This window comes from Erigeron canadensis, chromosome 4, assembly GCF_010389155.1.
Source record: "Erigeron canadensis isolate Cc75 chromosome 4, C_canadensis_v1, whole genome shotgun sequence".
Lineage (NCBI taxonomy): Eukaryota > Viridiplantae > Streptophyta > Magnoliopsida > Asterales > Asteraceae > Erigeron > Erigeron canadensis.
The window spans coordinates 32,281,274-32,353,362 of NC_057764.1; the positions used below are offsets into that span (position 1 = coordinate 32,281,274).

At 33.1% G+C, this 72,089-nt stretch overlaps 8 protein-coding genes across 9 annotated transcripts in view; 5 read left to right on the forward strand and 3 right to left on the reverse strand.

The window, feature by feature from the left end:
- Window positions 1-1,495, reverse strand: part of LOC122595546 (TORTIFOLIA1-like protein 4) — a 4,063-nt gene extending 2,568 nt beyond the window's left edge. Inside the window, exons 1-2 of the mRNA XM_043767925.1 lie at window positions 499-1,495; window positions 288-402 (exon numbers count right to left, since the gene is read on the reverse strand). Coding sequence (XP_043623860.1) covers window positions 288-402; window positions 499-1,329 — 946 coding nt within the window. The 5' untranslated portion in view covers window positions 1,330-1,495. The remainder of the gene's footprint in view (window positions 1-287; window positions 403-498) is intronic.
- A 13,810-nt stretch (window positions 1,496-15,305) lies between these two features.
- On the forward strand, window positions 15,306-23,804 carry LOC122596479 (paired amphipathic helix protein Sin3-like 5). 2 transcript variants are annotated; one of them, XM_043769059.1, is made up of 22 exons: window positions 15,306-15,351; window positions 15,446-15,508; window positions 15,611-15,650; window positions 15,886-16,041; window positions 16,141-16,324; window positions 16,409-16,507; window positions 16,596-16,769; window positions 17,017-17,266; window positions 17,391-17,527; window positions 17,753-17,828; window positions 18,049-18,302; window positions 18,389-18,543; window positions 19,084-19,211; window positions 19,599-19,853; window positions 19,947-20,794; window positions 20,894-20,988; window positions 21,064-21,202; window positions 21,829-21,981; window positions 22,066-22,241; window positions 22,800-22,911; window positions 23,181-23,365; window positions 23,478-23,804. In XM_043769059.1, exons 3-21 carry the CDS (start codon window positions 15,613-15,615, stop codon window positions 23,307-23,309), a joined length of 3,558 nt encoding a protein of 1,185 aa, XP_043624994.1. In that variant the 5' UTR covers window positions 15,306-15,351; window positions 15,446-15,508; window positions 15,611-15,612; the 3' UTR covers window positions 23,310-23,365; window positions 23,478-23,804. The 2 variants fall into 2 exon arrangements, with proteins under 2 accessions (XP_043624994.1, XP_043624995.1); XM_043769060.1 differs by lacking the exon at window positions 15,306-15,351 and having other exon boundaries at window positions 15,453-15,490.
- A 2,052-nt stretch (window positions 23,805-25,856) lies between these two features.
- Window positions 25,857-29,747, reverse strand: LOC122597419 (SNF2 domain-containing protein CLASSY 3-like). Its single transcript, XM_043770016.1, has 5 exons — window positions 29,519-29,747; window positions 29,051-29,338; window positions 28,140-29,002; window positions 27,751-27,903; window positions 25,857-27,656 (listed from the first exon to the last, which is right to left on the reverse strand). The coding sequence occupies exons 1-5, from the start codon at window positions 29,745-29,747 to the stop codon at window positions 25,857-25,859; spliced, it is 3,333 nt and encodes a 1,110-aa protein (XP_043625951.1).
- Window positions 29,748-33,256: 3,509 nt separating this feature from the next.
- On the forward strand, window positions 33,257-34,333 carry LOC122597420 (putative B3 domain-containing protein REM15). Its single transcript, XM_043770017.1, has 3 exons — window positions 33,257-33,325; window positions 33,422-33,838; window positions 33,983-34,333. The coding sequence occupies exons 1-3, from the start codon at window positions 33,257-33,259 to the stop codon at window positions 34,331-34,333; spliced, it is 837 nt and encodes a 278-aa protein (XP_043625952.1).
- Window positions 34,334-36,637: 2,304 nt separating this feature from the next.
- Window positions 36,638-37,701, forward strand: LOC122597421 (putative B3 domain-containing protein Os04g0346900). Its single transcript, XM_043770018.1, has 3 exons — window positions 36,638-36,703; window positions 36,815-37,180; window positions 37,306-37,701. The coding sequence occupies exons 1-3, from the start codon at window positions 36,638-36,640 to the stop codon at window positions 37,699-37,701; spliced, it is 828 nt and encodes a 275-aa protein (XP_043625953.1).
- Window positions 37,702-41,182: 3,481 nt separating this feature from the next.
- On the forward strand, window positions 41,183-50,686 carry LOC122597423 (subtilisin-like protease SBT4.3). The gene is given in 12 exon segments (XM_043770019.1): window positions 41,183-41,268; window positions 41,351-41,442; window positions 41,589-41,835; window positions 43,457-43,725; window positions 43,728-43,948; window positions 44,028-44,122; window positions 44,206-44,418; window positions 44,511-44,628; window positions 45,177-45,390; window positions 48,654-49,219; window positions 49,577-49,614; window positions 50,374-50,686. Coding segments are annotated over 12 exon segments (2,463 nt in total). The 5' UTR covers window positions 41,183-41,191.
- Window positions 50,687-50,714: 28 nt separating this feature from the next.
- Window positions 50,715-53,649, forward strand: LOC122597424 (subtilisin-like protease SBT4.3). Its single transcript, XM_043770020.1, has 5 exons — window positions 50,715-50,873; window positions 50,961-51,055; window positions 51,645-51,648; window positions 52,085-52,298; window positions 53,051-53,649. The coding sequence occupies exons 1-5, from the start codon at window positions 50,715-50,717 to the stop codon at window positions 53,647-53,649; spliced, it is 1,071 nt and encodes a 356-aa protein (XP_043625955.1).
- Window positions 53,650-67,965: 14,316 nt separating this feature from the next.
- Window positions 67,966-70,307, reverse strand: LOC122597425 (protein FAR1-RELATED SEQUENCE 7-like). The gene is made up of 3 exons (XM_043770021.1): window positions 69,662-70,307; window positions 68,073-69,574; window positions 67,966-67,998 (listed from the first exon to the last, which is right to left on the reverse strand). Exons 1-3 carry the CDS (start codon window positions 70,305-70,307, stop codon window positions 67,966-67,968), a joined length of 2,181 nt encoding a protein of 726 aa, XP_043625956.1.
- Between the last annotated feature and the right edge of the window lie 1,782 nt (window positions 70,308-72,089).

Genomic DNA, 72,089 nt, shown 5'->3' on the forward strand with positions numbered 1-72,089 from the left:
CTTCCACCTAAACCTTTTACCAGAAAACCAACTACTTAAAATCCACAACTAACATAATACAAACACATTAATATCAACTAACCAACAATTAACTAATGTATCACCAAGATTTTTAGTAAGCCCAAAAGTTAATTAATCCTAAATTCCAACTAATCTCAATTATTCAGTCTCTTTCCTTCCCTCTTTTGAAAGGGTCAGATACCACTAATTTGACTACGAGTATATCATTTTACCAATCAATAACAACATAAAAAAGATTAAAAATAACAAAATCAATACAAAATTACCTGTAGAAGATGAATTGCCAGTCAATTGAGGTGAAATTGGTACTTGATCTTCATGTCCTGGAATCTCCTTCCACAATTGTAATGTCTGATTCATTGATTCGCGAACTACCTTCACCTATTACATTCAACAAAGTCTTTAACAAAAACGATATCGATTTTTATATATACTAATTAATACTAATAACAGTCTAAATTATATATATATATATACCTTGTCGAATCTTTTATTTTCTAACGAAGAAACACAAGAATCCTTAAAATCGATCAAAGTCCGTTTTTCGGACTCGGCCAATCGACCCAATGCCTCAACCGCAGCTTTCCTAACAGCCCAATCCTCACTACTCAAAAACTCAACCAAACAAACAACAACCAAACTCAAACAATTCTTACCCAAACCCGAACCCGACCCCGACCCAACTATACTTCCAACAACATTCAACAACGCCGATTTCGCTTTAAACCCATCAGATTTCACCAGTTTCAAAAACTTCGGCAGCATTTTTTTCAACTCCACGTGTTCAGGATCACGTGACGCATCAATTGCAGCAGATAAACATAACGCTGAACCCATCTGAGCGTTATGATCTTGTTCAGACATAACAGCTTCAATTAACGGTTTTGACAATGAACTAAACGGATGTGACGTAATCTCTGATGATATTGACGTCACCGCATGTACACATGCCGTACGTACCGACGTATCGTGGTCTCGCAGCCGTTTTATTACGGCTGCGAGCATTTTCGATACGTGTGGTGACAATGCGTCACCATGAGATACAGATATAAAACTTAAAATTTTTATACATTGTCTTCGGACAGAAGATTTGTCGGACGAGGAAGTTGAAGAGATGTACGATAAAAACGGGGCGAATGTTTCGTCGGTGAGGCTGCGAGCGATGGACTCGAGCTCGGTTGTCGCGACGGATAATGTGTCGCGGTCGGAGAGTTTGTTTAAACAGGTGATTACTCTGGTTTTGAGATCTTGTTGTTGGGATGAAGGCGGTGGTTGTGGTGGTAAGGATACTCGTTTTGATAGAGACATGACGGTGGTGATTCCGAAGATTACGGCGGTGGACGGTGAACGGTGGAAATATGGAATGTGTTTACTGGAAGTACACGAAATTGGTTGCTTGCAGAGAGAACGTGGAAGGACAGGTTGAGTCGATATATCTAAATAGAATTAGATAGATATAGATATAGATGTATAAATATAAAAATATGAATAATCTGTGTAGATATGGAAGTATATAACCTAGTAATTACAAATATGGAAATATATGTATTATTTGAAATAATTGAAATGGCGTGCAATTTTTATTTTTTTTTGGAATATGGAAATATAAACTTTAGTTATTTTATATACATTTTACACCCAATTTTGATAGTCTATCTCAAGATTGAATACTGACTACGTCCTAAAAGGTTTTGCTATTTCAGTCTTAGTGGCTATAGGCCGTATAGCATAGCTAAGTCTCGCTCACCAAATTTGTATTTATCAATATTCAAATCTTTACCAATCTAGAGAAAAACCACATTACTCATTATACACGCATATAATTACATGAAGTTGCCGTTGAAGTGACATGGTGGTTAAACGTTACCCTTTTTTTTTTTTTCTTTTCTAAGTACTCAATTTCGAAACTTTATTAGATTAATGATTATAAGCATATTTGCGATTTAACCAGCTAAATACATCTTAATCAAATTAAAAAGATTCATAATCTTCGAGCAACCTAAATAAGGATAAAAATTAGTTTATCCGTATTATTACATGACCAATTTGACACATTACCTTTTTGACGATTTTTCGACTTGTGGACTCTATTTTCAAAAACAAATTTTTACATACTTAAAGACTATTTTGTGCATAGTTTTTAGTATCACTTGAGCTTATAACATGTTAGTTAGTACGAGTAACTTATTTCCACAACCATTATGCCAAAGATACATTGGTTTTTAGCTGAGTAACATGAAAGAAAAAGATTATTCATATTAATGTTACCTATTTAATATCATGAAAAAGTAGTTGTGTTACATGTTACAAAACCAAAGTGATAGTTATAAATTAAATGTATACTTAAAAGTAATACTCGTATTAGGTAACGAGCATAAAACCCGCACGTTGCGACAGAATTTTGTTTTAGGAGTGACAATTTGTTATAAGGGTAGATACGGTAATTCAGTGTTGTAGTATACGAAGGACCATTTTGAGAACCATATATATAATGAAAGGAGTTTTTTAAAAGAAAAAAAAAAGTATGCTTAATTTTTTAAGACATACCATAAATAAAACTTCAAAATATTTTATAAGGGAATATAGATATAGATATAGATTAGGTAAAAAATAATATTGAAACATATGACAAGATATACACATAAATACGTAATATGTGCAACTAACATTTTAAAAATCTTTAATTTTTTTTTTAAAGTTAATTTTGATTCATGACGTGTTGAAAACAATTTTAACTAATAATTATCTTGAGATGAGAAACCCAAGAGCATAAAGTTTTGAATATGTACTTGTTATTTAAAACCAATGTTCACAATTTTTTATAACTATTCCCAATCATTCATGTATAAATTGGAGTCAGCAAAAAGAATTGCTCCCACTATTTTATAAGCGCAAGAAGACGAGAATGCCAATTGGCCACGACGTCTCTGCTCAGGTAATAATAAATTACTAGGGGCTAAAAGGTCATTCTATTCTTCACAAAATTTAATAGAACAAACTACTTAAGCAGAAATATTTTAAAAAACATTTGGCTTTTGCTTTTTACTCTTCTTTTTTACCTTAATTCTATCAAAAATCAATAAAATGTGTTTTCCTTAAGATTCCTCACTTTAAGAAGTAAGATGTCAAAATTGTTGGATGTTGGAAGTTGGAAGCATGTTATTGTCCAATTGGGATGAGAATTCAATTTCAAACAATATATATCCTTTCTTTTTCCTATTACTCTTTTACATGTTTATATATATGTCTTTAGATTAGATGAGACATTCTTGTTGTTGACTAGTAACATAAGTTACACTTGTAACTTACAAATGTAAATAAATAGACTTTATTTCTTTGTCATTGAATTGAAAGAAATAAAAAGGTATAATAATTTGAAATCGACCTAAAACCAATTTCCCTTCATGTGTTCGTATCAACAAGGTGAATGCATTTATTTTTTCTTTTTGAAACGGTCGAACTATTACTACATAAAACTACAAACTGATAAATCACAACTACTACTATTCACGATGATATATACATATAGACCAAAAAACATGATTTGTCAACAAGAGTACTGGATTTATGTTTTCTTTTTTTATATACATTGTGAAAATAGAGAAAATACATGATTTGTCAACAAGAGTACTGGATTTATGTTTTCTTTTATATACATTGTGAAAATAGAGGTCTTGTTATTTTAGAGAAGAAAAAAGGTACATGTACCAAACATGGAAGGTCACACCTAATAATAATAGCCATGGGATCCAATTTTGTAGGGGGAATAACCAAACACTTTGATAACTTGTAACATGACAAATGTGATGCATGTGATATCATGAGATTGCTATAAGGTCAACCTGGTTGGTCTATATTATCCCCAAATTTAATGAATGTTTTATATTATATGTTTGGATATAGATTTTAATTGATACGATATTTATTATGGTGTTTAAAGTTTTTAATTCATATACGTTATTAATCTAAAACTTGATGTAGAAAGTAAAGTATTGTAAATTTTCTAGAAAATAAGTAAATAACATTGGCAAAACCTAAGGTTTCAAGTCAAGCATCTGATTAAGTCTCTATCTATGTATCAAAGAGGCTTATAAAAATTTTAGATGTATGTGACACAAGATCATTACGGAGTAATTTATAAACTCCATTTGAAAATTAGAGACATGGAGTAGAGAAAGTGATAGAGCACGAATTAATAGATGTAATAGGAAGATGATAGTGAGCGGTGAATAAAGGGGTTAAAATTCATGTGACATTTCTTGGCTTATTAGGCAACCTTTTGGACACATTAAAGGTTGTGATGTTGTTTTCCTTTTGATAAGGTCTCAATATCCCCATTTCAATTCCTACAATGTTTGGCCTCATTACTATTTTTTTATTTTTTCAAAACATAAAAGAGAACATGGTGAATTAATTTAAACCCATGAACTTTATTTATGGAGTTTAGCGGACATATTTTGGATAACTCTACCTATCTAAACTGGTAAAGTAATTATATGTTCAATTTAATAAATCAGAAAAATGAACTTACTACTATAGTATTGACATTAACATTTTGTTTATATATATAGATGACTTTTTATGTACAAACTATCAACAAATCCTTGTAAATTGGAAAGTGATATATTTACAATTACTTTTAGTCATTCTCAACAATACATGCATTATATAATTGTATTATATATTGTGCAGTAAAATATATACAATTGTTTTAAATGTCTAATAAGTGATGTAGATATATCACTTCTTCGAGGAGGAGGATCCCAAAATGGCAAAATCCATTATCCATCAAATCTGAGTAACAACTAGGGTTGTAAACGAATCGAACGAACACGAACGAGACCTTGTTCATGTTCGTTCGTTTAACTTAACGAATGATTCACGAACAGATAAACGAACAAAATGACTGGTTCATGTTCGTTCGTGAACGATTGTTCACGAACACAAACGAACGAAATATTTATAAATTAAGTATTTTTATTTAAACTTTTCCTTAAATAGTTAGATATTAATAATATATATATATTATATAAAGCGAATAGTTATATTTGTAAAGGAACATAACAAACAAATGTTCACGAACGTAAATGAATGAGCGAGAGCTTTGTTCATGTTCGTTCATTTAACTAAACGAACGAACACGAACGAACTTCCCGCCGAACGGTTCATGAACTGTTCAGTTCGTTTACAGCCCTAGTAACAACTAGTAATTAAAAACATAAAAATGTATGTTAGTCCTGATAATATAGCTATTGAGACCACTTCTTATAAAGAGTCGTGTCTTTTCATATTCTTTTATCGTTCATCAGTTTTTTTTCCTTCTATCTTATAACACCTAAACCCATTCCTTATAGCCCTCTATTTATCCTCTACTCTTCTGTTATTTTATCCCTTCATATTTTTTCATACAAAATTAAACTAACTTAAAAAATAAACTAATTTATAAATATTCTTTTATTTTAATAAAAATCTATATACAAGTTTTGGGGGTTAGAAATAAATTTTTTAAAAACTACAATAATTATTTTGTAATTGCACAAAAAGTCTAGGGGTTAAATCATAAATATAATGCACAAAAAACTAGGGGTTAAAACAAAATTTAATATAAAATTATATTATATATATCATCTTCTTCGTGTTCAATATATATATATATATAAGAAAAGTGAGTATGAGGCTGTTATGCATCCAACTTGGGTGAAAAACCCATCATATACCAATAATTAAATATTTTGAATAAATGTTTGGTCCCAATGAATTTTATGGTTTAAAAAAAGATATTTGTTGGGGTTTTCACACAACTTAGATGTCTAACAGCCTTATATTTCCTTCTCCTTATATGTATATATATACACACATATTGCACACACAAATACTAATTTTAAAAACCTTTTTTTTTAACCTTTATCAACAAAAGGGACCCACCTCCTACCACCTCCTACACAAGACGCACATCTAAACTTATGACCCCCCTCCCCTCCAAAAAAAAAAACGCGATATAAGACATACGCCGTGCTACTTGCATCCTCCCCCTTATCAGCGTTGGACGCCGTTGGACACCCCTATAATGACCAGTCGGAGAGAGTGTTTGGTTTATTGGTTGGAATTATTATGTGTATAAGTTTATTTCCAACTTAGAATGAGAAACAATTAATTTGAAACTTAACTTTTCGAGTTTGAAAATTGTCGTATTTATTTCCTTGGGTTTGATACCCATATTTTAATTGGGAAATGATTCCCTCAAGTTACTAATAACTTTATGGGTCAAGGTTAAGTAACCTTGATCCTTGATTTAAAGTCAAGGGTTAAGATTAAATAATCATCTTTTAATCTCAACCTTTGATTTTAAATCAAGGGTCAAGATTTATCCAACTTGACTGATCAAGTTGGATAACTTGAGGGAATCCCTAATATATATATGATTGATGAGTCCTCCTTTCATTTTGCAAGTGTACTATTTTTTTAATTGCCTGAGGGTTTTGACAAAGCACTTAATAAATTAAGCATGATAAAAAAAATAAAAATAAATAAATGAAATCTGTCATTGTATTCCCATGCCTTCAAACCAAACATACCCTTTGGCTTTATACTGATCTCTCATTTGTTCTCTATGTGATCTGTTCCATTCGTCGCGATTCTTATATTTTAAAAGGTTAGTGCTTAAGGTTAATGCTTGAGGTCATACAACATCAAAAGGTTCAAGTCAAGCCAAGTCTTTCAATCTAGCCATTCCTATTCAATGCTAGTTTAAATTACATGTTCAATAGGTTTCACCATGTATAAATATATTTAAGATTAATTATAATAAACACATTCAAGCTAGTACTAGCACGTTACCCGCGCAATGCGGTGGTGGTCGTGACAATGCCGTTGTAGTGGGGGGCCGAGTGTTGATGGTGGAGACGACGTCGAGTGGTGTGAATAATTGATGTAAATGGTTAATGAAAATATATTAAAGAATAAAAGATTGATAGTGTAAATTAATCATTAATGTTATGGGGTAGTGTATGTTGAAATATTTCAAGGGGTGCTAAGTAAAAGTATTATATATTTTCAACACTTCCATAAATAAAAAGGGTTATTTCTTTTATAATATAGTATAGATACTCCAAGTAATCATCCAATAAGCAAAAACTAATAAATTTCTTGCAAAATTCCCAAATAATAATACTACATTATTTATTTTTATGAAACTATATAACTTATTCAAAATCCAACTAAGCAACAACTCTTTTATAAACATACATAATTACATATTCATCAATAACAACTTGCCAGGAATATTATAATATTTCAATGATTAATGCAAGCGACTAGTTGGAATATACATGGACATATTTTAAATGTCACAGCCGCACAGTCCTTTCATAAACCAATAATTTAGGGATCATTGATGATTGGAAATGCTACGAGCTAACAATGTATTAGTTGCTTCAAAATGTCTGATATATTCAAACTAGACGTACTCGAACTTGATTGACACTTTACTATCACAGTGTATATACACTTGTGTCAAAAGCCTACTTGAGTAGCGTGGTTGCAATCAACTTCAGAACAGTCGGTTTCTTATAGTTTTTGAGTCAGTAACAAGTAAAGCTTTTCCTTAATTACAACAACTTACTAGTTGTTTGAAACGAATAATGTAAAAAAAAGCGAAGTCAACGGGTCCGTAAAAGATAAAAGTCAAATGGTCAGTAAAAGATGTGTAATAATACTTTTCAAAGAGAAATGATGTACGAGTACTAAGTTGGTTGAAGACTTGAAGGTGGGGACGTGCCGCATTGATATATACTGTATGAGCCATTCACACATACATACACCGATACCGATGTAGAGTGAGTCTTTTACCCGGTCTGTATGATCACTTCCAATACAAATAATACGAAATTACGAAGAATAAAAAAAATATATATTACATGCTCTGATACACTGATACGGTAGTATCAAGAGCAAGCAATATACTACCCAAATTGCCACCTCATGTGTAACATTCGTGACTTTTGGCCTTATTTGACTTGTATTAAAACGTTGATGATTTTCATGAATTAATATGAATTTTGAGCATTTTATTGAGTTTTAATGTGACGTTAAGTTTAAATTTGGTTACGGGTTCGTTTTAACGTTTAAATGGTTAACGTTTAGCTATGTGTCAAAATTAGCGGAGCGGGGCCTCAATTATGAGACCCCTTGGTCGTCCCTCACCACACACACACTCCCACTCACTCTCTTATTTCTCCCTCACTCTCTTATCTTCTCCCTCTCACACACATCCTCTCATATAATTTTCTTCTTCTTCTTCTTCTTCTCCATCTATATCTAGAATCTCAATAAATCCTTCATAAGTTCTCCATAATTTTGTGTTTTTAAGGTCCAACTAACTAAATCTTGTAACCTAACTAATAATAATCTTCAACATCCAAGTATTTCCAAGCTTAGAAAGTGTTCTTCCATTTTTGTGCCCTAAATCCGAATTTGCAAGTCTTGAGTTGTTTTGGTAAGTTAAATCTCTCCCAAATTCATCATTTTATATTTTTAATTATGTTTTTGATCATATATAAGAGTTCTTGGGTCAAATTTCGGGTCAAAGCTCAAATGGGTCAAAAACTAGGGTTTTGGTTGTGTAATTGAGTCAAGATCGAAATTGAGACTTGTTGGGATGAAATGGAACGAAATTATGAGATGGGTTATGTTTAATTATGTTCAAATTTAGTTACTTACACTTGAAAATAGGTCTTGAAGTTCCTTGGGTCGGATTTGAAGTCATTAGGGTTTCCTAGGGTTACAAAATGGGTAAAAATGATTTTTGAGCTAAGTTGTGATGTTTGATTTAAGTATTTGGAGTGGGATATGTTTATTCACAATAGATATGTCAAACATTACTTAAATTATGTCTTGGAATCCTTTAAATCATAATCTAGGTCGATTTAGGGTTTGACAAGTGTGAAATGGGTCAAAATGGTTTCTTGGGCAGGAATTGTTACTATGAGTCAATTTGGGTAATGGGTCACCTTCATTCATGCTAAATTACATCTATTTATATCCAATATGAGTCAAGAAGCTAATCAAGTCGAATTTGAGGTCAAAAAGATGTTTGGGTCGAAATTAGGTGTGTTTGGTTACAAGGTTGCAGCTAGTCGAAATGTGTGCAGACCTGTTTTGAAAACGCCGTAACTCTTTCATTAGAGATTTTCAAGAGTCAAACCTTATATTTATGAAAAGGTCTTTGAGCCCTCTACTTTTGTTAAGAATTAAGTTTTGTCTCAATTGGTCGTCTTGTGTGCCAAAAGTAGTCTACAAACTGAAAGTAGTCTACAAACTGAAAGTAGTCTACACAAACTGAAAGTAGTCTACACAAACTGAAAGTAGTCTACACAAACTAAAAATAGTCTACAAGTATGAAAGTAGTCTACGAATGAGTCGAGTAGTCTACAAAGGAATCGTTTGAGCTTGTTGATCGTCCATAGGTTTCTTGTTTGAGTCTCTTAAGTTGTTAATGATTGTAAGTCATGGTTACAACAAGGTGAGACTCTTAATTTGTATTGTAATGTATATATCGATAGGTTATGGACATTAGGCGGTCGTTGGACGTTTATAGCTTGACTTATACTTGTAATTGCCGGCCAAGGTGAGTTTCGTAGCCCCGTTTCTCTTATATTTGGGGTGGAAAGTGTACTTGTTTCTTGTAAACGTTTTAGCGAATTATTTGAAATGATTTGATATTAAACGATGATTTGTGAACGTAAATGCTTTGTTTCCCGTAAACATAATCATGAATGTTTGTTATGATCATGCCGTTGAAATATACGTAAGACATGCCGTTGATCATGCATTTGAAATATATGTAAGTCATACCATTGATCATGCATTTGAAATATATGTAAGTCATGCCGTTGATCATGCATTTGAAATATATGTAAGTCATGCCGAAATGAACACGTCTTTGAAATATATGTAAGTCGTGCCGATATGTGTTAATTTGTGTTATGAGTATCTTATACTCATGTTATGAGTTGTTGAATCCACGTTATGGATTGTTGAATCCACGTTATGGGTATCTCTATACTCACGTTATGGGTATCTTTATACTCACGTTATGGATTGTTGAATCCACGTTATGGGTATCTTTATACTCATGTATTGGGTTGTTGAGCCCACGTTATTGAACGTTATTGATCCTCGTATATCGTTAACTGTTGTTATCCCGACACTATGATTTTAACGTTTAAACCTACGAACTCACCAACTTTATGTTGACACGTTTTAGTACACTTTTCAGGTGAACAGGTTAATGGAAGACGTATTGGATGAATTGTTGAGTGTTTTGCATGCTAGGATGGACTTGGTCTATTTTGTGGATCCGTGATTCATAGTTCCCGTTGATGGGTTATGCTTAGGATCATTTACCATCTTTTGAACTATTGTTTTGTAAATATTTGATGGGTGTGCTCCCTATGCATTATTCTTGATCCGGTACTTGTATTGAATGATTTATATGGGTTGTCCAACCCTTTTGTGCATTTAGTTGGCTCTATTTAATTTCCATGTCGTGCTGTGTTTTTCTTATGATATCCCATTATTCCGCCTTGTTGGGGTGTCACATCATGTACGTGTTAAAAGTAAAACGGTTGTTTTTCCTTTCTAGATCCCTCGTTTTGGAGATTCACCTATGAGGTTTAATTAGAGCATCTTTACTAGACGTACGTTCATAGACAAGATCATAAGCCTATTTGGACCATTTGGAGTCCACAGCTTTAACATTTTATCATTGAAAAGCGGCCGGTGATAGATTTGTACATCTTCTATTTTAGTCATACATTAGCTAGCATGTTTAAAAATATTTCATACAGTATTTGATGGTATATGGTTAAATTTACGGCTCTTCTTGTCTAGAAAAATAAAAAGAATATATGGGTGCAGTGAAAATTAAAGTCTATATATCCCGAATGGCCAAATGAAAGGGAAATTTAGTTGGCTCATACCGTCATAGCATTTATTTTAATTCTTTGCATTTATTAGAAAACTCAAATTATTGTGTTCAACCTTACTGTTTGATTTTGTCGTACAAAACAGAATTAAATGTATAAATGTTTGTTCTTTAACATCTGTTTTAACAAACAATAATGTAAGAAAAATGATAAATGGGTATAAACTTATACCTAAGAATAAGGATATATAGGTATGATAAATAGAATTCATATCTCATACATCATACTTCATAATGTATAAATATGTTATTATAAGTTTATGTTTTGGATATAATAAGATATCCAGCTTAGTTAAATTAAACCTCGAAATTGGGGGATAAATTAAAAATGAAAGAGATTATTATTATGGGAAATTTTAAATACAACCCTATCGGCGGTATTTAACGTGCATAAAAAAATTTGTGTTTTTCATATTAAAAGACTACCCCTGATTTTTATAGTAAATGTACAAATAATTTATACACCTTAAATTTAACCCTAAGGGCTGTATTTAGCAAATTCATGTTATCATAAGTAGTAATAAATTGCCTTCCAAATACATGTTATATCATGAGGTCCTCTCCCCAATTTGGGAACAACATCACATGGATATTATATCTTGTTTGGTGCAAGTCCAATGTCTCCAATGTAATGATGGGTAGCCATTCATTTGATTTCAAACGAAAACACACAAACCTACAAAATCTGGTCCATCTTCCTACATTTAATACATCATATGAAATATATTCAATTACATTACATATGCTTAAATTATGGAAAGTGATTTGTACGATAAACAAAGGCTTAAAAGTTACATACATGTGATGATATATCGGATATCGGCCATCAACTGATACGAAATATAGGTTATCGGCTGAACTTATTGTTTTGGTCAATATCGGCCAATATCGGTCAAAAAAGTTGACTTTTTTTTATAAAAAAAAAACACGGGTTACAACCAAAAATAGGGTTTCTGACTTTAAAATTAACAGGTATGTAAAATTTGTTTCATAACATATCAATTAAGACTGAAAGGTATGTAAACTTATGTTAAATTGTATATATTGTTAGTATCTATATATTTTAGATAAATTCCTTTACAAATTAGGGTATCCGATATATCCCCTGCATATCCGATATATCGCATATCAGGGTCGGCCGATGCGATACCGAAAACGATATTTACAACCTTGTATATAACACAAGCATCAAACCAACAATACACAACATACAATTTAATGCACACAATATTTCCTTGATGTATTTCACACCCTCATTTGATGTTATCTATTATAGTTTTAGGTGGTGTGAAATACACAATAGTTTTAGGTGACTTGGATCAGTGATAAATACTCATGGATTCGATCCTTATCCTATGCAAAGGTAAGATCTGCCTACATCTTAACCTTCTCCATACATGTCGAGGTATTGGAGCTCAAAACCCACGAAAGACGACAATGAGCAGTTTCTTTCTTTTCTTTTTCCATTTGCAAATACAGAGTTTATTAACTTTTATTATATATACGACAACACTACTTTTATATGAGATATTAAGAATGAGAATAATACATTAAAATTAGCATGGTATCCGCGCAATAAGGCGACATTGGCGGGGTGTGATGGCGGCGACAGATGGTGATGGTGGTGGCGGCGTCAAATGATATAGATAATTGATGTAAAGATTGATTTAAAAAAGGTTAAATCATAAAGGGATTATGGTGTATATTAATATTAAGGTTTGACGGTGATTTAATTCATTAAGGATAGTTTGGACAATTCATGTGTCTCATTTTTTTTTTTTTAACTTTCAACTATAATTTTTATATAATAATGTAGATAATATGTAGCCCGAATCTTTCATTGGGGCCTTTGAAGCAATGAAGCCCATCTATCATTGATTAATACATTCGGGTGTATGCGTATTTATAAACTCCCAAATCCGATTATAACAAATGAATTCGGAAATATTGGCCCATTATTGCATTATACTTGGAGCCTTGGAGGACGAATAACCAATATCTTGGTAGTATTCAGTATCTAACGAAGAGAAACCAAATTCGAAAACTTACAACTTACAACTTAAAGTATCATCGTAAAAGACAAGCAATTACTTGAAGACATACTTCTATTATTATATCAAAATGCTGATCTTTATGTGATAGTTCGATACTTGCAATACATAACCTCGATTTTATCGTGTGTGTTTTCTTCTTTGTTAAACTGTTTTTTAAAATAAAAATTTATGTGACTATTTATGTTTCCTATGGACATGCCTCTTATCTCTTGCCACGTTATACAACAGCACGTCGATTTTTTCCTTCTTTTCTTTCCTATATCATTACTTTGTCGTGGCCTTGGTGGATGATGCACCATAAGTCATGGGCCTGCTTAAATAAGATTTGTTTCCTTAGGCCTGATTAGTGGTAAGACTGAAAGCTTCATTCTACCCCTTTATGCTAGACTGAAAGCCTGTTAAGGCCCATCAAAAGCCGGCTGAGACTACAAGCCTACGACTCTACAGATTTATACAAGGCATGTAGCCATGTAGTAAACATCAACATGTAATTAAAGGCTGCGAACTTATTTATATGCTAGTTATATGATGTTGGATCTAGTTATAAAAGTTGATGTTACATCTTTCGATATTTACGAGTAATTGATATATTCTAAAAGAAAAAAAAACTTATATTTATGTTTTCTCAATAAATACCGCCAATTTGAGAATAAACAAATACAAGCATGTTTTGTAAAACTAGATGAAGGTAGAGTTATTATGTATTTTTATAAATATAGCTAGAGTTAGTAATCAAAACTTATAACTAAAAGCTGATAACTAGATTTTTTTTTTACCTCATACCTAAAACCTTTATTTAAGAATTCGAGTGCATGAGGGCTCAATGTCATGGGTTAATATAGCTTGGTTCTCACAATGTATCCCAAGACACTCCTTTCATGTTTGGCTCATTCTAAAAGGAAAATTGAAAACTTAAGATAGGATGTGACTGTGGGAAGTTGGAGGTGCTATGAATTTAAACCTCATGTGTTGCCCATTGTGCAACCAGGGACCTGATCCTCATGCTCATTTGTTTTTTGAATGTTCATATTCTTCCGAGGTATGGACTCTTGTTAAACTGCTGGCGGGTATGCATATGCTTGGGGCGGAGTGGAATGACATTATCAACTGGCTTACCCCTCTGGCGAAGACTAACTCTATCAAAAGTGTCGTTGATAGGATTCTCCTTGTCGTCACTGCATATTTCACATGGCAAAAACGTAATTCTTAGTTGTTCTCTAACAAGAAAAAAAGCACTCAAACAAGTTCAAAACATCACTGTGGACACTGTTAGATGTTTTGGAAACTTCCATCGGCAATTCTTCTGTAGGATATAGGGATTTGATAGTGCTATTTGTATAGCTTCGCATGTATGGCCTGTCATGCATGTGAACTAATGTGGCATTCAGTCACATTACTTGTACTGATTTGCTTTTGGGTGTTGTTATAAAGTTCATCTTTTACCAAAAAAAAAATGTGAATTGTTAAATCAAAACTCTACTACACCTTAATCATCACTTACATATCATAAATCTTAAAATTGAACGATAAACCAACTTTATATTATTATATACTAAACTTTCAATCCAAATCAAAATGTAGAAGTATAAAAGAAATGATATTTTGTCATACAAAATCTTAGTAATAACATAAACTTAATATCAAATAAACTTATTAATTTTTTTTATAATCTTATTATATTATTAAATGAATAAAAAAATAATCTTACCCTAAAAACCCAAAGTGAAAAACAAGATTTTTTCCTTTCTTTAAGGCTATCTCTAATGGGGTGCTTTAGGTGTCTTTGGATAAGAATATGATATGCTATCGTATATCTAAAATTTATAAAGATGTATAAGAATATATATATGTAAGAATTTATAAAGATGTATAATAATTTATAAAGATGTATAAGAATATGATATGCTATCGTATATCTAAAATTAAAGTCACCGGCAATACCCGGTTTTTCCATTAAATTTTCTCAGTTTTGACACAAATTAGAAAACTTCAACAAAAAAGACCATCTTCTTTATACTTTCAACCCCTTCTCTCTCAACTCAGCTGTGTGTTTTTATTATACATACAACTTTTCTATACGTATATCCCATATATCAATAAACACAATTACTATTCACAACTTTCACTACCTGCATTCCATCACAACAACTCATAAATTTCACACACAGTAAAAAGCACAAACACACATATATAGATACAGATATATATATATATATATATGCGTGTATGTATAACTCTTGAAACTTTCACCACTGAATTCATAGCAAATTATTAACCTTTTCACTTTAAATAGTAAGATTATTTGTTTTAGATGTTTGCATTGTTATATTCTTTGCTTCAATTTCAAGGTTTTTGATGTTATTTCTTTTTGTTATTTTTTTTGCAGAATGATATTTTTTTTTACAGTGATCTTTAGCTAGAGATTCGCAAGGTTTTTGTTTTTAGATCGGTATTTTTTTATGTTATTTTTAAATTGTTTTTTTTGCAGATTGTATGATGTTATTAAGAAAGTTTGTTTTTTTTAATATTATTGTTATATATATATTTGCAGTGATGAAGAGGTCTAGAGATGATGATGTTGCTTCAGGACCGTAAGTATCGAATTTCGATTTATGTTACATTGTGTGGAAAAGTTTGTAACTTTTTTAGCAAATTTTGATAGTTTTAGACTTTTAGTTAGGGTGTGATGAAAAAGGTAAGATTTTTATGATGTGTGTTATTTGGGGATATGGATATGGGATTTAAATTGGTAAGATTAAGGTTAGATATAAATGTATGTTGTTGAATGAATGGTTTATTGATTTTGTTGAGTTTTATGGTATGAAGCTCGGGGAGACCTCGGACTATGGGTGGAGGGAGTGCGAATAGGTTGACGACTAGTGACGCTCTTACATATCTTAAGGATGTTAGAGATATGTTTCATGATAGAAAGGAGATATATGGAGAGTTTCTTGAAGTAATGAAAGACTTTAAGGCGCAAAGGTTTGGTTTCTAAAGTGATGTCTTGGTTAATTCATATTATGTTGAGAGTCTTGTGGCGATGAGTTATAATGGCGTTGTTTTGTGTACGTTTTTGTGTAGGCTTGATACGACAGGTGTTGTATCACGGGTGAAGGAATTGTTTAAAGGGCACCCGAAACTAATATTGGGGTTTAATACTTTTCTTCCAAAGGGATATCAAATTACCCTTTCACCGAAGGATGAGCATTATGGTAAGAAACCGGTGGAGTTTGATGAAGCTATTCAGTTTGTAAACAAAATTAAGGTAATGTACTATAATCAAAAGACTGACATAATGTATTATGGTTTCCATTCGAAAGTTTTCTTCTAACATAGCATATGCTTGCAGAAGAGATTTCAAGATGATGATCGTGTGTATAAATCTTTTCTTGATATATTGAATATGTACAGAACGCAAGCCAAATCTATAAGCCAGGTCCATCAGGAGGTTTGTCTTTAAAAGTGTTGTATATTTATGTTTGCATGTTGAAGATGATGTACCTTAAATTGTTCAGTTGGTTACTATCTTCTTTCAGGTTGCTGCTCTTCTTCATGACCAGCCAGACTTGCTTAGGGAATTCATTAATTTCTTACCTCACTCTTCAGCACCAGCATCCAATCCGTATGTTCATTCTAGTCGGAAACATAACCTTTGCCATGAAGATAAGAACTCGCCCATTGGGACGACAAGACCTCTGCATTCCGTAAAGGTAGTTTCCAATTTGCTAAACTTTACCAACATTAGTTATCTTAAATATCAATGATTCAAACAAGATATTAAGCATGAGGAGAAGGATCGACAAGGGATCTAGACTAGAGAGAAATATAGACCGTCAAATGTTAATTAATTAAATATAAAAAGCAAGAGTAGGTTCCTTGTTACCCGTGGAATGTAGTCATTGTAAGAAGCCTATCTATATAGGTTTTGTTTGTAAACCAAATTTTATGCATTGGCAGAAAAGTAATGCTGAACGTGACATGAGTGTTGACATGGTGCATCCAAATCATAAAGAAGGATCTGTTAGACCTGAAAAGGAACATAGGAGGCAAAGTGAGAGAGAAAAAGTGAAAATGGAAGATAGAGAACACCATTCACAAGATAGAGACAACCGTTCTACCCACAAATGTAAATCAGACAACCGTTCTACTCACAAATGTAAATCTGCTGATACACTTGAGGCGTCTGTTACCGAACTATTTCATCAAGGTATCTCCTAATTCATAATAAGACTGAAATGTCGTGTAGAATTTACATTTGCTTACTTGATACAGATTATACAGGGCCTTGAGCCGTTTTAAATACATCATTGACAAAAATCAATACTGTGCAGATATGCGCGATCAAGTGGTTTGTCTGCGTGAGAAGGTGAAGGAAGTATTACATAACACAGATGATTACCAGGCGTTTTTGAAGTGCATTATGCATTACTGCACAGAAAATATTACCCGGCCACAACTGAAGTCACTGGTAAATCTATCTACATTTCACACTATCTTTAAGAATTTCAATCAGTTTATATTATTGAATTGTATGTTTTTCTAAATGTCATCCTTTGCCCACTGTGTCGAGGCTGAGACATTGTCATTAATTATTCTGCTGTATGTTTTTACGTACTCTTTCCTCACAAACAAGGTATTGTTTCACATCATTTGAGTTACATCAACTTGACCAAAGAACACATCTTTTCATTAGGTGAACAATTTACTTGGATCTTATCCAGATCTTATGGATGAAGTCAATGGGTTCGTTGATCGTAGTGACAGGAACGGTAAGCATTATTAAAACTGTATTTTGATCTATCTACTAAGAATCTATTAACCTTTCAGTTTTACCGGATTTTTAGCGAATATTGCTAATGTAAATACAACAAATTATTTCTTTTTAATGTCATATAGAAGTTTTTTTTACTTTTGGGAGTTTGTTTCACCCATCTTTAGCAGGACTGGTTATTGTAAAAGAGAAACTATCTGAACTAGATTTTCTGGCAGGTTCTTTGTGGAGTGGCAGTTTACTGGGCGCTATGAAGTCAGAGGATCAAGATCAAGATAATGACAGCGATGAAATCGACAGATGTCATGAAACCAAAGACCGAGATCGGTCCACCAATGGCAGTAAAAGTTTATCTAGATCTAAGCCATCCTTGCTTCCAAGCAAGAATGAATATCAAGTGAAGCCAATTCATGAACTTGACCTCTCTGACTGCAAAAGCTGCACTCCAAGCTATAGGCTTCTACCAAAAAATGTAATCTATTCTTATGCTCTCTGCATTTAACCAGTATTTCTTACCTTATCCAACTAACGATTGGCAATTGGATGTTCTTGACACAGTATCCAATTCCTTCAGTAAGTCAAAGAACAAAACTTTGTGCTAATGTGCTGAACGATCATTGGGTTTCTGTTACTTCTGGTAGCGAGGATTACTCTTTTAAACACATGCGTAAAAACCAGTACGAAGAGAGCTTATTTCGCTGCGAAGATGACAGGTAGGCTAATAAGGGGCTTTAGTCCTTAATTTTGGGCAAATTGCGTAGAAAGGTGACTTACGTTAGTTTGGCTTCTACTTGGTATAATGAACTTCATTTCCACCCATTTATGTTACTGCACTTCCTATTCTTGATTCACGGTAATCCTACTTTAAAACAGTTTAATGTTTGGTAATCTGACCTGGGTGATCAAAATGATACTGATACCGTGACATCCGAAGTGTTGGTACTATAACCATGTTAACCTTTGATTTCTGATGTGGGCGCTGTGATGCTGATGTGTCATATTAAAGTTGTTAGCTCACCCGATTGCTCTTGATAGAAATTTCTGAATGCGCGGTACCTTTTTTTTTTGGGTTAAAGTGCTAAACAAAGTTCTTTACCCCTTATAAGTCAGACTAAAGGATGTTACTTATTGATATGCAATTTGCCCTTTATTTTGTTCCTGCAATTCCTTTATGAAAGGGATACATACCTTACAGAAGGTTAATTAATTACTATTTACTCCGTGGCAATTAATTATTGCTACCCTTTTTTCAGGTTTGAACTGGACATGCTATTAGAATCCGTGAATGCTACTGCGAGACGTGTAGAAGAACTTTTAGACGAGATTAATGATAACTCAATCAAGACAGATAGAGTTGTTCGTGTTGAAGAACATTTTACTGGTAAGAAAAATGTATTACCGAACACTAATTAGTAGAGATGTCATTTCAACCATTTTCTTATGAATGGGTTGATATGGTTTAGGTCGTTTCTAATGGTAAAATAATTATCAATATGCTATAAACTCCTAAATTATCTTTTTAAATCATAAATTCAGTATTTCCGAAATAGAATAACTCTTATAATCATATCTTACGTGCTAATGTTAAGTAAAAAAGTTTAAGATTCTTTAAACGCCAATAATGTTTGCTCAGGCCACCCTGTTTTGACCTGTATCAAAAGATTACTTGTTTTGAACCATTACTCTACCCGTCCGATCCACTCATACTGCCACCTATACTAATCTTAAACTGTTTGTTGATTAGTTTTTGATGTTTTTTTTTGTTCAGCTTTACAATTGAGGTGCATTGAACGTCTATACGGAGATAATGGGCTTGATGTGATGGATGTATTAAAAAAGAATGCATCTCTTGCTCTGCCAGTATTATTAACTCGTTTGAAGCAGAAACAAGAAGAATGGGCAAGGTGTCGTCTTGATTTTAGTAAGGTTTGGGCTGATATCTATGCCAAAAACTATCACAAGTCACTTGATCATCGCAGCTTTTATTTCAAACAACAAGATTCGAAGAGCTTGAGTGCTAAAGGTAATTAGAAATGTAAGTCCATAAAAGCTTCCATATTCACCAACTGGCTATAGCTCTCATTAGTTTTATAATTCATGTTTTTTCATATTTCAGCATTATTGGCGGAAATTAATGAAATCAGTGAAGAGAAATTTAAAGAGGAAAAAATTTATCATCATTTTGCATCTGGGAAAAGACAAAATAGTACACCTCATCAAGAATTTCATTATTGTGAGTTGGATATTCATGAAGACATATATCAGCTTATGAAGTATTATATTCCACAAAATTGCACCCCTGAACAATTTGATAAAGTCATGAAGATCTGGACTACTTTTGTGGAACCTATGTTCCTTGTTCCACCTCGCCCTGAACTCATAGATGCCGGTCATGGTGTCACCAAATCTGCCAAGAGAAGTGGCAACTCTGGTGTTAGACAAAGTGAGGTAATAGATGCCCATAAAGATTTAACAGAGCAGTCAGGTTCTTCACGAGATTGTTTGGTAAACGATAATAATGGTGTTAAAGTAAATGGTTCTCACATCAAAAAAGTAGAAAGAGAGGAAGGTAAATTATCTCCAAATGAAGATTATGAGGAAGATAATTTTTTTACATTTAAAGACAGTGATACTAAACGAAAGTACCAAAACAGATGTTCTGAAGGGGCTTCAGAAAATGAAGCAGATGAGGAAGGCGATGAAAGTGCACATAGGTTATCGTGCAATAGTGAGAATGGCGAAGTTTCGGGTAGCGAAAGTGCTGATCTAGAGGATTGCTCCCCTGAAGAAAATGATGGGGTACATGATAACAAGGCCGAAAAGGAAGGTGAAGCGGCAAAACGTTTTTTAGAAACAGTGAAGCCGCTTACAAAGTATCCCCCTGCAACATCACATAATGTCAAGAATGACCTGCGGGTCTTTTATGGAAGTGATGCCTTTTACGTTTTCTTTAGACTCCATCATGTAAGGCTCACAGACTCATGGTGTTACTAACTGTTAACAAATACTACTACTACTACCAATTCCTGTAATTTATCGTTAGTTTTTTTCTTTAATCAACAGACACTATATTCAAGATTGAAGGAAGCAAAGGAAAAGTCTGCCAATGATAATTGGAGAGGTTCAAATGACAAAACATCTAATGATTCATATGCTAGGTTTGATTCTGTCTTTAATGTCACTCAACGATTATTGTTATGTATTATTTCTTATTTTTCTTTTCGGTGGTTTAGATTCTTGGATCTACTGTATACATTTCTTGGTGGTGCTGTAGATAGTGCAAAATATGAAGATGAATGTCGAACGGTTCTTGGCACCTGGTCATTTCCTGTCTTCACATTAGACAAGCTTATCTACATGCTTTCTAAACAGGTGACATGCTCATTTACTTTCACTAACCTTGTTTAAAGTGATTTACCTTTGAACCATTTTGTGTGACTTTTTTCATTTATCATAGATAATCCATCATTCTCGTGAGTGATGCACAATTTTTAATGCTTTATATTCTTCATAAAGTAATTAACCTGTTAAATATACTATTTACTTTTAAGTTTTTTTGTTTAAATTTAACTGTTTTCACAAGTTAATAATATCATCTTTAATAATAAATGAAATAATTCAAATATTTAAGTGCGCTGGGTTAGGACCAGGCTAAGCCTAAACAGGCCTTTTTTCGTAGCAAGGGTTTCAGAACCAAAACTTAAGCACCTTTTCTACGACTAGGCTCTTGTGCATCACTAGTTCTCATAAAAAAAGAGAAACAAAAAGATTGCTTTGCAAGAGTGTGGGAACTTGAACAAGAAGGATGATTTGTTACTGGTTTTTGCAAATTTCAACTCCTCAAACCTTCCAATATCAGTCATGCGGAGAAACAGAGTAGTTTGTAGCTCAAAACCAAGTGTCATAGTATAATGGTCAGCTGTCTGTATTCTTGTAATTCGTTTTTCATAATCTTCCACATGACTCTGAATTTAGTGCCATAATTATATCTTCCACAGCTGCTAGCAATCGCTATGGATGAGGTTGATAACAAGCTCCTGCATCTCTATGCATATGAACATATGAGAAAACCTGGAGGATTTATGTATGAACTCTACAATGCAAATTCAAGAGTGATTGTTAACGATGATAACCTATACAGATTTGAGCATGTAAGTAGTACTAACTCATGTGTTATCTATATGGATATGAACGACAATGGTATTATTTGGTTACTGTGTTTTGTGTCATTACAGTCAATGATACCAGAAGCTGACAGTCGAACCCGGTTGAGTATCTGGCAAATGGACTCTGAATGTGAGATGTCAGAACCACCCGCCTTTTTGATAGACCCAACTTTTGTAGCCTATCCAAGCATTGAGCCCCTTCCAGTTATTCCTGGAAAACAGAAGGCCGAGATATTCTTGAAGAGGTATTGAGCATGAAAAAAGTCCTATCACATTTTAGAAATTGGATCTCTGTCAATACCACAAATATGCAATTTGCACACCTTTTTCCCACACCATTAAGAAAATATGTAAATTTATATATAGTAATTTTCACTAGTAAAGGTGAAAATTTATTCACATTTATAAGTAAGGAAAAAAATAAAATGTATCAAGTTTTGCACTTATCATTGTAGAGAAGAGTATACAAAAACCCAACATCTTCCAACCCTTGCAAAGTGTTGAAGATACAAATTGATCTTTACACCTTGCAGTGTATACGAAGTTTTATCTTTGATTATTCATACGATATAATTTTTCTAAAATACTAAGTATGACTATGTGATGGCGTTTTTAGTAATACTACATATCTTAATTGTATATAATTGAGAACTATTTTGCAATATTTTACATATTTTTCATGCAATTTTAAATAGAAAGTTTGCGCAAATTGCATATTTGTAGTAGTGTCGGCTTTGCTTTTTCTCTTTCTTTTTTGCTGAAGATGAAGACTTAGCATTCTTCTGTAACTTAAACTTTTACAGGAATAGAAGAAAATATGCTTGTGAAGATGAAGACTTGGCAATGATGCAAGCCATGGAGGGACTACAAATTTTAAACGGGATGGAATGCAAGATAAATTGCATTACACATAAGGTAAGATCTTATCTGTCAAGGCTTTTTTGTTGCAACTGCCAATATCATTGACCTGCCCATCATGACAGCAGGGTGACAATTGATCATTTTGTTGGTTTTAATAGAATGAAAAGGACCTATTTAATAGCTTTTCCTCAAATTTAAACTTTCTTTTTGACTTATGGCTTTTCTGAACAAGAAAGAAAATCAAAAGACCAGTTTGTTATATGTTTGAAATGTTACTTTGATACTCCTAATTCTGAAAGATTGTGTTGACTTGTGGTTGGCAGATATCCTATGTATTAGATACAGAAGACTCTATGGTGCGTAGAGGCCGAAAAACGATCATGCGTCCCAGTATACCATCACAGAAGTTCCATAAGCTGCTGCAGTCTAGGATTGAATACATAACTACATGACAACAAAAATGATGATATAATTGATTTAACCAATCAATTTCAAAACTGCAAATTTGGTAACTTTTCTATATAGTTTCTTTGAAAATCAACATTGTTGATATTGAAGTTGAAAAAGTCTTGTTGAATTTGAAAGGCTAACCCCGACTCCTACTTTTACAACCTATGTAGGTTTGCTGCAAGATTGAATGGCAAACAAGGTGGCATGGTAGTTGCCAGTTCTGCACCAGGTTATATAGTGTTAGCATTGATATTGAAACTTAATAAGAGACCATTTAAACAACTTTCATATAAATGTCTCATTGTATACATTTAGTTTTCTTGAGTCCTTCGTTGATAGTGTTTATGGAGCTTGTTATTAATAGAAAACAATTATGGTAGTTTGTGGTTATCGCATACCGATGTATATTGTAGAGTTTATGTTGGTCGATATTTTTCAATTTGTATTTACTCAAATTACATATAGACGTTTGAAATAGTCAACAACCGTCTTCTGTAGTCTTCTGTATTTTTTGATAATGGTGTTATCATAACGATCCAGAGTTGAAACAGTTTTATGAAACAACATTACTAGTCAAACTTTATTTGGCATGTATATCAAAATAAGTATTATTATAAGTGAGTGGATGACTCTTATGCAACAGAAAGAATGATGTTTTGGTGTTGCTGGTTAATGTCACTTGACACTCATAGAATGATCAATGAATGATGTTGCTTGTTATTGTCATTTGTGGAATGAAGAGAAAGACAACTAAATGTTTTCAGGTCTCGATGTGAATTGGTAAGGACTTATGGCAGTGGATGTTTGATGGAACTGGGTGCTTTTCAGTTACAAGTTTGATGTCATTTTTGAGCTTGTTTGGTCACACCCCACAATGAGAGGAATATTGCTGGAACATTGATCATCTAATTCATGTGTGCTAATGATACTGATATGCGGTGAACATGCGGTATTCTTTAGTAAAATGTGAAAGAATAGTTTGCGCGACTGAGTTCTTTTCAAATGCCTAAACTTCTTGTCTTGTTTAATCAGCTCCACCCCTTTTCTTTTATTTAAGCAGCCGATGTGGGACAAATACATTCCTACATGTCCCCCTCCCATTTTCCTTCTGTTTATTATTCCTACATGCCACTTAGGCCTCTGCCATCCACACGTCCTGCCACTCATCCTCAACTCATCGTGGGAGGATATGGATGGCACCGACTCATCCTCAGAGTGGTCTTCTAGTTTTAGACATGAGAGGATGAGGGGAGGGAAAAGTGGCGGGGTTTGGGTGGGGACAGAGAGTTTATCAACCAATCAGAAAAAAAAGGAAGTTTTGAGGATGAGATGAGGATGTGGCGAGAATAAGGTATGAATGCTAAGAGTGTTATTGGAAAATGTGGTGTTCATGTGACAGCGCAGATGTTATGGATGGGAGAAGCCTTATTAGTATTCTTGTGCGTCCAATCTTTAAATTATCATTTCATGTTTACTGTCTATTTCATTCTTCGTCGTAAATTTTTCGAATTTGGTCCATCAAAAAACTTGAATCAGAACGTTTTCAGTAGCATACCAAATTAATCAGGATGTTTGGTTTTCTTGATAACTCGAAATTATAGAGTAATCAAAATTAGATGAGCTAAAATTCTGCATTCGGCTAAGCAGTTAGCATGCCTATAATATCACTTGTTTAATAATATCATCATTCCTCTTTCAGTCTTTTGTAATAAAAACTCAAGAATCATCCAGGTTTAAAGTATTCAATTATTCTGTTAAAATGCATAAAATTCATCAAACGTAATTCATTTTATAAACAGAAACTTACATTTGGTCAACCAGTTTTTCAAAAATTGCTACCAACTTTCATATGCTAGTCACTAGTCAAACAGTGATAGTCAAATATGTCAAAGGTTAATCTGATATACAATTTTGCAGCTATGAGGCAATAGTGATTTCATTTCCAACTTTCCGGCAGCCAATCCATGTCACAATCGTGCTACTAATGTCATGTTTACTTCAGGAAGCTGAATGCACATAGAAGAACATGGAAACTGGAGTTATTTTCGATAACCGATCCAACAAAGACATCCAAACAATACGTAGCAAAAAAAAAAACAAAAAAACAAACAGAGAATTCTTTATAGTTTATACGGTAAAAATATAGAGCTTGTACTTTTTAAAAGCACAAAACATATGCTTTTGGGAATGATTATTAATTCCTATTTAAGCTCTGCCCTGTCATTTGAGTCAAAATTTGCCCAAGTCATTCAGGAAATAAAGAAGCCCAAACCATGTTGTCTATCCAAACTTAATGAGAAAAGTTTTCGGAAATAATAGTATGAATGGCACAACAAAATCAATCATGACAAGAATATGAAATAATTCAGCTAGAGCACTTGTTCTCAAAACAGAATATATAACTAAAAACCATATATAGAAGCTAATGATATTGTACCTGAGCAGTCTACAAAATCAACCAAAAGCGTCGAAGAGATCTTCTGCTTCTTTGGGTTGGTAAATCACCTTTTCGAACATGCCCCTTAGCTTTTCATGTTGTACCATCTCTTCTAAAATCCGATCTTCATAAACTGTAGATGATGTGATATTTTAGGCTGACCCGAACCGTCTTCTTTGTTCTTGGAGGAAAAGACCAATTCTGACAAATGACTCTTCTTAACCTGCCTAATATATTTATCACCCTCCATTGATCCTGTTACAAGATGGTAAATATAAACAACTTTCTTTTGACCTAGTCTGTATGCCCGGCTTATAGCTTGTCTCTCCACAGACGGATTCCATTGAACATCGAGCAACACAACTCTTGATGCGCCTACCAAATTAATCCCTTCGGAACATGCCTTAATAGATGCAAGAAGTAACTTAACTTCACTTTTAGGATCGTTAAGTGTACTAATTGAGTTTTGTCTACGCTTCTCTTCTTGTTGTCCATCCATGTACAAGAAATCCCTTCCTTCAACCCAGCTGAAGTTAGTTTTGAAAAGTTTCTTTAAAAATTTCAATGGCTTGATGAACTGACAAAAGACTAAAACCTTCTCATTTAGTGCTTCACTGAGCTTAATAAGTTCCATCAAGAAATTAGTCTTAACTCCAGCATTAGGGTTGTTTTTTGACGCTTTAAGCATTTTAAATAAACGACCCTTGTTAGCAACAGAGTTTGTGGGGAGCAGTGAAGGATGAATGGATACTAATGATCTAACATGGTCCATATCTAGATTCGATTTTCCCACAAACATCTTTCCAAGAAGTATTTGCTGCATTTCAGTGGGCTTTAAAACAACCAGAGCATCCCTTAAACCGGGAAGCGTTTCTTGAAGAATTGTTCCCTTATGCACATGGACAAAAGGGTCAACCATGGCTTTAATTTCATGGATTTTCGGTTGACTCCTTTTGAAAGAATTACTTGTGATAGAATAATCCCATTGCCCTCTTGCCTTCTTTTTGCCAGACCTGTGATTCCTTCTTAAAGTCGACGACAACCCAAAGAACGACAGTAGTAAGGGATTTACCAAGCAGAGGGTATTATACAACTCATCGAAATTGTTCTGGAAGGGAGTTCCAGACAGAATGATTCTCCTATTTGTGTTTCCGTTTAGCAACGCCTTCCACATAAGACTTTCATCATTCCGGGGAGTGTGCCCTTCATCAAGTACTAAAAGACTAGGAACTTGAAGCAGAATTTCCTTCATCTCACTGCTCGACGGCACTTTTTTTCTCTTCCGGCCATCTTCATCACCAGCTAGGATTTCAAACAATCTATACGTGATCCCCAAAACGCTTGATTTTCTATTCCAGGAATATAACTTCAACAAACGGTTACAATGTATACTTCTTACATTCCCAAATCGTTTTACAACATTTAACGCCACTGCATCTTCCTGTCCAGAACATTCGTTACTGTTCAAGTTATAAAACGGAAAATCAACATTCCATTTTTTAAATTCTTCTTCCCAAGTGAGCAGCATAGAACGAGGAGCGACAATCACTGGCCTCGCATCCGGATACATTTTCAAAAACGCCTGGAGAAAAACGATTGTGAGCCGGCTTTTTCCAGTTCCAGGGGCATGGTTGATTATGCATCCACTTCCACCAACAGGAAGACGTTTTTCCAACTTATCAATGTAGGTACCACCAGCTATTTTTTTCCAAATGAACTCAAAACCCTCGCGTTGATGTGGATACATGGATTCTTTAACCCCGGGAACCAAGTCCCAAACTGTCCCTTTATCGCCATACTTAGTCCCTCTGGCATCACTGCAGTTAGCGGCTGGAAGGTCAGAAAACTTCATGCCGTCCTCTGTTCTATCATCATATCTATGCCTGCCAAACCCGCCCGTCCCATTTTTACTCTGCATATAAAACCAAATGACCATCGATATTATTTAAAATTTGGAAGCTAATTATATAATACAGTACTCAATAAGACAAGTTAAGAAGACTTACCAGAGGAGGTAAAATATCTCTTATTTCCATCTCAACATAAGAGCAACATCTACAGATAATCCCAAACTCTTCATTAAGAGTTAGTCGATGTTTTCCTTCGCGACAAGAGGTCCTTGTTTTATCCACTCCTTTGTCGTCATCAGCACAATTAACCTGTACATATCGTGAAGTTAAACAACTCATAATTAATTAACTTTTTTGCACTTTAAAAGTCACATTCTCAATCGTGACAGAAAAACCAAACTCACTTGATTACCAGTTACGAACATGAACAATTATCAGAATTTTTAATCGTACAAGCAACTATAAAGAATAACATATGACACAATGCAGGACTAAATCACAGATTGATGTATCTTAAGTACGTACAGATGATGAATAGTACTTACCGCAGTAGTGCTAGAGCATCCCATTTCTAAATACTGTAAGTTCACGTTCATTTCCTCGAAAAGCTTATCCACTGCAACCTCACTTTCTGGCTTTATTATATCTTCCTCGTCGAGTTTAATTCTAAACGTATGTGACCGAACAAATTTCTTAACAGGGGTTTCTTTTAGAGGACTACTGCAGTCTAGAGCTGGTTCCTCTTTAGAAATCATATAACTTCTGAGCAGCTTATCTCCACCATCCCCATCCTCTCTTAAAGTATCTGTGAGAATCTTAGACACATCAAATTCATTTCCAAACCGATGATCATACTTTCTAATAGTGGCCGTCGTCCCTGCAGCCTTTTGGTTGCCCATTTCATCAACTGATGGCACAAAAGCATCAGTGTCGTCAGTCCTCCTTCTCTTTAAAGCACCCTCCTCCTTAGCTTTCCCTAAAATATCAATCCCACCATCATGCTTCTTTTTACGAACCCCGGGCTCAAAAACAATAGTACCATTCTTGTTCTTCGTCCCTTCATTATTATCATAATCGCTATCTTCATCATCCGTGGCGCTCCCATCTTCATCATTATCACTCGAAGAGCTCAAGCTAGCAATTGTGACATCATCATCATCCTCAGTTGGCTCCATGTCCTTTCCAACGCTATTATTCTCTTCATGTGACTCCGTCTTCTGATGAGAATTATCCTCTTTTTCGTCATCAGACAACTTAAACGTCTGTGAACCGTCACCATCCTCATCTACCCAAATCGAGTCCAGCTCCACAACTGGACTCACCTTCACCTCATTGCTTTCCACACGAGAACAATGCGACAGATCATAATTATCCAAACATGATACATTATCGCCCAAGTACAATACACCTTCATCATCATCATCATCATCATCATCATCATCATCATCATCATCACTTTCGACATCAATCTCACAGCCACTGAAACCTACATCAGCATCTTTCTTGCCGTCCCTCCCACAACTCTTTGTCAAATGAGCATCATTTGTCCTCAAACACTTACCAACACCTTTCAAAGTTTCCCTCAACCCCTTTTTCCCACTTGAACAATCCCTATTCGCCGCGGCACCAGAATCCTTAACGAACTTTTTTTTGCCTTTAGCACTTACAAAAACCCGTTCCACATCAGACTGAATTTGTTTCCTCTCACACTTCTTACTGATCAACTTCACATCATCATCATCATCTTCGTCATCATCATCATCATCATCGTCAACTACAAATTCCTTATCATCATCATCATCATCATCATCATCATCATCATCATCATAATCATCGTCATCATCATCATCCTCATCCTCCTCCTCCTCATCATCATCATTCTCTGAATCATCAATAAACTGATCAACTAGCTTCACATTCTTACCCTTGTTCGAAACTTTCCCCAAATTTGTCTCCGTCTTACGAAAAAAACCATCAGTTTCAATTTTCACCTTTTTTAAGCCCAGCTCACTTGATTTCCCAGTCTTGTCCTCCTCCCTATTTCCTTCATCTTTGCGAACCCTCTTATAACCCTTTTTCTCATTATACTCCAAGTAAAATTTATCAAAACAAGACCGTGTTCGCTTATACAATGTAGTCTTTGAGAAATCCATCACTTAGCCAATTAAATATATAATGTAATAATCAGTTCACAATATATAATCAGTTAAAAAAAAAAAATCACAACGCGAAGTAACTAGTCTATTTCAAATCAGTTTTACTTTTGAACTCATAAGAAATTATGCAATTAACCAGCAGATAACATTACCTGTACATAATTTCTGACTGGGGAGGTATAGTTGATGGTTAATTTTTACCCTCTCTAGCTAGCTATATATCAAGATCAAGTTGCTGTAAAAATTAAGACTCAATAAGGATCATTTATCTTCATGACCATTGTGTTAGTTGTATTTATTCATATATCTCTCATGCATTTTCTTTCATCACAATTCACCACTATCCAAAATCAGAAACTGATATTAATAATGTAGCTGATAAAATTAAAGTTTAATAATACTCATGCGTGTACCAGTAATAATAAAATACTAGAAACACAAAAATAAACACTCCTGCTATATATGGGTCGTTTTACTTTTTCAATTCATTCGATGCTTTTCTTTCTTTATTACACCTTCTTTTACATACTTAATTACTTATGAATGACCTTGTCTATACATATATAGGAATAGGAAATAGATAATGATGGTTAACAATAATTTATACGGAGTACGTAATAAACTAACATGATGTAGTAATTCGATCAATTTGATTAATGAGAATGATACTAATAATAAAAAAACTAACATGCATGATATATATAATTATTAGCATTATCATCAATACAAGAAAAAATGTTTTTTGCGATGATTTTTTTTGCACGACACCCTGTCGTCACAATTAACATTGCAAAGAAGTAATTGCGACGACTTCTTAATTTCGTACTATTTTTTAAAAAAAAACGTACGTTTTTTCTTTTCTTGTGGTGCCTTGACCTGTAATTTCGTATATAAGGCCGTCCCTGCCTTTTTAATTTGTTGCCCATTTCGTCAACTGATTGTCCATTTAGTAATTATTATTATAAGACATTAATAAGAAATTAATTACTATAAGACATTAATAATAAGTAATACAATAATGGTGGCTAGAAAACGGTAATGATGGCTAGTTGTTATAAGTTTGCATAGTTTGGGACAGTGGGATTTTGCGTAATTGCATGTGAAGTCCCAGTTCACACAGGTTTCCTTATTTGATGTATCATCGATCTATCTCATTATTTACATTTTTGAAAGGTTTGGATTTTAGGATAGTCTGAGTTGTTTTTGATTGAGACTTAATCAACATGGGACTAACACATGCACAATTAACATGGAAAATATATATAACAATAATAATGGGTGACATAGCTTAATTTTAGTTTTCAAGTTTATTAGGCCTTTTCAAACAATGATTTCTCCTATATATTTTCTTCGTCGTCACCTCTTCCTTGCTTTTAAGAGAGCAATCGGTCTCAATCGTTTGACCGGTCTCTATTGTTCCAATTTTGTACTAGTGCTTTAATTAATCATCTACACAAGAATTTCCCATGCTTTCACTTTTTTTGTCTTTTCAAGTCAGTATTCTTTTTAAAAATCTTCATCAAAACTAACAATAATGTCTTTTCTAGTCTCAATGTCTATTATAAAACTTTCATTATAAAGTTAAAAGTTTTATAGTGTATTCTTCAAATTCATACCAATTATATTAACTTACGATCTTATATTGTAAGTGTAGTGTAAAATTAATGTGACCTATCGATTTTGTCTTTTCCACTATATGATTTGATATTTTGATTCAAACCTATAAACAAAGATAACGTATTAATTGTATAAGGGCAAGCTCGAAGCTTAGGTAATATACTGGTCCTAAAGATAAAAATATGCTAGAATATTTAATGTACGTATGATCTTTCCACAAGTTTCCACTCCAGCCTAAAACTAGCACGTACTTCTATTTTTGTGTAGAATAAAATTTATTTATTTATATTTTTGTGTAAAATAAATGATCAATTTCCATAAACCTAGAAAAGGGTCGGTCCTGAGTATTTCGCTCAGGGAGAAACCGTCAAAAGATGTCCATTTGTAACCTTGTAATTAATTAAGCATGACTATTTTTAAGGTATTTGAAACATAATCAAGCTAATCGACTGATCATCTCTATATAAATTAAATATCGGTTTTCTTAAAACCCATTTTGAAATATAGCTTATATGAAGCTAGGTATATAGTTTGTTATATTTTGAACGAGCATAATTAAAACGATAATTTATACTTGTATAATGGTTGTCTTTATCATATGCATTTTTTTTCAATATTGAAGCAGCCAATGACCAATTATTTTCTTTAACAAGATCTTGATTTTCGTTGTCATGCATTTTCTACTATATATAGTAGACATCAAGCACTTTATATATATAGTTATTGTTTGTTATCGATATTACTTCGTATTTGACTAATAATAAAATATGAGAAAAGCATTCGGTCAAGTTCTAAGATTTACAGGGTGGGTTATTTTAGAACCAATTTTAAATTAGAACTATTAGGACCAAATCTCAACCATTCATTTTTTTTTCTCTACTCAAATTTCAAATTCCGTTTTCCAGAATCCGGCGACGACAATGACATCTCCGGCAACATTTCTGGCGAGAATCAGTTCCGTTTACCGGTGGATACGGTATGGGCGTTGCCCTCATCCGTTCTAAAGGGGTTGTCAGCGAACGCATATAGGAATCGTATGTATTTGATGGGCGGCGATACAAGAGATGGTGGAGGTTTGATACGACACGGGCGTTGCCCTTGCTGTCAGCGCCAGCGCCGTGGCTAGGGTGATCGGAGATGGTGGTTGTCTCGCAGAAAAGAAGGAAGAGGAGGCGGTGGCCGGAGAGAAAGGAGGAGGGAGAAGAAAGGATACATGAGAAAAAAAATTAGTAGTTGAGATTTGAAAAAAGAAAACAAGATAAATAGTTGAGATTTAATCATAATGGTACTAAATTAAGATTGGTTATAAAATAACTTTTCCCAAGATTTACACATACCCCTTATCTATCTGTGATATACATCATAAAAAATGCAATTAGTTAGCATCTTAAAATATGAAACAATGAAATTCGAAAAGACAAACCATTTAATTACTGGTCCAATCTAATAATACAAGTTAGAATAAAGTTGCTAAAAATGTTAATTTGATTTTTTCGATGGACTGTAGAAAATATAGATAGTTTTGCAAACTGGCAAAAAAATAAAGGTAGTACTCATAGTAGTATTAATCTAACGGACCATATTCATCAACTGCATCCCCCACACCTTCTTTGTAACATTCCCATTTTCATCTTTTACTTTCAGTTCACAATTAATAACAACGATCTCTAGCGAAACAACACATATATTTCTCTTTCAATAACTTACTGTAATTCATATCTGAAGTTTGACTCCAAAGTCAACCTATCTCATCTCATCTTTCTTTCCCATTTAATTTCATACGAGCTAGTACTTAAAACAACATCAAGTTTCGCTCAGGCAAATATATTTAATTTCCAAATTCTAGCTAACTAATTTATACTCGTAAATATTGTTGTACTTAAATTCAAATGGCTCGTCGTCGACCACCACCTTCTCTGTTTTGGAAGACCTTGCTCGATCCATCTTCCGCTGAACTCGTAAGTAGTACATCATATCTTGTATGTCTTTTTTGATGATTTATTCAAGAATGTATAGTTTATTTATTGTTGACGAAATCTATTTCTATCTTGCAGGAAATACCATCTATCGCTTCAACGACGTACTTCAACAACAAAGTACCTAAGGATGACCCGATTACTTTATCGGCAAATGGAGGGTATTCATGGGAGGTTAAAGTTGAAAAAATTGGTGAAGGATTATGGTTTACTAACGGATGGAGGAATGTGGTTCAAGATGCCCAGTTTCGTCCCGGGGATATAGTCTTATTTAGGATAGTTGATGATCATCAATCTAGGATCAAAATGTCAGTCTATAGTTCACATGGATTGGAAAGGAGTTTGCCCCCAAATCACCGGGTCGAACCTGATGTTTTTGTTTTTAATGGTGACGATGACGACAACAAAGTAATTGTTTCTACTCTTAGTGAGGATGAAGGTGATGGTGATCCTTTCTTCGTAACAGTTGTATCTAAATCTCATAACACTATGTTGGTAAGCACTATATATGACAATTAATTAAGACGAGATATATTATTATAATTATTATTATTCTCATTAATTATTGTAACAAATTTTTGCAACTTAAAATTATGCTAATTAACCTTAATTTTTATGTGTTGCGCTAATTAAAACCAGCGGCTTCCAAGGGACTTTGTTCGCTTGGCGAAGATTGAAGATAAAAGGACCATAATGCTGAAGGGTATTGGGGGAAACGAATGGCGGATGGGCATCGGCTTGGATACAGGCAATGCGACAGTAAGGTACTTTTTATCAGCCGGGTGGCTTGATTTCAAGAGAAGTAATAACTTATCAAAAGGAGACGAATGTGTTTTCAAGTTCTTGAGAAGTGAAAACAAGATGTGCCTAGAAAAAGTCACCAAGAGGCCAATTAACCAGAATCCGACGACGCAACCACCAAAAAAGAATAGTGGTGGCGACAGTGTTGCGGCGGTGGCCAAGCTAGAGGCCACGCGGAAGGTCACTTAAGCAACAACATGGATCGGCACCGCAATGAAAGTATCATTTTAATTGTTTACCAACTAATGTACGTTGAATAATACATTTACTAGCTAGCTAGCTAGCTTTAATGGTAAGTGAGTTTAAATTAGGTTTGTGAGTTTTATCGTGTAATAATTAGTTAGTTGCTTTTTGTTGTTATGTGTCTATAGCTAGCTAGGTAGGTTAAGAATAACAAATGTGTTTATCTTTATGCAATAAGACGAATTGGTTCCATATTTATGTTCTAAAAACGTACGTGTTAGTATCTTATTTAGATGAAATTAATTATAACCATACTAATTTCACCAAAAGAATCATATATTGAGTAGCAGTGTTTTTGTGTGTGTGAGTGTTTCTTCACTTGTGATTTTATCACTGGTCAACACAAATTAAGTTTATCCATTATCATGCGCGAGGGAAAGGAAATAAAAATGGTACACCATAATATAATTCTTTACTTCTATATTTCTGATAGATATAATTATTATAGTTTTGTTTGTGTTAAAAAGAGGAAAAGACAAAAAAAAGTTTGAATGGTTAAAAAAAGGAAGTTTTTTGAAAATTGTTCACACTTCACATCAGTTCATTATCATAGTCATTACTGTATTACATTTTATTGATAGCATATATTCAATTCACTTTGCTAAAATCATCCCATGAAAAAGCTATACCAAAACATACCTCAGCTCTTTCCTTTTAGATAAAATGTCTATTCAAAGATTTAAAGAGATAAATGAGGATATTATGGTAGTAGAGCTCGATATCAAATTAAAGGAAGTAGCTAATAATAATTATCAAGATACATGAAGTAGCTAATTAATATTGTAATGAATTTTTCAAAAAAGTTACATGAAGTACATTAATCTAGCTAGTAGTCAGATGGTCATTAATTTGTTTATGTATATATATGAGAGGTAAAAAAGAAAAGAAAAGAATCAGCCACACAACCTGCAACATCTGATCTCCATGGTCTTAACATACAACATTACTAACGGGACTAAATTGTAATTAACATACAACAGATGGGGGAGAGAGTGGTTACCCATCCTCTCCCAACACTAACCAATCAAATTCTTACACCTTAATTTTCCCCATCTTCCTCCATCTTCACCAAATCATTGCGCCACTTTCCCTCATCTCCACCTCATCATTTCTTTTTCATTTATTTTTAATACTATATACTTTTAAAAACTATACAGACTAAAACTTATATATATATATCCAATTAATAATATAAAAAAAGATATATGTGAACTTTATATAGTCCAGGGACTAAATTGTAATTAATAGATAAATTGTGCAGGGGCTGAATTGCAATTACTAATAATTAAAATATTATAAAAATTGCACAGATCGTCTTCTCCATTTCATATGTATACATACATATTATACATATATATGGCCATATGGGTTCAGATTGAATAAAAAAAAATTCCTCAACCATCCAATCAGCTTCTCCCTCTATCTTCCCTCCTTTCTCACTCTCTCTTCCCCCTTCGGGGTTCTACCCCATTTCTTCTTCTCTCTCCTGCGATGAACCGCCGGCGGCGGTGTTACCGCGCGGACCCGCGACCACTTCCCCTGCATCCACTCCCTCCCCCTAATGAACCATATATATATAGAGATCTCCCATATATACTATCAATATAAACTATTTGTGATGACTCAACATTTTAAGAGTCAGATGTACGTCATACCCATATGACTTTGACCCAAACTTCTCAATGACCAACAACAATAATACAAGAGTCCCATTAACAAAAGTATAAGTTAATTTCAAATAACCCGCGTGATGGGTACTATACCGGCGCTGATGAGTTAATTGAAATGCATATACCCAAAAAAAAAAAAAATCATTTCTAACTTACAAAATCTTATGTATACATTGTTTAGTGTAAAATGTGACCTATCGTTTTTTAAAAGTAATTATACGTATCAAGTAGAAGGGCAGACATGAACTTAAAGTAACACTACATGGTCCTAAAGAAAAAAATAATAATTGATAGGATATTTAATGTATGTTCATCTCTACAAACTTTCCACTCAAGCTTTTCTATTTTTGTGTAGAAGATGATCAATGATCAGTTTTGCATAAAATTAAAAAAAAAAAAAAAATTCTTCATCTTAAAACATCATGTGGTTGAGTGTTTAAGTGCCCAAAACAGATTGAACTAACGCCTTATAATTAAAACGTTTACTTATTTTCAACAAAAGCTAAGCCTTAAGATCAGTTTTGGTGAAATTCGTATAGTTTCCAGATTCTAGCTAAATAATTGTTGTACGAAATTTCAAATGGCTCATCGTCGGCCGCCTTCTCTGTTTTGGATCACCCTGCTCGATCCATCGTCTGCTGAACTAGTAAGTAGTACATCATATCTTCGATCTCACTCATTAATTCTCCGCCAATATATATATATATTTCTTCTTTAATTTGTTACTTTTTCATGAATTTATTTTCCTATTTTGCAGAGAATCCCATCTACGGCTGCCACCAAGTACTTCAATAACGAAGTACCTAAGGACCCGATTACTTTATCGGCAAATGGAGGCTATTCATGGGAGATTAAAGTCGAAAAATTTGGTGAAGGTTTATGGTTTGCAAACGGATGGATGAATGTGGTTCAAGATGCCCAGTTTCATTTTGGGGAGATGCTTTTGTTTAAGATAGTTGATCATCCATGTATAGGTAGCATCAAAATGTCAGTGTATAGTTCAAATGGATGTGAAAGAAGCTTGCAATTGCCCCCGGTTGAAGCTGATGTTCTTGTTCTTGATGATGATGATGATGATCCTTTTTTCATATCAGTTATTTCTAGATCCCATAACACTATGCTGGTAATTAATTAAGCTAGCTTTATCACAATTAATTAATACAAAAAATATATTCTAGATCATTAACAAGTTTTTGTCACTTAAACTAGCTAATGCTGTAATCTTTACATGTGTTGCTAAAAAAACAGCGGCTTCCAAGGGATTTTGTTCGTTTGGCGAAAATAGAAGATAAAGAGACCGTAATACTCAAGGGTTTAGGAGGACACGAATGGCTGATGGGCGTGGGGTTGGATAGAGGCAATCCGACAGCAAGGTACTTTTTATCGTCCGGGTGGCTTGATTTCAAGAGAAGTAATAACTTATCAGAAGGCGATACATGTGTTTTCAAGTTCTTAAGAAGTGAAAACAAGATGTGGCTACAAAAAGTCACCAAGAGGCCATTTAGCCAGAATCCGACCACGACGCAAACACCAAAGAATAACAGGGGAGGCAGCAGTGTTGTGAAGCAACAAGCAGATGTGGCGGTGGCCAAGAGGCCGCGCGGAAGGCCACGTAAGCAACAACATGGAACGGCGCCACCTTGATCGATGAAAGTATCATTTTAATTCTGATTTTGAATAAAATACTTTTACTAGCTAGTTCTCTAGGTTATCTAGGTTAATTAGCTTGAATGGTAAGTGATGAGTTTGTTTACTAATTAGGTGTGTGAGTTTTATCCATTAATAAGTAATTAGTTGTTTTTCTTTATTTACCGTGTCTAGGCAAGTTAAGAATCAAGCTGTAACGAAGAATGTGTTTATTTCTATGCAAGACGAATTGTTTCCATATTTATGTTCTAAACGTGTAGTAAGGTTATTGTACATTTGTACAGGGTATATGTAATAATGTGCAGTGATTAATTTTTCATAATAATAAGTTTGTTCAGAGTCTAATTATTTAATACCAATTTTATAGAAGGGCAAATTACACTTTTAATCCTTTAACTTGGTATTTGTTTCTTTTATAGCCACTAAAATTCAAAACTTACAAATTCTATACTAAACTTGTCACTTTTTTATTTCGCTTTTGATCACCGCGTCAACTTCGTTAGTGTTTCTTCGTTAACTTGACCACATTTGTTATTTATTTATTTTATTTTTTTTTTCACTTTTCCTCCTTCCCATTATTCTATAATTAAAATTGACGATTGATCAAACTTCAGCGATGTAAATTGTACTTTATCTTACTTTTTCTATGTAAATACTTCATTCGTCCTATTTTAAATGTTATATTTTGATTTTTTCATAGTATTTAACTTTTAACCTTGACCGTAATTTTTTTTTTTTGTATTGTATAGTAGTTGGTGTAAACTATATCAATTAAAAGTATATCTAAAACTAAATCTATTTATATGTTTTATAACAAATTTATATAACACACACAAAAGTTTATACGGTTAAATTATAAGGCGTTATCGATTATTAAAAGAAAAAAAACCTAGAACAACGTTACTGTGGATAACCATTACAATATCTGGTTTAAACACAAATAAAAATATTTACGGTTAAAATAAACATAAAAATATTCAAAAAATTTAAACATAGTCACTAAAAGAAATCAACTTTTTAAATAAAATAATCTAACTTTTTACAAAAATATTTATTTCATCTAATCAAATTACTTTATAACCAATAGAGTAGCAAACTGTAAACATAAAAAAAAATGTTTCAAAACACAATAAATGAATATGTATTTTCACTAGTAGGTCAAAAACAATATTTAAGACTTGAAGTTGGGTCGATTATCATTTTTAATCATGGAATCAATAGCAACAACAATGGTACCCAATCTAGGCGAGCGCCCGGGTTTAAGGGAGGTATGATGTAAACTATCTTTTCGTTAGGTTTTTTTTTTCAAGTTTCTCTCTCTAGAGATCTAGATCTGAGAGATTCCGGCTTTCTTCTCAGGCGAAGCCGTCGAGATTATTTTTTTCAAGGGTAAAACCCTAGGTTGGAGGTCCTTAGGAAGCAGCCTCTCTACCTAGATTAGGGGTAAGGGCGGAAGGCTAATAATGGAGTCAATAGGAAGGATGAAAATTGAAAAAAAATAACGAATGTGGGCAAGTTAACGGAGAAAAGCTAACAAAATTGACGCAATGACCAAATGTGGAAAAAAAAAGTGGCAACCAAGAATTTGCATTTTTTGAAGTTTAGTGACTAAAAAAAACGTGTCAACTTTAAGGACTAAAAGTGTAATTTACGTCAAATAGAAAGAATCATATATTGAGTATTTGAGTAGTGACTGGAAATTTTTGTATTTAAATTTCAAACTTAATTGGTGTACATATTAAATTTTGTAGTTTACTTTCAGAAAATTCTAAGAGATTGGTACTTAGTACATAGACTACCACTTTATATGCATGTAGTAAAATATTAGTAACATCATTATCTATCTCCTATATATATATAGACAAGTTTTCAAACCTGAGAAAATGAGTGTTACACAAAGGCTTAATAAAGAAAGAAAAGAATCAAACTGAAAAGTAAAACCATATACAGCAGCAGCGTTTTAAAGTGTGTGTGTGTGTATGTCGTGATATATTACTGGTCCACAGAAAAAATTAAGTTACTCAATCATTATATTTTCGAGAGAGCGGAAGTTCACAATAAAATGACCCTTCAATCATTTTGATAGATAGATAGATATAATTTATATAGTTACGTTAGTGTTAAATTGACTAGCTAGATAGAGATCTGCAACTGATCCACATTGCTCACCAGATTTCATGGTCGATCAGCAACAGTTAATTAGCTAGAGAGTAGAGAGGAAGAAGAAACATGGATTCGTTGATCGGTTGTTTAACGATATGGATACTTATCACTTCCGCTCTCGTTGCCTCTACGACTAATCAAGAACGGGAGGTAATTTCTAGCTAGTTAATCGGTCTCTACTTTCTGTTATTTGGTCTTTGTAGGAAATTTTATAGCATTGATGAGTGAATACGATATTGCTAGATGAAATTAAAAAAAAAAGATTCATAAGAACTGATATATGTTTTTTGAAGTTTGTAATAGAACAGCTGGTATGTTTGACTTGAATTGGATCCATCGTACATAAGTTAAAACCTCGTTAAGGATTTTGTGAATGTTTGGCTATAGTTTGCTAGGAAGAATTTCTCACAAGATAAAGATATCAAAAATGGTTGAGATGGACTCGAATTTTGTAAAAAAAAAAAATTAAAGGAATAAAATAGTTACCCTAAAGTTATTGTCAAGTTGGTTGGCATCACTAATTGAAGGACAATGGCAACTAAAGGTGAGTTGCTATCATTATAGGTACAGTGAACTGCAGCAGCAGGCAAGGCTAATATATCACCTTCATTGTATCTATAAACCCTTTGGTGCGTGTCAAAAAACGGTTTACCACCCTTGGTTCCGAACATTGTGCTAAACAACGATTCTGGATAACCAGGAAGCACCGTTCCCTGAATTCCCTGACCTGTGGCATTTCATCAATTATTGTCATGTTAGTACTCATAACACAAATATATACAATACATACATATAAATGTACTTTTTTTTAAGTCTAACAAATCTTAGATTACAAAGCCCGGAACTCCACCGGGTTGACCAACAACAAATAAGCCCAGACCCAATGGTCTAGTTGCACCATTACAAAATAATGAAATCTCGCCGGGGGTTGAACCTGGTCTCATCAGTAAAACCTGGATGCCTTGTCACACCATCTTTGGTCCTTGGCACAAATATATACATTTTGAACAACAAAAAGAAAATGTGTCCATTGTTGGCCGGAGTGATGGTATTCAATCAGTTAGGTACCTTAAACAGCAAGCTCAGGTGCATTGGGATAGTAAGGCAACAGAAGTCCTTTCGAGTAAATAGTATGACGAACCATCTCAACACCAGCACATTCAAGTTCATCGTTCTCAAACGAGTCCCAAAACTCCTTTTCCGCAATAATATTTGATCTGTGTGCCCGTGTTGGCTATAGTTTGCTAGGTGTTGTTTCCATGATTATACTATATTGCATTTCTAATATACTCTAGTTCATTCTTTTCAGCTCTATATAGTATATATGGGATCTCTCCCTGAAGGGGAATACTCACCTACATCACATCACTCTCGGCTTATAAAACAAGTGGTTGATCCGAGGTATATCTTTGATTTAGTGTTTTGGATCTCAAAACCTGTAGTGAATATTTCATTGATTGATTGATATCTCAAAAATTAACAGCTATGCAAACAAATCTATTATAAGGAGCTACACAAAGAACATCAATGGATTTGCTGCATACCTCACATCAGCAGAACGGGAAAAGCTCAACGGTAAGTCTTTAGTTATCTTATGCTATTTAATATAGCCTGGCTGATGATTTTGGAAGTATTCATAATTAATATGATGATTTTGGAAGTATCCATAATTAGTATGACAAACCTGGAAGTGATCAACTGAATATTTGAAATCCCAACAGGTTTTGATGAGGTCATTTCAGTGTTTCCCAATCAAAAGGTCCGGCCTCAAACAACAAGGTCATGGGACTTCATGGGACTTCCAAGAAAGACCGAAAGATGCCCTACGGTTGAGAGTGATATTATAATTGGAGTAATTGATCACGGCATCTGGCCAGAATCTGAGAGCTTTAGCGATGAAGGTTTTGGCCCTGTTCCAAAAAAGTGTAGAGGGAAATGTGCAGGTGGCTATAATTTCTCGTGTAACAAGTAAGTTCAATTATTTAACTTAATCTAGTCTTTGAAGAAATTACATATACTTCATGTCCTCATCATGGTATCTAACCAGCGAGGCATCGGACCCATCATTTAACTGTGATGCTCAACTCATAGGTAGGCCTGGCAAAAGGGGCAGGTCGGGCGGGTTTGGATAATGGATCAAAACGGGTGTGGGTTCAAGCGGGTCATTTTAGGAATGCGGGTCAAATGGGTGCCCAACAAGGTAGCTAACCAACGAGGCGACGGCCCGTCATATTACTGTGATGCCCGATTAATAGGTTGCCTTATTTTTATTTCTAAGGAGTTAGTAATCCTTTTAGTGTGTTTCATTTGACCTGGACTAATGAGTCTTCACCATTTCAATGTTTTCATATTTGATGTACTATGTTTTTCTGTAGTTTAAGCATCACGAAAACTTTCACTTAAGTTGACTCGACTCATCGGGCTTTTTTACATCATATTTATGTTCTAACAGAACATCCTTATAATCAACAGCTTAAGCGTGGTCTGTCATCATCTAATCTCCAAAAGTTCGTAACTATTAACTCACTTTAGATATAGCGTAAATATATACACTTTTGGGCTCTTGGTTCAAGCTTTCATAAGTTCGAATGTGCATATGCAATGGAACCTGCAAATACTCTGAGATGGTTGTAGTCTGCTTGATCACTAGCCCAAACTTCCGGATAGGTGTTTTAAACCATATTTCTGATTAAGGGGATCGGTCTATAAAATAGAGCAAAGTTCGTGTAGCTTCAGCCCATCATTCTATGTCTTGATCACATAATCCAAGTACACTCTTCTTGATTAGTCATCAAACGTCAACATGAAGTACCTTGCTCCACCCTTGCAGGCCCCCTGCAAATCAGAATGTACATAGCCCACTATACCTTCAGTTTTGTGTTTTCCTTGGTAAATATAGCTATATGATTCTTACCATACACACAGTTTTCAATAAACTTAGAGGTGTATTGCTTTAGGTTCCCATAAAACTGTCTGTCAATCTACAATGCCACAGTTTAGCAGGACTCAAACCGTGTTGAACAACTATCATTTACAAGACTCTTACTATGGGTCATATGTAGACTTTACCCGATTCAAACACTTATGATCAATATAGTATTTTAAGTGTTGACACAACCAAAATTATGTCAACAAAATCATGAGTTTTAAGAAATTATGTCAAAAAGGTGAGGGGACTATCTTCATAATCCAAAACCGCAACAAAAGACCCAACTGGTCTGACATATAATCTGTAATCTTTAATATTTATTCCCATATCAATTATAGTACCTGAACTTGGTTACCAATGCTAAGGTTGTTGGCACTATCAAGTTTCTCCATAATATCTGACTTTCCTTTATTTGATAATGTTGTCTGGACTGAATAACGACTCATCCGTGCAATAAGACATGATCAATCCTCCTTTTAAACCCACCATATTGAATCACGTAGACCCATTGTAATTAATTAGCTCTGATTTTACTTGTTGAATGTGATCTCAACAACAAATTCTCATAAAATGAGTCAAATCAATTTACAAATATGATAACCCCCATACATATATACTAGTTTAGAAACTAAAACAATTTTTAATGTCGTCCGTCCATAGGAAAATTATCGGTGCTCGTTCTTACGGGTATAGCTTTGACAACATCGAAGCTTCTGCCAGAGATGTCGATGGCCACGGCACTCATGTTGCATCCATTGCTGCTGGAAATGAAGTGAATGCAGACTTTTACGGTATAGCACAGGGAATTGCTAGGGGAGGCGTACCTTCGGCAAGGATTGCAGTTTATAAAGTTTGCACGGTTTTTTGTTTGGACATTGATATAATGTCAGCTTTCCAAGATGCAATAGCTGATGGAGTTGACATTATATCCTGGGGGGAGATTATCCAAAGGAGCTGACCACTGATCCCATTGGAATTGGGTCTTTTCATGCAATGGAAAAAGATATACTCACAGTCCATGCTGCCGGGAATTCTGGTCCTCCGATACAATCTGTTTTAGATTATGTGCCGTGGATCTTTACCGTTGCAGCAAGCTATACGGACAGAAGAATTGTTGATCAAATTATTCTTGGGGATGGTACAATTCTAGTGGTGAGTACATTGTTACACGCAATTTCATATTTACTTCTAGGTTAGTTATATAGTTAATGGATCTAACTGAATGTGGTAGGGAGATTCTGTTAATGCCTTCCCATCAAGTGATGCAGATGTGCCTCTTGTTTATGGCAAAGAAGTGACCCGCTCGTGTCCTGAATCAGATGCAATGTAAATATTCTGGTTATTTTTTTATACAAGTAGAAGATGAAAAATGCATACAAAGGTATAATGCATCTTTGTTATGCTAACAGGAGATGTTTACCCGCTTGCTTAGAGAGTTCCTTGATCAAACAAAAGGTTGTTTTGTGTGATTCAGACATCTTTAACCAGACAGTTAAAGATCCCCAAGCATTGGGATATATTATACCATACAAAACAAATACATCTGGTGTCGTGCCATCACCTGCTATAGTATTAGGTACTAATGACATTAACTCTGTCAAAACCTACAAAAATTATGCAAGGTATGATGTTTTTCTAGTAAATGTTCTTTGTAGTATTAAGTTTATGCTTAATCTATCGCCCTAACAATTACGAGTACTTGTCTTTTAAACAGAAAGCCTGTGGTTAAACTTTTGAAAAGTGAAGAGATTCACATTCCAGCAGCTCCTCTTATTGCTCCATTTTCTTCCCGGGGACCAACCAAATCAATACCAGATATTGTAAAGATATATGTTTCTGTTGTCTCTATACCAACAGTGCAAAATTGTTCTGATTTTATATTGGATGTTATAATCCATTAATGCATGTAGATATGATCGAAGTATAGGGGTTGTTGTGTTATTAGATTATGTATTTAGAGTCGTGGATGTAAAGTGTATAAGTTAAGGGGTTTAGTATTTCAAAGAATAGAGTCAATAACCGAATGGTGGTTAATTTTGGTTATAGGTAGTTATTAATGAAAAGTTGTGACTTTTGGAAAAAGTCAAAATGGTTAGGAAATATGTGTATAAATAGAAGTGTCCACGCGCATTGTAACATTCAACATAATTCAACTTATAAAAAGTGTAAGTTTGTGTTGTTGACTTTTGTTAAATAAAAATGTTTGATTCGAACCCAAGATAATCTGAAATAAACTACTAGGAAAGATTGCTTTTAAGTTAAGTACTCTATTAAACACTGGAAACATGATAGCCAGGATAGGTCATTTCACAATTGCTTATCTTTAGCAATCTTTCTGTATTGGTTCACGAGATTAATAAATATGTTTGTGCTGTGATAGCCTGATGTAACAGCACCCGGAGTAGAAATTCTAGCCGCTTATTCACCATTTGTTCCCCCCTCTGGAGTACCTTATGACATGAGGCGTGTGAAGTACAATATAATGTCAGGGACGTCAATGGCTTGCCCACACGTTAGTGCCGCTGCAGCTTTCGTCAAGTCTTTTCACCCCAACTGGTCTCCATCTGCAGTGAAATCTGCTTTAATGACTACAGGTAAAGTAGGGCGTGTGTATACATATATAGATGTGTGTGTGTAAAGGACACATTGCTGTCAGTAATGGAAAGGAACCGTGTTCTAAATCCTAAACCAAAGGGCATGTGGTCTATATAGCAGAAGAAATTTACATATTAAGCTAGAATTAAGAGCACTTATTGTTAGAATTTGTTAATAAAAATTTTTACTAGCTAAAAATTTGGTGCTATGGTAATACACCCAAGGTATATATATATACATCATTCTCCCAGTTAGGTACATGACATATGAGAATAGAGTACTTAATATTACTTATATGGATCAATTATATTTTTCATAAGCAGATACATCACATATCTAGCTAGCCATTGAATCATGTATATTTATCAAGCTTATAATGTCTCAGTTGCTGCATATATGTGTAACATTTGTAAAAATTAGACCCGTTTGTCTTTTATTAAACGTGATTTAACGTGATTAATTAATTCCTGAACCGTTGACCTAATGTGTTGAATGGCAAATTTCTCTAGTAGTTTAAATAATTAATTCATTTGAAAATGAATTTATGACGTGCTTTTATGCCAAACGAGATCATGTGAATGTATTGATCGGGTTAGAACGTGAAATGATTTAATTGATAACTAGTAATGTGGTCGGGTGATCCATGGGTCAACCCATGACCCATGAACCAACCCTATCCACCTACCCAATCAACTCCTTCCACCCTCATCCATTCATTCAATCCTTCCATCCACCTATCTCTCTCTCTCTCACACACACTTAATGCAAGGTTTTCATGTCTCCCTCTCTCTAGCAAATCATCATCATTAAATGTTGTTCTAACTACATTAGTCATAAATTCATCATCTTCATCATCATTTAACAATCATATTCAAAGATCAAAAGTCTAAGTGCAAGAAATTGGGTAATATAGCAAGAATTCGGGTTTTTGAGCTTGTTGGAGGATTCGGTAAGTTAGCCTAGTCTTGAATTCATCATTTCATGTTTATAAACTCATTTCTAGTCATATATGAGCAATATCGAGTCAAATTCCAAGTCAAACAATTAAAGGGGTAAAAATTAGGGTTCTTATGGACAAAGTGGGTCAAAACCGGGTTTTATACCCAAATGATGTTATGGGTCAAATTTTTGTAGTGGATATCTTTGAAAACACGTTTCTAGTCTAATACAAGTGGCTCATGGTCAAGTTTCGGGCCAATTCATACTAAAACTGAAAATTAGGGTTTTGGTTTATAAAAAAAAAAAAATAGAATAGGTCAAAATAGAGAATTTTTGCAAATCTATGAATCTGATCGATTCTGATTGGGGATTTGGAATGGCTAGCGTTCATTTAAGTTCTTAAGCACAAAATCATGTTTCTGAATGCCTCAAATCGATCCCTTAGCTCGAATTTAGGGTTTGTAGCATGAAAGTCAAAGTTGACTAAAAGTCAACTGGTGGTGTTCTTCATTGTTCTGCCCAGAAAGTTACCCAGATCGTCCCTGTTTTGAACCAGCGTACATTACGCCATTCTGGGCGCCCTTTACGCCCCCTTAACCCTGCACCAGCGTAAATACGCCCCAATTAAGCGTACCTTACGCCCCTCTCCATCTTTGATTTGAACATTACGCTTGAAACCCCCTGTTTACGCCACTCTGGACGCCAAAAACCTGAAGATCCAGGCCACCGTAACCTACGGTGGTCTGGCCGTAGATTACGCTGGTCAGAACTATAACCACCGTAACTTACGGTGGTAGGACCGTAAGTTACGCCGCCTTGTTGAGGCCGATTTTCAGTCTTCTCTTCTAGCTTCTCCCTCTCTTCTTGCGTCTCGCGCAGTCCCATGTGGGCCCCTCTGTCTCTGCTGGAGTCGTGAGCTGTGGGGTGGCGTGGAGGAAGAACCCAAAAACTGTTTTGTTGACTAAAGAAAAATTGAACAATTTGAGTATATATATATATATATCTATACGTGTATCTGCTTCTTTTCTTTCCTTTTTATTTCATTTCGGTTTCTACTTTGAGTTGGGCTTCCTCTTTGGGCCGATTGGGCTAACTCTTGAATTGGGACACTGATCCATTGAGGATCTAGTTTGGGTCGTTTAATGGGTCGAGTCGTATGCATACGTACATAGGTATATATATATGAAGAGTTATATACATATACCATACTCACGTTAATATAAAAATCGAGAAAAAGAACCTAATTTTATTTGTAATGGATAAACGTTAAGGTAATATACGTATATATATATAGACTTATGTATATATATATGCATATGTATATATAAGTGAATCTATATATATATAACCTAAATAACGCATTTGTATTAATACACGAATTATATGGATGTAAATATAGGTCGTGATCGTTGAAGATTTTCGGATACTCATAACTTATCAAGTATTTATAATCCAACATTTATTTGACAATACGAGGCAAAGGTGAGTTTCGTAGCCCCTACGTTTACTTTATTTGGGGTGGAGAGTGTACTCGTTTGTTAAATACTTGTCGGTTGATACGATTGATTATTATATTGAGCGAGATGATAACTCCCTAATTGTTTGCTTGTGATACGTGTTATTGAAACGTTTATTACATATATATGCTCACGTAATGGATTGTTGAATCCACGTTATGGGTATTTCTATACTCACGTTATGGGTTGTTAAACTCACGTTATGGATTGTTAGATCCACGTTTTGGGTATCTTTATACTCACGTTATGGGTATCTATATACTCACGTATTGGGTTGTTGAGCCCGCGTTATTGAACGTTAATAATCCTCGTATAACGTTAACGGTTGTTAACCCGACACACTTGATTCTCCTTACTTAAACCTACAAACTCACCAACTTTATGTTGACTGTTTTTAGTACACTTTTTAGGTGAACAGGTGAATCAAAGACATGTTGGATGATGACTGATTGTTTGCATGCTAGGGTTGGACTTGGACCTTACTGTGGATCCGTGATTCACCATTCCCGCTTATGGGTTATGCTTAGGATCATATACCATCTTTTGTCCTCTCTTTTGTAAACGTTTGATGGTCGTGCTCCTTATGCATTTTTGTATGGTCTCGGAATTGTAACTTGATTAACATGTGTGGATTTCCAATCCATATAATGCATCTAGGTTTGTCTCTACTTAATTTCCATGTCGTGTTGTGCTTTTCTTGTGGCATCCCATTATTCCGCCTTGTTGGGGTGTTACAATATGTCACTACTAATTTGAAGATAAAATAGATATGCCATGTCATTGCTTCTTATTTAGTTGTGTCACAGCCATGGAAATGAATGCGACCCTGAACACGGATGCTGAATTCGCGTATGGTTCTGGCCATATCAATCCTGCGAAGGCTACGGATCCCGGTCTTATCTATGAGACATCTCTCGATGAGTACCGCAAGATCTGGTGCCACATGCCAAAAAGCGTTGAAACATTCACAAATGGCAGTGCTACTTGTCCAGTTAAGATGACACTTAGAGAACTCAACTACCCATCTATGGCAGTGAAGGTTGACACGAAATCCTCATTTGTGGTTACTTTCCCAAGGACCGTAACAAATGTCGGTCCAGCTCAGTCAACATACACTGTATCGGTAACAAGAATCCCGGGGTTGAAAATCGCCGTGGAGCCCAAGAATCTACAGTTCACTGCTTTAAACCAAAAAATATCGTTTAGTGTGACTGTCAGAGGAAGAATCAAGTCACCACGAACAGTAAAGAGTGTGTCACTGATATGGACAGATTACGTTCGCCATGTCCGTAGTCCAGTCGTGGTATATACCTTGAACGCCACCTCTCGAGGAGCACCCCCGACACCACCAAGGATATACAGCATTAGTCATGTAATTCTTTTGGTGATTGTACTTTTGTATTGAAACCTCTAGAAGAATTTCATGTACTTAATCAAGATTATCGTAGATCTCTTTTTTTTTTTTTTTTTTTTTTTTTATCATTTCAGTTTTTCTGTAACTAGTGAAATTCAGTTTTGTTGTCGTATAATATATCCAACAGTTTGGATTACCTAATGAATGGGTTGATCACTCAACCAAATATATATAGTGAATTAATTCTACAAACTTATCAGGCGAGCGATAGTTAGACACACTACTTTTTGTAGCTAGCTTGTACATTAGCATCATCGTCCATGCTTAGCTTCTGTTCTTGAGAACCCCATGTCTTGCACTTTATTTGCCATGTAGGATGCCAACATGGAGACACCAAAAGCTTGGAGTAAGGGGTTCTTGAGAACCCCCACTTTCTATTTTTTTTTTCTTTGACTTGCCATTTGTAATTATTTTTCATTAAACCCCCTAAAGTTTTACTTGTTTTCTTTACTAATAAACTTGAAAGTCTATTCAAACACTTATGATCAACATGATCAATATAGTATTTTAAGTGTTGACACGACCAACACTTCTTTTCATCTTTACCTTTTTACGGAGAACCCTTCACCAGAGTCATCTTTATGGTTACTGCTACAAGAATTTTCTCCTTTGAGATGCTTTCCTTACATACATCAGAGTCTCAACAAAAGCATGCGTTTTAAGAAATTATGTCAAAAAGGTGAGGGGACTATGTTCATGATCCAAAACCACAACAAAAGCCCCAACTGGTCTGACATATAATCTGTGATCTTCAAATTTTTTTCCCGGGTCAATTAATAGCTGAACTCGGTCACCAACGCTAAGGTTGTTGGCACTATCAAGTTTCTCCAAAATATCTGACTTTGTCTGGATAGAGCAACGACTCATTCGTGCAATAAGACATGATCAATGCTCCTTTTAAGCCCACCATTATCCAAAGTCATTTTTTCCATCGAACATCTCCATATCGAATCACGTTGAACCATTGTAATTGATTGCTCTGATATTACTTGCTGAATGTGATCTCGACAACAATCATTAAATGAGTAAAATCAATTTACAAATATGATAAATACCCATGGATACATACAAGTTTAGAAACTAAAACAGTTTTCATTTTTGTCCATCCATAGGAAAATTATCGGTGCTCGTTCTTACGTGCTTAGCTTTGACAACACGGGACTTTCTGCTAGAGATGATAATGGACACGGCACTCACGTTGCATCCATTGCAGCCGGCAATGAAGTGAATGCAAACTTCTATGGCTTGGCACAAGGAATCGCTAGGGGAGGCGTTCCTTCAGCTAGAATTGCAGTTTATAAAGTTTGCGGATTTTTTTGTATGGATATTGATATAATGTCAGCTTTCCAAGATGCCATAGCTGACGGAGTTGACATTATATCTATATCACTTGGGGGGGGATCATCCAAAGGAGCTGACCTCTGATCCTATTGGAATTGGATCTTTTCACGCGATGGAGAAAGGAATACTCACAGTCCACAGTGGCGGGAATTCTGGTCCTGCAATACACTCTGTTTCAGATGATGTGCCGTGGATCTTTACCGTTGCAGCAAGCTACACGGACAGGAGAATTGTTGATAAAATTCTTCTTGGGGATGGTTCTATTCTAGTGGTGAGTACACTGTTACACACAATCTCATATTTACTTCTAAATATTATATATTTATATATAGTTAATGGATCTAATTGAAAATTGTAGGGTAATTCTGTTATTGCTTTCCCTTCGAGTGCCGCAGAAATGCCTCTTGTTTACGGCAAAGAAGTAACCCACACGTGCTCTGAATCAGATGCAACGTAATTATGCTTGTTCTTTATCTATGTAGAAAGAGGAATAAAAACAGATACAAAGGAATAATACAACTTAGTTATGTTACAGGAATTGTTCGGCACTTTGTGTGGAGAGTTCCATGATCACACAAAAGGTGGTTTTGTGTGATACAATTAAATGTCTTCAAGGTAGCTAAAGATCTTGGAGCATCGGGTTATATCATACCAAACGAAGAAAATACATCTGAGGTGGTGCCATTACCTGCTATAGCGTTAAGTACTAGTGACATTAACATTGTCAAATCATACAAAAAATCTGCAAGGTATGATTTCTTTCAAGTAAACGTTTCTTTGTACGTACTATTAGTATGGAATTAGTCTTATGCTTAAATTACCACCATAATGATATTACTTATCTTTCAAACAGAAAGCCTGTAATCAAATTTTTTAAAAGTGAAGAGATTTACAATCCAGCAGCTCTTCTCATCGCTCCATTTTCTTCCCGGGGACCAACCAAATGAATACCAGATATTGTAAAGGTACGTAATTATTATTACTTTAGATATTCACGAGTAATCGTTGTGATAATAAGAAATTGAATTTATTTTTGTTACAGATCAGTAATTATTATTAATTCAAATGTACACTGTTGAACGAAAGTTTTTAGGACGTACATTCCCTATTCAGGAAACTAATCTAGCTATAAAAAAGCACCATGTTGATTGGGAGTAAACCGCTGGCAACAAATAAGTATATACAGGAGATTTCAGATTTGGTTTTAGAGTAAGAGTTAGCCAGAGAATCCTTGTGTGATTCTTAGTGTTACAACCGATAGTACAGAGTTTGATTCAATCGTATACAGTTGTTATTACTTGTTTGTGTTTCATTGAGCCCCACTGGTTAGCATAAACCACTTTGAAATGATCATTATTAAATTTATGTATTACACACTGGAAACATGATACCCAGGATAGATCATTAATATCACAGTTGTTCATCTATATTAATCATTTTATATTGGTTCACGAGATTGATAAATGTGTTGTGTTATGATAGCCTGATGTAACAGCACCCGGAGTGGAAATTCTAGCTGCTTTTTCACCATTAGGTTCCCCTTCTGGATTATCTTACGACAAGAGGCATGCGAAGTACACTATAATGTCAGGGACATCAATGGCTTGCCCACACGTTAATGCCGCTGCGACTTTCGTCAAGTCGTTTCACCCCAATTGGTCTCCATCTGCAGTTAAATCTGCACTAATGACTACAGGTACAATATATGCATTTTAACTACCTAAACTGCATGTGACTGAGAAATTAGCAACTGAACTTGTGCCACTAATGGAAAGAAACCATGTCTGAACCTAAACCAAGGGGCATGTGGTCTAGGTCTAGTGAAATGGATTTATTGAAATTAGAGTTAAAAGCACTTGATAAAACCGCGAATATTAAACATCATGCTTGTATAACACCACCAAGGTATGTACATGATTCTCCCAGTTAGGTAAATGCAACGACATACGAGAGCAGATTACTAATTAACTTAAATAAATGGAGCAATTGTATTTTTCAAAAGCAGATACATCACATATACCTAGCTAGCCATTGAATCATGTACGAGTATTTATTAAACTTATCATGTCTCAGTTGCGCATATAACTAATTTGAAGAGGGATTAGTTTCCTCGAATGTAAGAAACTTTGAACGAATGTTTATAGTAGGAAATAACTAAAGTTGTGTGTATTGTATGTAAATAACTTTGAAATAATGTTTATTAAATGTAAGAATTTCGTTTCAACCAATTAAAATCTGACAAGTGGCACCTGTATATGGTTGCCACGTATGTTTTCTTACATACAATAAACATTTTTTCAAGTTGCTTACATACAATACACATAACTTTAGTTTTTTCCTACTATAGACATTCAGTCAAAGATAGTTACATCCCAGGAAACTAATCCCATTTGAAGATGATGGATAGATATGCCATGTCATTGCTTCTTATTTGATTGTGTCACGCAGCCAAGGAGATGAATGCTGGCCTTAACAGAGATGCTGAATTTGCATATGGATCTGGCCATATCGATCCTTTAAAGGCCACGGATCCTGGTCTTCTCTATGAGATGTTTCTTGATGACTACCGCAACATATGGTGCCACATGCCGACAAGCATTGGAACATTCACAAATGGCAGTGCTAGTTGTCCACTCAAAACGTCACATAAACAGTTAAACTACCCATCCATGGCAGTGCAAGTTGAAACGAAATCCGCATTTGAGATTACTTTCCCAAGGACTGTAACAAATGTCGGTCCACCTCGTTCAACCTACACTGTATCAGTAACAGGAAGCCAGGATTTGAGAATCAGTGTCGAGCCCAACACTCTAGCATTCACCTCTGTAAATGAGAAGATGTCTTTTAGTGTGACGGTCAGAGGAAGAATTAAGTCACCGTTTACAGTAAAGAGTGTGTCTTTGATATGGACAGACTCAATCCACCATGTACGTAGTCCGCTCGTGGTATATACCTTGAATTCCACTTCTGTGGGAGAAGCACCTCCGACATCATCAAGGTTTTGCAGCGTTACTTTAATCCTTTTGGTGATTGTACTTTTGTACTGAAAACTCTTTATATCGATAAAAATCTGTATAATTTCTTGTACTTAAACAAGATTATTGTAGATAATATATCATTGTAGTTTCTCTGTTAGTAATGAATTAATTCAGTTCCATTTTCGTTTTAGCCAACAGTTTGGATTACCTAATGAATGGGTTGATCCCTCAACCTAGATCTATAGTGAACTCTACACACTTATTACGCGATAAACACACTTTTTTGTAGCTTGTAGTCTTATACTTTAATAGTTATTGCCTTATCAAACAAAGAGGCTATAATTGCTCAACCAATTTGTCTAAACACTTACAGCTAAATTGATGGTGTACCATCCTCAATCATCCGGACTCCATGGATTATATATGATGATGTACCATCCTTAATCATCCGGACTACACGGATTATACGTATTGATAATGAGCCGGAGTCTTCACTAAGGCAAAGGACAAAACCAAGCTAAACCAATAGACTCCGCTGCCTGGTCACGAAGGTTGCGGCTAAGTACAACTTAGAACGTGCACTAGTACGTACGACCCGTACTTGTACCTCTAAGCCAGAATCTGTTGCACAACTGTCCAACAGTAACGGCTGCATGTCTGACAAAACTGTTAGCCTCCAGTTGTCTGGATCCTTCTGAAGAGGCCTATAAATACCTCTCAAGGGATTCATTCTAAACCCTAATGAAAAACAGACACTCACTTTCATATTTCACACTTGGTGGCGTGAAGCTAATGAATCCTTCACACCATTAGGGAACCGCCAATAAGTACGAAATCATCCATTTACACTCTTATAATAATCTATTATCACTTTCTCATACAAGATTAAACTCCCTTTAATTTAAGAGTAACTTTACCATTAAAAATAAATGGAGGTCTTAGTTATACTTTAATGGGGCTAGATGTAGTTTTATGGAGGATTTGCTTGAAGTTTAGTTGTAGTTTTTTAGCATTTACCTTGTTGGTCTTTTGATGTTGTTAATTACTGTACTTGGAACCATGCAAGGTTTTAAATAATGGTCGGCAGTCGTTATGCGGCCAATCACTTTTAAAAATAAATTTTATTTTGCACGCAAAGTTATAACTGGCGCAAAGTTATAACGGAGACTAGGTTGTATAATTGGAATGTGTTTAAAAATATACATATTAACAATTTGTTAACATAAAAGTCAATAGCAAAAAAGAACCTAAAAAGTTTATTATTTACTTAAAATCTAAAAAGTTTTATGGGATTATTATGACGTTATATGATTTTTTTCACTGAGGTTTATTATTACTACAAGGAAATCATTTACAACTAGACTATTATACCCCTATATTAATTTAGTTATTTTCATATTACATTTTCGGAAGTCAAGAGACACCCAAAATTATTCATCGTCCTATTTCTTCCATATGACAACTCCAGTAACACAATCTCAATCATGATAAAAAGATGTTTTCCCTCTGGATGATTTTTCTCTTAAAAAATAATTGGTCTTTCCAAATGGAATTGATAAAACGACATGCCTTCCCAATAGTTTTGAAAATCTTTTTATATTTACACCCATCTTGTGTGTGGATGGTGAGGGGTTAGATCTAAATTCATGTATCTTTATTTTTTTTTCATCTTTTGGTAAAACTGATTTCAATATAATAGGAATTAACTTTAGGAAAATCTGAGATAGTAAAAATTATTTTATAAGCATTTGAAGAATATATTCAAAGAAAAAAGTGTGTTCGTATATGTAATATATATTTGATTTTGATGGTTTACTAGATGTGCAAAGCATTCGTATTTCACCAAAATGAAAATTTTTGTTCTTGCTATCTCCATTTACAGCAGGAGTATAAGTGCTCGCCGGAGTGAATTGATGAGACTGTCAAACTTAAAATTGGGTAGAAAGAACATAAGGGCATAATTGTCCATTTGAATAATACTTCAGTATATGAATAAAAAATGTCAGTGGAAGAATCAGCTCCCATTTTATTATGTGTAGGTATAGTTGGATGATAATGATATAGAGTAAGTTTGTCTTCTTACTAATCGTGTTCAAATAAGTACGGTAATTTTTAAGGTGTCTAAATTTATAATCTTAATTATTATAGATTTATCACTACCCAAAAATCAAAAATAAACACAACAAAGTATATTCTAAAAATAACATGCAACATCTAGATGATTAATTTGAATGGGTAATTTTTATTACTTAACAAAGTAAGTATTATATATATATATATATATATGTATATGTATATGACTTACATAAAAGAGTTACTTATCATCACAAATAGGGTCAATATCGATTCCACAATTATGAGCAACATCACGGAAATGATCGATTTGTTTATAAACACAATAACACAATAGACGATTGTGTAGCAAAACACTAACATTTATTCTCTGGCGGTTCGTTGGGATTAACCAAGGAGTGACCACAAGGTTCAAGATCATAAAGGTAGCATTTGTATGGTTCTTGTGATATTAGTCTTTGAGAATTCGATACACCAATTAGCATCGTTACCATCACCATCACAATAAAAACACTAAAAATCTTCATTTAAAATCAAAAAGAAAAAAAATCTGTTTTATTTGAATCTCGATATAAAGATGGAGATTAGTGAAATACTACCTACTTATATTTATAGATTCATGAACATTAAATGGGTCGGGTAGTAACTTCTGCGAAACATTAAATATTGGAGTTTTCATTATGAAAAAACATTATTTTGTTTGAAAAAAGAAAAACTAAATAGAAAAATTACGAAACAAATGTGTCTAAGCGTTACAAACTTCCATCCACATTGAAAACTAATTAATATAGTTCTTCAAGTAAATTGTTACACGACATTAATGTAATTATTTATAATTTTTCCAAAACAATTAGTATTAAGTAAGAGATCATGTGGGAAAGTGAGGATGTAGGTATTAGTATTGGTATACTCAAACACTAGAGTGAAGGCCCGTGCATTTCACGACGAGGTATGCGGGCTGTGATTTCTGTCTATTTTTAGGTGTCGTGAGCATTTGTTCATGTTTTTGAAGCAGGTTGCGTTTTCATTGTGTACCGAAAGTAGATATTATTGTATTCAATATAAGAGTCAAAATTATATTAGAAATCTATATCTATATATCAATCAATTATCTAAAAGTTTTAATTGTATATATGGTATCTAAAATCTTAAAAATAGATAAATATAAATTTAGACTAACACGTATCGTTTAAGAACACGTCACGTGTTGATCAAAAGAAGCCTCATTCTTGTTTTAGTTTATTGGTGTGTATATATATATATACATACAAGGTTTTTTCCCCGTGCGTTGCATGGATTAACATAAATTTACAATAAATAATTCAATAAAAGTTCAATATAAAAACATATTTAATAGTTTTTTATTAAATTCTTGTAACCTTAAACGTATAACCTCAACGATTTCAGAGCAAATTTGTTACATCTATTATTTGAAAGCAGATAGTTAAGAAGACACTTATACCTACATATCATATGATCACAACAATATTTACATTTGAGGTAAGAAATACCTTGTCATGCGTATTTAAAAATTTTTTATCATGTATTCTTGAATTAAGAATGGAATAAGAATTTTAGGTGGAATGTAATTGAGTGACATAATTAGAAACCAAATTAATATTACAATAATTTGCAAAGAACATACTTATATTCAAATTAATGTTGCATCTATCTGGAAAAGAAATATCAAAATATTTGAAATAGTTGAAGCTATTTTAAACTCATGTCTTGAAATTATATATAAAAAAACAATGAACAAAATCAACTTACATGAATCTTTAAAACCCAAAATCACATGCAGAAACATATATTAGATATTATGTAGTTAAATTAAGATTTTCATGTAGATGAATGATCCTACTATGGGTATCTTATCTCGCTCACAAAAGCATGGTAGCTTATATATGGGAACAAATCTAAGAGCTATAATTAAGCCTATAAGTAAAACATGAAATTTATCTACCATTTTCTAGTGCATATGGTGTTGGCCACGACCTATATTAGACATCGAAAGACAACTTTATACAAACAATAAATTGTTAAGTTACTGATTTAAAACAATACATGTATCTACATGTATGTATTAAAAAGGACAAAGAAATATACTTGGAAATCGGCAATAGATCATATAATGTGCATATTGTATCACATAAACATTAAACTTGAAATCTACAACAGTATAATATTGCAAATATAATATTGTAGAAACACTAATTTATTAAGTTCATGATTTGGAACAATAAATGTATTCATTGTAAAAAATAACATAGAAACAAAATAATTTGAAAATCTTTCTTTTTAATACGGGATTTGTTTAATATAACAAATTGTTAAGTTATTGTTTTGGAATAATAAGTTTATTTATAGGTACCGAAAAAGATAACATAGAAACAAAATCACTTAATTTTTTATTATTATTTTTATTAGATTTATAGATAAAATAGATAAATATTGTTGGAAAAAAATATGGAGATGACATGTAAGAAAAATCTTACGTGACAAAGTCTGAAGATAGTTTGAGTTGAGATAAATAGATAAATATTGTTGGAAAAAATATGGAGATGACACGTAGGAAAAATCCTACGTGGCAAAGTCTGAAGATAGTTAGAGTTGAGGTGGATGGCTTTAAAAAGCTAGGATAACTACTGTTTTATTAGATATATAGATATAGATATAGATATAGATATAGATATAATTATTAAAATAATAGGAAACCGAACGATTCTAGAGCCTCTAAAAACTCAAACCTATTTTATAAATTTGCCACATAGGATTTAACCTTACATGACATCTTCATATTTTTTTAGCATTATTTATCTATCTTATTTATATATATCCCATAAAAAATATTAAATAAAGATATATATAGAATTTATAAAATCATATCGTATATAAAATAATCTTAAACAAAAATAAAGACGTGTTATATATTTGAGATATTATAGCTACTTACTTTTTGAATATTTGTAATAATTAGTATTATTAACGAAACATATATATTCTATCTTATTTATATATATCCCCAAAAATTATTAAATATATATATATATATATATATATATATATATATATATATAAAGTTTATTAAATAAAATTAAAGACGGCATCTTTGAGAAATTATAGCTACCTACTTTTTAAAAAATTGTAATAATTAGTATTATTAACGAAAAAAATATATGTTTGTTATGCTTCAATCTGTATGAAGAATAAGACTATTATTTATAACTGATCAAATTTTAAGGCAAAAATAACAAAGTATTTAGTTTTATAAGTATATGTATATATCATACAATATAATACAATATATAATAATTTATTCATTATCGGAATTTCAATCTTCTAATTAGATAAATGATGCGAGTATCTTTTTAACCCATTAAGACAAGTTGTAGTTGTTCAAAAAAAATATAATAATAATAATAAAACATAAAAAATTTAAAAAAAATCATGTTGTAGCCTAAAACCTTAACATTTTTTCTCAGCATTACTAATCTATCTTACTAAAAAAAATGGTTTTTCATTGACCAAAGTAATGAATCAATATTCACTAATTCATCAGTGTATTTTTTATGCATAAATCAATTATCTATGTATTTGCGATATTAGATGATACTTTGTGTTTATGAATTTGATTGACTAATCTATATAAACATTGGTTGTATTTTTTTTATTTATACTAATATTTATATAAAATGATATTGATGGTTTGAAGTTTCTATATCTTTTTATTTTTGTGTTGATTATAAGAAAGCTTGCTCAACCTGTTGGTAAGTTGAGAATTTTCATCATTTTTTACCGGTTTTAATTGTGATTGAAGCTATTATTAGTATTTTCAATTAGTTTTAAACAATTATGGATAAGAACATAACTACTACATATTTATTTAATATATTTTTTTAGATATTTACGAATAGTTGGACATGTTATAAATTTTTAAGTTCTGTAGATTTTTGATGAATTAATGAAGTTCTGTACAAAACAACATGTAAGATACTTTACTGCTTTTATTTAAGGTTAATGAATTTTTCTTTATATCATATTAGGTGACCATTACACATGGAAGTGATCTGTATACCACCACATTTTGACCGTACATCACCAAACATGCTATATAGTATTGTATTGTACAACGCTCTAAAGCACATTTAGTGGTGTACGGTCAAAAATAGGTGATGTACACATCATCTCCCATTACACATTTGTACTCACTAACTAAATTATCATTTTTTGGTTGACGCTTACATAATATGAGTTGCTTTTATGACTTATTTGGAAGTGGTACTTATTAAATTATCATTGTTTGCACAACATCTTCGTCAATGTAAGTCCCTGGACGTACTCCTGGAACAAGATTTTCCTTTTAGGCAGAATATGACATTTTTCTATAATTTTTTTGTACATTAAAGAAGCATCGATAAATTTAGTGGTTAAACATGACTATAAACATGATATATGTATGCGCATTGTGATAATCATGTCACATATTAATAAAATAAAAAGTATACGTCAACCTAAATATGTTTATATAAATATTTACTATTCTACATATTAAATAATAACATGCTTGACAATTTACTTTTCATACATTGTTTTGCCTAAATTTATTTACTATGCGTATCTACAAAATAAACAATAGTGATAAAAATTTAATTGAGCAATTAATTTAAATATCTGCACATCGTGCGGGTAAAATACCTATACCTATACCTAGTATCTATATATCTAACAAAACAGTACAAATCCTAGCTTTTTAAAACCATCTATATTAATTCAAAATATCTTTAAACTTTGCCACGTAGGATTTTTCTTACGTGTCACCTTCATATTTTTTCAACAATATATATTTATTAAATATATAATAAATAAAAATATAATAAAATAATATAGATATATCAAAAAAATAAAAAAAAAATTAGACAAAGATATTAAATTAGACATAGATATTATCGTATCTTACAAATCTAGACAATATATATTCAAATATATTTATTGATATAACCTAGACCTAAATGTATAAATTCTTAGGCCTTTTTCTATTCGAAACCAAGGCAAAGAAACCAAATAAATTGGTTTGTTATTCCAACCGCAAAAACAAAGTCAAGAGGATTTTCGTGATGATAAGTTTCTTTCATTTATGAATTCAAAATAATATTTTTTTAATGATATGATTTTTTTATATTTTATATAATTAATCTTAAATGTTATGATTTTTTTTATATAAATCATAGTTATAATATGTGTTTTTAGAGGTAATCTTGGGTTTTAAAGATTCTTATAACATGATTTGTTTTCTATAGAGTAGATAGTTTTGTTCTATCATTTATTTTTACGTTTATTTTGAACTATCTATTATTATAATTCCCCACATATTACAACATATGATTTTATCCTATGTTTAATTTCTATATTTATTTTGACAATATATTTGAAAAAATTCTAAAATTTGATAAGATATTCAAACCTATTTAGTAATTATAATTGCATATCTTGAGTTTTATATAATTAATAAAAATTTAGTAAATTAATTCAAGAATGAATGGACTTTTCATAATAATTATATTACATAAAAATCAAAGAACTCATGAAATGAAAAATAAATATATCATTTTTTTAAACATATTTAGTTGAGCATTAGTTTTTCCATATCATAAATATAAACAACTAATAAACTTTATTTCTAATTTTGTCTTCATAAATATAAAAAACACTTTAACTGAATTTTATTAATTATTAATATTAATATTAATATTGAAAAGCTTAACAAATCAGTTAAACAGCCGCACATCGTGCGGTATATATATAAATAGAGAGAGAGAGTCTTCTGTATATCGTAATGATATTATATATAGTATAAACTATACAATTAAAAATATATAAGTAAACAATTTAATCCAACTGTAGATAGCATTTTTACCTTATTTCATACTAGATGTTTATACAGTAATTCTAAATACTATTACTTCGTATTTTGAATAACTAATCGATCTGTAAAATATTTTGACTTTTTGTTTTCATATTGCATAAATATTACTCAATATTATATAATGTACATATACTGGTTACTAATATAATGAAATTAGTTTTTTTGCCCTCGCATCAATGAAAAATCAAAAACAAACACAACAATAAAACATGTACGAGTAGCTAGCTAGATGACATATTTGAATAGGTAACCTTTATTACATAACAAAGTATAAACTATGGAAAATGATTAATCAACCTAATTGGTGTGTCTAAAGATATGCCTAAAACTAGACGACATATGGATTCCACTAATTTTCTTTCCTAATCTTGCCCCCTGATTTTTTCACATGTCATCATCTTACAATTAGGCACACCAAATAGGTTGATTTATCATTATTATATATATGACGTACATAAACGAACTACTTGGACAAAAGACTACAAATAGGGTCAAAATCAGCTCCACACGTATGAGCAACATCATGAAAAGTACCATATGCTTTTTTGTAAATACAATAACAATACATATGGGTTCTTAAAACATGACAACATTCATCGGGTACTGGTCTGTCGCCATAAAAGGCCTGCTCACAAGGACGAATATCATCAACGCTGCAATTTTGAGAATATGAAAGACCTGACCTATTAACATTGTTACCATGACTATCACAACAAAAGCACCAAAAAACTTCATTTTATTTTAAATCAAAATGAAAAAAATGATGAGTATTATTGTTATAATTATAAGTACAAATCTCGATATAGAGATGGAGCTTAGTGAAAGACTACCTAGCTATATTTATAGATGCACGATAATTAAATGGTCCGGATATTAACTTTTTCAAAACATTAAATGGAGTTTTTATTTTGTATAAAGTTTTGTATTTTGTTTGATAAAAAGAAAAACCAATTATAAAGAATTAAAGTACCTAATAGCTCAATGGTTGGGTACTATCTTTTCATGTTGAAGGTCTCGAATTCGAGACATGAGAAGAACATTTTAAGATATTTCACAAATAAAGCAGGTTTGAGTCCTGTATAGGGAACTGAGTTTTGTCCCAATTAAATATTGTGCATTCGGACGGTTTAGTTAAGAGTTTTCCTTCTAGTAGATATTGAGGGTGAGAAGCTTTCTAGCGCGAACCCGGTTAAGAAGCGACCTTTTAAAAAAAAATTATAAAGAATTAAAAATTAAATTACTTGAAGATAACTCATAACTCACCCTTTTGTCTCTAAGCGTAACGGGTTTTCATCCACATTTGTAACTCACGTTCAAAACTAACTAATATAGTTCTTCAAGCAATATTAATGCGACAATTAATGTAATTATTATTACGAGTATTATTTTTCCGTAACAATTATTAAGTACGAGATCATGTGGGAAAGTGATCGAGCATGTATGTATTGCCGTATTGGTATTCGAACATTAACATATTTGTCAGTTCACATACAATATATCGAGAATAATATCAAGAATGTATTTAATTTTGTAGAAAGGGTATGAAGTATATACAAATGAACGACCTAACCTAGCAGATATTAATTGGGCCTGTTGACTACGGAACGAGAGATTAGAAGCCCATCAGATTGGAAGTCGGCTTCTAGGTAGGCCTTGTTATTTTGTTAATGAGCCATTAAGTACATCTCATAACAACAAAAATATCCTAATTAAGCTTATAATTTTTAAAACCATAGAAGGTTTTGTTAATTTCTTTATGTTTAACTAGATTAAACCCACATATTAGGTATGTTTGACAAAACTAGTTGATAGCTAGAACTGGTGGTTGGTAGCTGGTAGCGGAAAGCTAGTAGTTGGTAGCTGTAGCTGAAAGATATTAGCTATTTTTTAGTTTTGTTTAGATATTTGGTAGGGTAACTAGAACTTTTAATAAATATATAAAATGACGAAAATGGACATAAATAAAAAAACATTTAGTACTAAATATAATTGTGCAGGAAAACTGAAAACATAAATAAAAATATAATAACTGATACTTACATTATTATTCATAATTTATGATAATATAAAAAATTGTAAGATTATGATTGATGCAAACAATAAAATTATAGTTTATGAATATATGATAAACGTCAAATATGTTAAAGCATGACTTATAAAACATAAATATTTATAGGAAAATGTTAAATGGAGCCCTTAAGACTTCACTTAACGTGCATAAAAAATTTGCATATTTTCATATTAAAAAATCACTTGTGAATTTTACGGTAAGGGTACAGGTATTTAGTGCACCTCAAAGAAAGTCCTTAGGACTTTGTTTAGCAAAACCCATATTTATAAATCATTAAAAAAAATAACAATTAATTAATACAAAATATATATATATATATATTCTAGATCATTAACAAATTTTTGTCACTTAAACTAGCTATTAATCATAATATATATTCGAAACCAATATACAAAACCCGAAACTCCGCCGGGTTGACCAACAACAAATAAGCCTAGACCCAATGGTCTAGTTGCACCATTGCAAAATAATGAAATCTCATCGGGGGTTGAACCTGGTCTCATCAGTAAAACCCGGATGCCTTGTCACACCATCTTTGGTCCTTGGCACAAATATATACATTTTGAACAACAAAAAGAAAATGTGTCCATTGTTGGCCGGAGTGATGGTATTCAATCAGTTAGGTACCTTAAACAGCAAGCTTAGGTGCATTGGGATAGTAAGGCAACAGAAGCCCTTTCGAGTAAATAGTATGACGAACCATCTCAACACCAGCACATTCAAGTTCATCGTTCTCAAACGAGTCCCAAAACTCGTTTTTCCGCAATAATATTTGATCTGTGTGCCCGACTTTGTTGGCTATAGTTTGCTAGGTGTTGTTTCCATGATTATACTATATTGCATTTTTAATATACTCTAGTTCATTTTTTTAGCTCTATGTAGTATATATGAGATCTCTCCCTGAAAGGGAATACTCACCTACATCACATCACTACTTACAAAAGATAAAAAGATAATTTTTCTCTTAAAAAATAATTGGTCTTTCCAATGGGAATTGATGAAACGACATGCATTCCCAATAGTTTTGAAAATCTTTTTATATCTACACCCATCTTGTGTGTGGATGGTGAGGGGTTAGATCTAAATTCATGTATCTTTATTTTTTCCATCTTTTGGTAAAACTGATATCAATACAATAGAAATTAACTTTAGGAAAATCTGAGATGTAAAAATTATTTTATAAGCATTTGAAGAATATATTCAAAGAAAAAAAAGTGTGTGTTTGTATATGTAATATATATGTAATATATATTTGATTTTGATGGTTTACTAGATGTGCAAAGCATTCGTATTTCACCATAATGAAAATTTTTGTTCTTGCTATCTCCATTTACAGCAGGAGTATAAGTGCTCGCCGGAGTGAATTGATGAGACTGTCAAACTTAAAATTGGGTAGAAAGAACATAAGGGCATAATAGTCCATTTGAATAATACTTCAGTATTTGAATAAAAATTGTCAGTGAAAGAATCAACTCCCATTTTATTATGTGTAGGTATAGTTGGATGATAATGATATAGAGTAAGTTTGTCTTCTTACTAATCGTGTTCAAATAAGTACGGTAATTTTTAAGGTGTCTAAATTTAGAATCTTAATTACTATAGATTTATCACTACCTAAAAATCAAAGATAAACACAACAAAGTACATTCTAAAAATAACATGCAACATCTAGATGATTAATTTGAATGGGTAACTTTTATTACTTAACAAAGTAAATATTATATGTATATCTTACTATACTATTAAAAGAGATTCCACCATGACCTCACAAAAGTGAGGTGTCAAGCAACTAGCCTAGCCACATTAGTATAAAGTGCATTTTTGATGACATCAGAATTTGCTTAGGAAGTTAGTTAGGAGCTTAGTTTGAATTTAACTAGATAAATAAGGTTGGTTTTTGTAAAGGTTAGAATATTAGTTGTACAATATACATGTTTCCCATGTAAAAAAGGACGTAAAGTGCATTACTTTGATCAAGAATTCAAATTCTAAAGCTTTCTTCTATACTCTTTCTCTTTCTTTTTCTCTCCAAAAAATTCAAAGATTACATATACTTTTTTACTTTTCTTTTTCTCTTCTTCCATATTTCTCTCCAAAATAATTCAACAACCTTACTTTTTGAACACAGATTAACACATCTACACATTAGCTATCACTTTATAGATCTAGCCGGAATTACTACGTTTTAAACTTGTATTTATAGATAACCATTAAAAGTTTTAATTTAATTTCTTTTTGTTGAAATCGTAGATTGAAGAAGCAGGGATGAATCACAAGATCGTAGATATATTTTGGTTATTTTGATCTTTCAGCAAGGGATAATCGTTGGCCAATCAGAAATATCATAGAGTGATATATCGGAGGTATGTGATTCTTAATATCTTTGAGTTTTTTCCATCGATTTCTAATTCACATATTTTAAAGATTTTATAGTTTTATATATAATTTTTTGTGTTGATGACACTTACGTGATTATATATAAGGATGTATCCTTAATAGTTTTTGTTATATATATATACACAGGGGAAAGATAATTTGAGACCAACTAAAAAAAGTCCAAAAAGGATCATTGATTTTCGTAAGTTACACACCACCATCATGATCAACTACGATATACAAGACTTTTTTGTAAAAACACTAAGACTTTCCAGCGACGGGGCTACAGAAAAATCATGTGTAAGTTAACTTACACATGTATAAGTTACACATGTGTAACTTAACTTACACATGATTTTCTGGTGGGCCCGTCGCCGAAAAGGCTTAGTGTTTTTACAAAAAAGTCTTGTATATCGTAGTAGATCATGATGGTGTACAAAAATCAATGATCTTAATTGATCCTAAAATAAGAGGTGGTCTCAAAATATCTCACCCCTATACACACACACACACACATATATATATATAGTAAAAAGATAAAATGAGAATTAAAATTTTGTCGAGAACTGCGAAAACCAATCTTAACCATCAAAAGACTTAATCAATGGTCATAATTAATTATGATTTTTAATTAAATAAAAGAATTTATAATAGCATCTTATAACAAGAAAATGGTAGTTTAGGAATATTATTTGTAACCGTTTTTTGCTATCCGCCATTCTCGTGGAAACAAAGCTCATATAGTGATTTACATATGATTTAAATAATTTCTTGTTGACTTTTCATCATTTTAAACCATTAACTGTACTTGTAATATTTCTTATATTCCCATTGATTTTTGTACGCAAATAAAATTAATGCACATATGATATAACTATGCAAAATCAACTTTAACTAATACTACGAAAAGTGAAGAACAATATCAACTCACATGTGTACATTTAAATTTAATAACTATGTATTAGAAAAATACTTTATATGCTTACATGTGTACATAGATTGTACACTTATGCACATCTTAAAACAAATAGAATAAAAAGGCACGATCTATGAACATGTTGGAACAATATCAAAACATATATGATTAGGGGAAAGTGAATATGGGGTTGTCCCCATCTAACCTTAGATGGAGAACACCCCAAAACTACGTCGTTTCATTTAAAATCAGATTTCCCAAACATTAAAATTATTCCCAAACACCTCTTTCCCTCAAAACCTCCCTTCTACATCGATTTGCAGTCCACTCTTCACTCTAAATTCTATTATACTTTCTTCTAAACGGCTACACAAAGATATTTATGGTGAATAAATGATTTCTACATTTTTCTTCTTTGTTTATACACAGATTGTTGGTTGAAAAGGGGAAAATGGGTTTGAATACATATCTCGATGGAATATTTCATTGTTTTTAAGCAGCTGTAAAGTGATATCAACAACATGTGTTTGAGGAATTGTCCCTGTAACATCGATATATGGGAGTGGCTATTGGGATCTCACTAGAGTTTATGTCAAGTATTTCTTTCAATGTATGTCAAGTATTCGATAAAATGTCACAATGAACATATAAACTCCATTGTATTATGCAATGATGCTATTCGAAAATCTCAATCTCATTGTATTATGTATACTCCATTGTAATATCAGTGACATTCAATCTCTAGTGAAATGCATTTTTTGCACTTTTTGTTGTATGGTATGTAATTGTTTTTTTTTTTTGTTCAATAAGTCATAATGCTCGTTCTTCCCAAATGCCATAAGTTGTAATGTAAGAAATTTAAAAGAAGTTTAGCCATAATTCAAACATGGACCAACAAACAAGTTGTACTGGATACCACAGCAAAAATGATAAGTATTTGACATGTCAATAAAAAGATACAAAAAAGCTGCTTCAGGACTAGCCATAAAATGTGATCTTCAATACGGCTTCAAGCTCAAGAACTTGTCATCCTTTTGTTTTTAGCAACGCATCTTCCGCCTGATACAAACAAATTAGTATTAGATTACAAAAATCATCAACACAAAAGTTACAAATTAGAGTATCACTAATACCTTCTTTGTTGGGCATCCAGTAATGTAATGACCCAATCCCTTACAATAAGAGCAAGTTTTCATTTTTGGTGCTTCTAGTGGTGATTTAATTCTACTTGCTTTTTTAGGACGTCCTTTAGTAACAGTTGGAAGTAGAGGATCCCGGACAAGCATTTGAGGCATCACGTTTACTTGTGAACTCTCCACATTAGAAGCTTGGGGTAGGTTACCAACCTCTTTGGACCCTTTTCGATTTGTTTGTTCTTCCAAAAAGTTCAACAACAAAGTATTTAGCTTCTTTATCTCAGAAACAGAGTCTTTTGCTTGTTCAATTGCTTTCGTAGAATTTGATTGAACACACCATAATGTTAAGGCGCTAACTCCACTCTCACTATTTATATCGTGGAGTTGTATGCTACAACCATCCTCCTTGTACCTAGCATCAAGTGTCCACCTAGGTAAAATGTAGCGATCCAGAAGACTTTCAATATGCTTCTTCTTCAACACATATAAGATGTGCTTGCATAGTATTCCATAAGTTTCAAATTTAGCACACGAACATGTGACATTTACTTCACTTGAGAAACAAAAATGAACCATTCGCCAATACTTCTTATCAGTATCTAGTTGCCCAACCTTATATATAATCGCCTTGGAACTTTTGGTCAAAGTTTCATGAGTTAAGTTGTTAGTTGCTTCTATCCACTCCTTTTTGAAAACTTCAAACATATTTTTAGTATAACGTGCACCTGCTTTTGCTTCAAGTGGATTGACAGATGAAAGAACTGGCCTTGTATTCATTGTCTGAAAATCTTCATCTTCTTCTGCTCGCCTACGACACTTAACAGCATTATCATATTGGACAACAAACTCATTCAGCATGGTATTTGAATTAACATAGCCATCAAAAAAAGAATGAATGCTCTCGCTTCTACCACTTGTTGTCATTCCAGCAAAGAAAAAATCTTTTAAAAAAACATTAGCCCAATGATGACGTTGCTTGTACATCTCCACGATCCAACTTTTCCTTTGAAAGTTAAATTGACCATCCATATCTTTCCAGCGGGTTTCAAATTCCTCAACTGTATCACTCTTTACCCATTGTCTATATGCTTCTTGAAAACCACTATAACGGGATTCAATAGATGGGATATGTTCTGCCTCGTGTCTACTAATGTGCCATGAACAATAACGATGTCGGGTGTTTGGAAATTCCTTTCTTATAGCATTCCCGATAGCTTTATCTTGATTAGTGATTATTGCAGACGGATGTTTGCCAAACATGCACTCCGAGAACTGTTTAAATAACCATTCAAATGTTTCTTGTTTTTCATTCTCCAACAATGCGCCGCCAAAAATGATAGATTGGCCATGATGATTCACACCGACAAATGGAGCAAATGGCAATTTAAACCTATTTGTCATGTATGTCACATCAAACACAACAACATCCAAAAATTTCATATACGAATCTCTTGACCTTCCATCAGCCCAAAAAAGATTTCTAGGAGACCCGACCCATCCTCACACAGATCAACAAAAAAAATACAAATTAGGATCTTTTGCTTGCTTCTCTTGGAAATGTTTTATGACCCCATAAAACTCTTTACCTCTATATTGTTTTCGTTGCACTGATAAGACATCAGCAACCTGTTTTGATGTAACATCATTTTCTTGTGATCCTTTCATTTTATTTACGACTTTCTTTATGTGACAAGGTCTCAATCCAGTCTCGTTGAGTTCTGTCATAAGAGCTTTGCAAGCCTGTGTGCGATGAAGCTTCCCATGAGAACGATGTTTCATTACTTTAGTCGGGGTACTGGTTAGCTCATGATTGTGTGCATCATAAAATCTATCAACAACCCATTTCCCGTCTTTACGTTTAGAAACCCGAAACATGGCTTCACAACCGGTCCTTGATGGTCTGCGGCGTTTCTTATCACCTTTCATATCCTTAAACCCTTCTTTATTGCACACATAGATCTTCTGATACTGCTCCTTCGTTATCCTATTCTTGTAAGTTTCGTGAATCCGTATACCAAATCCATGTAAAAATGCATATTGGTTATAGAATAAGTATGCATCATCTGGAGTATCGAAAACCATTCCTATTACATCATTATCCCCTTCGTTATCCCCTGTTTCACTTTCAAATTCTGAACTAACCAAATACCCATTTGCATCGATTTCATTTATTAAATGTGTTTCACAAGGTTCATCCTCTATAATAATCTCCATATCCTCTTGGTTATCCATTGTCTATATAATTGAAAAATACAGATATCATTATACTTAAATTAAAGAAACTAACTATACAAAAAAAATAAATTAAACTTGTTATTTTATCAAGAATACAATACCTGTATTTTGGAGAAGGAAATGGAAGAGGATCAAGGAAGCGAGTGAACGAGCGACTTTTGGAAAATATATGGAAATATTAATTTTGGAGAAATGGAGGTGCAAGAGACGAGAGTGGACTGCAAATCGATGTAGAAGGGGGTTTTGAGGGAAAGAGGTGTTTGGGAATAATTATAATGTTTGGGAAATCTGACTTTAATTGAAACGACGTAGTTTTGGGGTGTTCCTCATTTAAGGTTAGATGGGGGACAACCCCATATTCATTTTCCCCATATGATTTTTTGTAACATTTTGTTGTTAAAAAATAATAAAAATAACCATATTCCTGTCTGTTCATATATTTATGCAACTAATGTTCACAAATAATTATATTTGTTCACACATGTGCAACTAATTTTCATAGATTTTCATATCTGTTCACATGTGTATGGAACTAATATTCATAGATTTTTATATTTGTACACATATGTATGCAACTAGTGTATATTAATGCTAATTATTTATTACAAGCATAGTGCTCGCACGTTGCGGCGGCTAAAAAGTGATGCCACTATAAAAGGAAGTGGTGGAGATCAAGGGAGGCGGTGGAAAAGGAGGGCGGTGGCGAAGGGTGATAAAAGGTCGATAAAAGTGTGTAATGATTATAGAGAGTGAGGATGAGGGTATATAAGAGTTTTATATTTAAATAGGGGTATTTTGGGAAGAAAAAAAGTGCTGAATTTTAAGAAATCCAATACTCTTTATAAGGGAGTATAGATGATCACTTATAAATTGACGTGATAGTAAAATTAGAAATTAAAGTTGATAAAGAAAATTACAATATAAAGTGAATGTCTAATTGCATTTGATAAAATAATAAAGTACTCGTAACAATTAACAAACACATTTCACGAGGCACTCCCAACAGAATTCAAATGTAATAGTAGTAAATTAGGAACATTTACGTCAAATTGATTGAACGGTTAAAGTTATTGAGAGATTTATGGGATTTAATATTCATTTTTAATCTAATAAAAAATGTATATAACAAAAATACCCTTATAGATTATTGGTTCTCATAGTTCTTGACAATTATTTGGTTCTCACAATAACTCAACTCTATATATATATATATATAAAATATGAATGACTGTATCTTTGGATTTGTTCTTTTTGAATCAATATCATATTATGTATGTGCACATGATGTTGATTATATTTATTAATATGGTGATTTGTTGTTGTATTAATAAAGTTGTATTCCAAACATTATGTGACTTTTTCCAGAATTATTTTGTTTTGATGGTCATGAATCAATAACTATATGTTATTATGATTACAATAGAAAAAACTCAGTGGAATTCTTCATTTTGTTTTGAAGGAACAGATGTTTTTTGTGCTGCAAAATTTGGTTGTGGTAAATTCTAGCCTTTCTCTTATATCAATTTCCTCAATTTTAGTATGTATATCATATATGTCGTGAAGTTAACCTCACTTGATTATTTTTTCCTTCTTCTGTTTGATTTCCAGGGATTTATTTTTAATCCATTTTATATTTTCTGCTTTTGCATACTTTCTAAGGTCCATCTCTTTACCCTTCATTATTTTCTTATAGACTTATAGTCTGAATTTTTTTCTATAAGTTTGGATTTGATAGAGTTATAGGTTTTTAGAGCTGAATTTGTATATGATTAAAATGTA

Excerpts from the sequence above, each read along its gene's own strand:
- LOC122596479 (XM_043769059.1), top strand. The coding sequence starts at position 15,613 with ATGAAGAGGTCTAGAGATGATGATGTTGCTTCAGGACC. Across the intron at positions 17,829-18,048 it reads TGATCGTAGTGACAGGAACG|GTTCTTTGTGGAGTGGCAGT; the intron begins GTAAGCATTATT and ends ATTTTCTGGCAG. Across the intron at positions 18,544-19,083 it reads TTTCGCTGCGAAGATGACAG|GTTTGAACTGGACATGCTAT; the intron begins GTAGGCTAATAA and ends CCCTTTTTTCAG.
- LOC122597425 (XM_043770021.1), bottom strand. The coding sequence starts at position 70,307 with ATGGATAACCAAGAGGATATGGAGATTATTATAGAGGATGAACCTTGT. Across the intron at positions 69,575-69,661 it reads GCAACGAAAACAATATAGAG|GATGGGTCGGGTCTCCTAGA; the intron begins GTAAAGAGTTTT and ends GATCTGTGTGAG. Across the intron at positions 67,999-68,072 it reads CTGGATGCCCAACAAAGAAG|GCGGAAGATGCGTTGCTAAA; the intron begins GTATTAGTGATA and ends TGTTTGTATCAG.
- LOC122597424 (XM_043770020.1), top strand. The coding sequence starts at position 50,715 with ATGGAGAAAGGAATACTCACAGTCCACAGTGGCGGGAATTCTGGTCCT. Across the intron at positions 50,874-50,960 it reads GGGATGGTTCTATTCTAGTG|GGTAATTCTGTTATTGCTTT; the intron begins GTGAGTACACTG and ends TGAAAATTGTAG. Across the intron at positions 52,299-53,050 it reads ATCTGCACTAATGACTACAG|CCAAGGAGATGAATGCTGGC; the intron begins GTACAATATATG and ends TGTGTCACGCAG.
- LOC122597419 (XM_043770016.1), bottom strand. The coding sequence starts at position 29,747 with ATGGATTTCTCAAAGACTACATTGTATAAGCGAACACGGTCTTGTTTT. Across the intron at positions 29,339-29,518 it reads GGGGAAAGTTTCGAACAAGG|ATGATGATGATGATGTGAAG; the intron begins GTAAGAATGTGA and ends ATGATGACGAAG. Across the intron at positions 27,657-27,750 it reads GAGATATTTTACCTCCTCTG|AGTAAAAATGGGACGGGCGG; the intron begins GTAAGTCTTCTT and ends TTTTATATGCAG.
- LOC122597420 (XM_043770017.1), top strand. The coding sequence starts at position 33,257 with ATGGCTCGTCGTCGACCACCACCTTCTCTGTTTTGGAAGACCTTGCTC. Across the intron at positions 33,326-33,421 it reads ATCCATCTTCCGCTGAACTC|GAAATACCATCTATCGCTTC; the intron begins GTAAGTAGTACA and ends TCTATCTTGCAG. Across the intron at positions 33,839-33,982 it reads AATCTCATAACACTATGTTG|CGGCTTCCAAGGGACTTTGT; the intron begins GTAAGCACTATA and ends AATTAAAACCAG.
- LOC122597421 (XM_043770018.1), top strand. The coding sequence starts at position 36,638 with ATGGCTCATCGTCGGCCGCCTTCTCTGTTTTGGATCACCCTGCTCGAT. Across the intron at positions 36,704-36,814 it reads ATCCATCGTCTGCTGAACTA|AGAATCCCATCTACGGCTGC; the intron begins GTAAGTAGTACA and ends CCTATTTTGCAG. Across the intron at positions 37,181-37,305 it reads GATCCCATAACACTATGCTG|CGGCTTCCAAGGGATTTTGT; the intron begins GTAATTAATTAA and ends CTAAAAAAACAG.